The sequence below is a fragment of the Macrosteles quadrilineatus genome, unplaced genomic scaffold (genome assembly GCF_028750875.1).
Source record: "Macrosteles quadrilineatus isolate MER2022 unplaced genomic scaffold, UCM_ALF_1.0 Scaffold_5__1_contigs__length_97177068, whole genome shotgun sequence".
In the NCBI taxonomy this organism is placed as follows: domain Eukaryota; kingdom Metazoa; phylum Arthropoda; class Insecta; order Hemiptera; family Cicadellidae; genus Macrosteles; species Macrosteles quadrilineatus.
The window spans coordinates 1,172,834-1,226,255 of record NW_026542598.1 but is presented as its reverse complement, the minus strand read 5'-3'; the positions used below and the strand labels follow the sequence as shown (position 1 = coordinate 1,226,255).

At 34.1% G+C, this 53,422-nt stretch overlaps 2 protein-coding genes across 2 annotated transcripts; one reads left to right on the top strand and one right to left on the bottom strand.

Annotated features, from left to right (window-relative positions):
• Positions 1-305: 305 nt before the first annotated feature.
• On the bottom strand, positions 306-37,344 carry LOC128995414 (uncharacterized). The gene is made up of 9 exons (XM_054420425.1): positions 36,985-37,344; positions 21,215-21,391; positions 18,798-19,007; positions 18,156-18,241; positions 15,360-15,547; positions 4,311-4,513; positions 3,862-4,044; positions 1,708-1,827; positions 306-1,142 (listed from the first exon to the last, which is right to left on the bottom strand). The coding sequence occupies exons 1-9, from the start codon at positions 37,156-37,158 to the stop codon at positions 885-887; spliced, it is 1,599 nt and encodes a 532-aa protein (XP_054276400.1). The 5' UTR covers positions 37,159-37,344; the 3' UTR covers positions 306-884.
• Positions 8,277-10,762, top strand: LOC128995415 (uncharacterized). Its single transcript, XM_054420426.1, has 5 exons — positions 8,277-8,372; positions 8,688-8,852; positions 9,193-9,247; positions 9,634-9,854; positions 10,243-10,762. The coding sequence occupies exons 1-4, from the start codon at positions 8,323-8,325 to the stop codon at positions 9,808-9,810; spliced, it is 447 nt and encodes a 148-aa protein (XP_054276401.1). The 5' UTR covers positions 8,277-8,322; the 3' UTR covers positions 9,811-9,854; positions 10,243-10,762.
• Positions 37,345-53,422: the final 16,078 nt, after the last annotated feature.

Here is a 53,422-nt window from a genome sequence, read left to right as displayed (position 1 = left end):
GATTTCTAGCGGTTGTCTCCCTGAGGAGGTAGTGTATAATAACATTGCAAATTCAACTAATATTTGAATAGCTGCCAATTTTGACGTTGTCCGTTTGAGCTCAGGTTTGCAGCATTGTAGTTTTAACAAAGGACTTTAATTTGATGAGCCTAAAATAAAAACCAATTCTTATATTTAAGATGTTTTTCTGACTCCTAGCGGGCCAACCCCCTGAGGTGATAGCGTATCACTGAATAATGTGTTAACAAATAAAAATATCTGCTCTATAGGAAATAAATGAAATAGCATAAAACTTAAGTGTTACATTTTTATTATTTTTCAAGTTCATTTCATATTGTTGTAAAAAACGGGTATAGTTGAAAGGAGGCTACTTAGTGCAACAAACCAAGTTCTTAAAAGAAATATCTAGACAGATAACATTCCTAAGTTGTTCTTGTAAAATGCTAAAAATAGTAAAACTAACCAGTAGACAATATATAAACATTGTATGTATACACTGTATAAAAGGGGTTCAGGATATGTATATTTATGTCCACACCCCGATTCAGTTGATTTGTCAAATGTTACAGTATTTCGAGGAAATTTTTCTCTCTGCCGTTTGGCAATACAATTGTCTCCTATAACAACCATTTGGCAAGGAAAGCGACATGAACAATTTAAGTGGATTCTTTGCACCAGATGGATACACAACCAGTGTCAATATTCTGAAGTTCATATATTTTCGTGGAATAGTTCAGTCAGTCTAATAATTCCCGTGGTAACTACGGACTTGGTAATCAGCAAACTTCTCTCGAAAGAACCATCGCATTGTAAGTCTGATAGTCGAGAACTCCACGCCATAACTACCATAATGTAGAAAGACAATGGTAACCGTTTCACAGGTCTCAAACCGCTTCTTCAACTTGTGTGTTTTCTTGGAGCTGTGTGTTTTCCTGAGTTGTTGAGCATTCTTCCATCTGACTGGACATTTCTTCTACATATGTAGGTATCTCTATGATTTCACCCACATCTTCTACATTTTCTGCCACTAACATTTCTCCCTCAAAGTCCACGGGAAACTCACCATTGGGTGCCAGGATGATAAAAGAACCTTCCGTGTAAGAGCTGTCCTCAGCATAAGTGACAGGTATCTCGGAGACAATCTGAAAGATTAACATTGGATAATAGATTTTGCTGGTAGGATGTTCATAACATGAAATCAACAAACAACTAACCACAATCCCAAAGACCATGCTGTAGGGAAGGCTGTTCAGGGGTGTTAAAAAATAGTGGTCTGACTTTAAGTGTTAGGAGCCTTTTCCTCATCCTCCCTACATGCTATCCTAATTGACACTGTCTTTGGTCTTTACCAACTCTTTCGTGTATGATACCTTTTTTTAGGTATTGATACATAACGATGAATATGTCTATATAATTGAGATGGATTTATATATAAATATAAAAACAATAAAATGTTTGGTATAAAATAAAAGTTTTGTGTTCTATAAGTGTTTATTTTTATTTAGGTTGGAAGTTCAAGCAAAATTCACTCAGGATATTACCTACCTCCTCAGGTTTTTAAATTTTCCATGTTAATGTATAGCAAGTCTAATTACATTTTCATATCATTACTTTATTTCCAATAATGATGGTTCAAGCCACCTCATCAGTCCTATCAATGTAAATGTAATGTATGCATAATATTTTGGCTCGCTCATCAAAACTTACCTCTTCAAACTGAACACTTTCTTCATTTTCTTCCACTGGTTCTTCCTTCGTTTTGATATATCGAATTTGTTTTCTGCCCTGGCTTTGCTGTAGTCTTCTCCAAATTGTTGTTTTTGAGACCTGTGGTGGAGAAAATGTTAGCTTAAAAACTTTGAGAATACATAATGTGCAGAAAAAAATTACTACAAAATAAATATGTTCAATGAAAAAGTTCCATGAAAATTGATTGTTGAAGCTGTAAGTCTTAAACAGTAATATTGTTAAAATACCTCCGCCGCAGCAAACCTGCAGACTAAGCGAATTTCCATATGCTTAATTGGATTTACACAAAAATGTCTCCTCTCCTTAAAAATATCACATTTATTCCCTATTTAAATAACATTAATTTAACGAGTACTTAGGTTTGCTGCAACAGGGAGGGTAAAAATGTGTTTTTTTTGTAAAATGTTAATAGTTTAGAATGAAATGAATGCATTTTCCAAATGTGATCAAAATATGTTCATAAACAAGCAAACTTACAACATTCTGCATAACTTATTCTTCATAAGAATAACATGGGAATTTTAAATTTACAGTTTTATGGAATTTTCTCCGTAACCATCAGGCGCATAGTAACGATTCAATATACTAAATTATTTGTTTTTTAAGCTCTACAAAATGAAATTGGAAAGAAATGATTTTGGAAAGAAATTGTGAAATTTTGTGTTTTTAGGGGAAAAAATGGGAAAAACCTTTTTTTACCCCACAAAACCCCGTTCCCATAGTCCGATCATGCTGGTTCGCGAACTCGTTCGAATAAATGTAGGTTTACACGTTTGCACCAAATTTCATCAAAATCGGATCATTTTTGCTCGAGTTATCGCGCTAATGGACACATATATATATAAATTTGAACGGATGGTGTTTTTGGCCTCTAGGGACCTCAAAACGAAAAAGTAAATCGGTCCCGGGTCCAGGTCTTACCATGAGTACTACGGTAGGCCTAATAGCTTATTCCCTATAAGGGAAATTCGCTAATTATACATTTAATAACAATTTAACATGGGCCTAAGTCAAAAAGGGTATTTGTAAAAATTAAAACCAATATAGTGTATTCAACTAAATTCCATTTAAAGCCTTTAAATAGAAGCCACAACTTTAAAAACCACAGTAATCAGTAATCAATGATTGATAATTGATAATCACACACTGGCCACAAAACACCATAACCACACAACTTTAAGCTACGGCTGCGACCGGTTACTACTAAATCATAAAAATCAGCTCCAGCTTTGTAACACAGCATCTCAAAGCCCAATTCTAAGGCTGAAGAATGCAGGTCCCAAAGCGGTAAATGTTGCTACCTTCCTACCAATTAAATTGACCATAGTAATTTGATGCAAAAGAAATATAGAAATACCCCCACCGCAGCAAACTTGCAGACTAAGCGAGTATCCAACTAACTGGCTAGATTTCCACTAAAATATTCCCTTAGAATAGTCAGAATTTGTTCCTATTTAAATATTCATTTTATTAAGTACTTAGGTTTGCTGTTACAGGGAAGGTAAAGAGGTGTTTTTAATTCTAATGTGGATAGCTTAGAATGGAATAGGCCTAAACAAAATTGCTAAGTTTCATTCGAATATTGAATCCATAAACAAGCAAAATACAACAGTTTATTATTTATTCTCTATAAGAACTACATAGAAATTTGTAATTTAGGCTACACTTTATTGAATTTTCACCGTAACTGTTAGGCATACAATTACGCTTTGATAAACATATTTATTTCTTTTGTTAAGTTCTACAAAATGGTTTAAAAAGAAATGGTTAATAGGGTAAAAAATTGGAAAAACAATTTTCACCCCATAGACCCCTGTTCTCATAGTCCGATCATGCTGGTTCACAGACTCGTTCACAGGTTTGTACCGAATTTCACAAAAATCAGTTTAACTCGTTTGTTTGAGTTAAATAAATATGAATTGGGTTGTTTTTGGCCTCTGGGAACCTCAAAACGAATAAGCTTATCGGTCCCAGGTCCAGGTCTTGCTATGAGACCTATGGTAATAGAGGTAATAGCTTATTCCCCATATGAAAAATTTGCTAAAAGAGAAAGTGTTAAGTCCTCTATTTGGTTCCTCATGAAATGAAAGTTTTTGATTAGTTATAATGCACCTTGTATGTGCTGGAAGCGGCGGCTTGAGACATGCGGCCCTCTTTGCAAGCGGCCACTGCTTGAGTGAGACGTTGTTGCTTGTAGCTATCTTTGTTAGGCTCTCTTTTGTTGAGACATGATGGTGGAAGTCTTCCCAATTCAACCAGTCGGCTCTTTTCTCTGAACAGCGTTGTCTTTGGAATCTGAAAAATACATAAACTTGGTCAGTAACAACTATCAGACTCTGCATGATTGACATATTTTAGATTCGTCATAGTAAAAAATTTAAAATAGTGCTGTGATGAAATAGAAAAATCTAACATGTTTACCTGACTGTTGACTAAATTTATTAAAAGCAAATTTTACATCCAGACTGAAAGATACATTCAGCCTAAAAACCTCCTTAGATTATATGCAACGTCTCAGTAATTGCACCTCTCATATCCGGCCACCACGGTGTTGTTTTTACCTTATACATGGATGAAACTTTGTTAATCTTCTCCCCTCTCTCGAGAGCTCTGATAGCGGCTTCTTTAGCGTGAGGCTGATATCTCTGACGAGATTTGAGCCGTTGACTCAGAGCGTAGTTGCCGATTACCTTAGTGACCCGTCGCCACAACACAGTCTTAGGTATGCCGTACATTGCTGACGCAGACTGTAAACTCGCACCAGCTGTCAACCAAGTTCACAGTTAATATTTGTAGGCAAAAATCAACTTTTTTGTGCTATGGTCTACTTAGAGCGTTTAAAGGTTACTGAAAAATTACCAAGGAGTTATGTAAATTGCTGAAGAAAACTTTTAGCAAATTTCTCTATAGGGAAGTAGATTTTACCATAGGTGACACAGTAATACTAATTTTTGATCGTCGCTTGCTTAGTAAGGACCGCGGCCAGACCGTCCCCATCCCAACATGTAGTCTTATGGCAGAACAACAAAACAGCGTTGAGGGTGCCATGACGTCATTCCAATGCTTTAATATGGGGGCTTTAAGGAAGAGTCCAAAGTTGCGTGCACACTCTTAAAACAGGGCAGCCACCACGATCTGGATATTCTGTATTGCAAGCTACCGTTATGATGGGTAGAACTGATGTTGGCGCACCTGTTTTTTCATAACTCAAACCATCTATCTAATTTTTAAAACTAGAAAACAACCGAGCTAACCTCGAAATGTTATTTTGGTTTGGTGTAGGCCTAGTTGTTAAATGATTAATGAATAGAGATGTAGGAGTACTGTTCGTGCGTGTATCCTACAGACACTGTTATTAAGTTAAATACAATAGCAGCCTTGGAAAGAACTTTGCATAAATATATATCGTAGGCTAGGCATATGCATGTTTTTATTGCAACTTTGAGCCTTACATTTTTTTCAATTCTTTAACAAACTTGATTGATGTTAGGCTTTCGTTTACATATAAAAATATGCAGAGCCCTTGCAGAGACCTATGAACACCAGCCGCTACTGTACTGTATATACATATACGACTGTGAAGGCGATAACTTGAGTAAAGCCCGGTGTACACACTAAGATAAAACGTAACGATTTGTCTACAAGGACACTGCTTTCTCTGTCACAACATTTTTTGATTGGGTATTTAGTAACCATGACAACTTTAGTAGCCTGTGATTGGGTGATTAGTAACCATGGCAACTTGCTGAATGGGTGGATGAAGAGAAACTCAAGAAAGAATAGAAGAACAAAGAAAAAGAATAAGTGATGTTTTTATGTCATTGTTATCTTTATCGGTGTATTTTAGACTGTTGTTATCTAATATATAAAATTCTCGTGTCACAGTGTTTGTCTGCAAACTCCTCCGGAACGACTTCACCGATCGTTATGAAATTTGGTGTGTAAATTCTGTAGGTATGCGAATCGGACGTAAACTATTTCCCGTTTCGAAATTCTTAAAAGGGCTCTGCCCCAGTGGCTCTGGAGTTTCCCATGTTAACCTTATGAGAAATGGAATTAATGAATCTTAAGGGCGCGCTTTACCCCTGACGCGCAACCGAATGCAAGGGTTTGCAAGATTTCTCTTTTCACCTGCTACATTGAAGATAGAATCAAATTTAAGGTCTCATATTAAAGAGGATGAAATTTTCTATAGTTCTGCGTTTCTATATTTCAATTATCTTTATTACACACCTTATAAACTTGAGTTTTAGTACAAGAAAAAAGGGCCTTTTCGACTAGCCGTAACTTATTTAAAAAACGTTATTTGAAAATTTTAAAAACGCAGAACTATAGATTGGTCTTTTTACTACTATAATCCGTTTAGAGTGCGTAGCTATCATTATTGGTTAATTCGAAAAGAGTAATCTTGGAAACCTCTGCAAATTAAAAATTACCACTGTGCGGTGCCGGCGTCTAGCGGCAGCTCGGGGAAGCTCGCCGGAAATCCCCCTCTCAGCACCGCTTCTCACCCCTCCAATGCTTGATCCACGTGATTCCATCTGTCAAACCCGGCGCTACTCTACCTCTGTGTTTAAGAGTCTTCCGTAGTGGAAGCCATGTTGGATTTCCTCCCCATAAGAACAATGTTAACTTTGGGTCCAAATATCTCATCAGCAAATTGTCATATAATTATGGATAAGGAGTTAAATTTAAGGAATTGCGGTCCTCTAGAGATTGACGTTTTTTATTTCACAATTTTTAATTTTTATAATGAATAATTGATTATTAATTAGCTTAAAATTAAGCTAACTATTGAAAGGAAATGAAAATGGATTTTCGAAATTCAAAAACCTCAGTCAAGAGTCTATTATGTTAAAAATACAAATTATAAATTTCAAAGCTATATCTTAACAAATAACGCCGTTACGTGTCCACAAATGATGTAATGTTTAACATTGTTCTTATGGGGAAGAAATCCAACATGGCTTCCACTACGGAAGACTCTTAACTGTGTTTGTGAAGTTTAGAGATAGTTAAAAGTGAGTTTTTAAATGCCTGGAACTTCAAGGAAAACTCGTGTCAAACGACATTTGACACTTTCCACTAAAAGGAAAAGGTCTACAGCGAAGAATCTTGATAAGTGGCGGGAAAGAAAGAGAAATATTTGGTGAGTGGTTTGTTATAATATTGTTATTATTATTGTTAATTATGTTTAGGAATCAATATAAGCCAATTAATAAGCAGATAATAGTAGTTTACGCAACGATTGCGTTAAGTGAGTCTTTACGACACGAGTAGAAAATTTAAGGCACGAGCCTTGGCGAGTGCCTTAAAAACTTCTACGAGTGTCGTAAAGACTATTAACGCGAGTTGCGTACACTACTTTACCTACGACCGTTTTTTAATTACTATCAATCTGGATTTAATTACTAACAATCACTAATGATAACTTTTTAGAGAGGTTATGTTTTCGTGTATTGTTTTTGCCAGTGAAAGTGATGCAACGACTTGTTGTATAATCAGCTGATTTCCTGTAATTACGTGTTTGTTAAACGTCGTTAAATATTACATTGCTAGCAGCATTCTCACCATAAATAATATTGTATCAGGTACAATTCGGCAAATATTTCATTTATTTTTGGACTTCCACCAACTTAATTAAGAATACGCGAGTATCAACATGAACAAGTCGGATCAACAATTAAATTGGTCAACTGATCAGCTGATCAGCTGATTAGTTGACGTTCGAAGCATTACAATTTTAATTCTTTTCTCTCAATACTTGAACCTCATTGGTCCGTTACCTGTGTGGATATGAGAAAACTATGCGGATATGAAATGAAACTATGCGGATATGAAAGTAAACAGCTGTAAAGTGAAACTTTTCAATTCTAAGAACTGGACTGAAATGGCTACTTTAAAAAACGGTCGTAGGTAAAATAAGTACCGTAACTGTCTTTATAGGTTTGAAGGTCATTGTCAAAATAAGGCGAACTTATGACAAATAAGGCAACAACTGTTATAAGGGTTATAGCTACCAACAGACTGTCATTGTTTTGTTTATAATCCATATCAAAAATCTATACAATCTATATCAGCTAGTACTTTGTGCAGTGAAATATAGTAATAAACAGTGTACAAATAAATCTTAGATCTGTGTGTACCGGATAAGTAAATAACAGGGGGCCATTGTTAAAAATCAAATTATTAGTACCAGTTGTTTATACTCAATACAATAAACGCGCGGGCAATTTTTTTAAATGTGTTTTAGATTACCATAAGCGGGATAACTGTATGATTAAAAAAACTAAATACTTGCCTACTTAATCAATTGATAGATACTGGAAAATGTGTAACGAATATCAAAAGGTCCTTTTTAAAAACATTGTTTTTAAATTATGGAAAGTTTAATGAACCGGAATGAGCAATAAATAATCATTAAAAGGTTTAAAAAGGTAACCTAATCATTATTTAAACTACCCATTTTTTTTCAGCCTAGTATCTGCAAGCGAATGTCAGTCTAACGCTACTGTCTTCCATGATTTGCCAAAAACAGATGAATCAGGCATTACTTCAAAACATAACACAGTCATGTCAGAAATGAACAACAATGATGAAATAATAGAATCTACTGATACAAGGTAAGGTATTAATTCGCCCTGCCTGCCCGTTATTTAGCTTTTCATAAGGTTTATAAAGTATAGATGGTATTAAAGTATAAAAGCTCCTCCGAAAAAATGTTGGAATGCATTTTGAAGATCAACTATTTAGCTAAAACATTACCATTACTAATTAATCCTCTGCATTTAGTCGATCCTTATAAAATAACTGTTCATTGTTGCCAAACTGTGTAGGCCTACAGCTTACACAATCACTCGGAGAAATAAACCCAATTATTATTGAGTACAGTAGGTACAGACTTATCATATACCTTGTTCAGTATATATTTTTTTCAGCTTCGTACGCCTCTCCGAATGTCAGATTAGCGACAGCTTCCATCACAGTACTCCTAAAGACCATGATATAATTTCCAAAAAGGATAACGTTACTGAGGCTGAACCTACAGGAATACTAAACAATGATGATCTGCCTGATGCTGGAAGAGAGACTATTACCATCAGGTAATTAATGCATTATAAATAATATTGATGCTAGCTATTTTTTTTTTTACCAATCACTAACCTTATACAGTAGTATTAACTCGGTAATACAGTACATACAATTTATCTTTTTATCAATTGTACAGAGAATTAAAATATTAATGTTCTAACAGTTACTTGATAAATAATTAGAACTGACTAAAGTCAGTATAAAGTACAGTATTAGTAACTATTGTTGTTCATGTAGTTAAAACTATGTATTTAAAAATGTAAAATGTCTACCTATGTAGAATGTTTATTAAAACTACATTTGTTAATTTTAAATCGGTAAATACGTTAAATTTGATTATGTTTTTTGCAGGCGGAATGACAGTCTTGACAGTGACAAAACCAACTACAATGCTCTCTCCGGAGTGGTAAGTACATACGTGTAAGAAATGTCCTATGTTGATGAGGGAAATGGTCTTTACCTTTTTTATCATTTAAAATTACTGAAAACATTAGGTTTGTTTTTAATAATAGGTTTGGCTGAAAAAATACTATGTTAGTTTTGAAGTTATTGTTCTATGTCCAACCATTGCAGGGATATTAAAATTGCTAAACACCAAATTGCTAAAATTGCCATTCATAAATCGAAAATAAGTGAAGATATAAACCTAAATAACTGGAACTTGGTATCAAGCTTCATTCACTTTATTGAATCATATTGATGATTGCATAAAACACACTAATTATGCTTGTAAAAAAATGTACTATCATCCTTTGAACGACCATTCTTATTGCGTCACATTTCATTTTCAAGGCTTGCATCATGGGGTATAAGACCAAGAAGGTTCTCTTTGTCGGGGTTCGCAACTCTTATTGTTCTATCTGTGCACGGGCTGAGTACAAACAAATCCAACCAGCTGAACATGTGTGCTATAAGAATTGGACCAAGTCATCGACGGCAATGGAGGCTGACATAAGTGGAAGGGTTTAAAAAAAGTATCGAGATGTACAACTTGAAGTACGTGAATGTAATAGGTGAGTATTTTTTCGTAGGTTTGTCTATAGTTTACTTGCAGATAGGGTTTCTTCAAATATCGAAAATGCAGGCAAAAATTACCATAACTTTTTTTTAGCTACATCAATCAAATTTCAGATTTGTCTGTACATTTCTTACAACTATGAACGTTTTCGATAATTTTACCCAAAATATGAATAAATATGGAAAAAAAATTACATTTCATAGAATATGAAAACAGAGATAAGTCTTATCTCAATTTCTATCGGTCTGTCTGTTAATTGGTCTATTGTTTCATTTATATGTACGTCCACACACACACATAAGGTAAGGGAATTTTAGATCATTTTTCATAGATAAATGATCAAAACACCCAAATCCATTTATTTTATTTTAATTTTGTTACAGGTGAAGTGTCCAGCGTCTGCTAAAAACCTAACACCAGCAGAGGCAGTGCGTCAGAAAGTGATAAAATTTTGTTATCTCAATGACGAAGGAGAGCTGAGATTGAAAACACACCATTGCTACCATTACCAAGTGCAAGGGCAGCTTCATATAACCGGGAAGAAATACTGTTTGTTTGTAGTTTGGACACCTCATGGTTTGTCAGTGGAGAAGATCATGAGAGACGATGAGTTCTGGAGGAAGAATATGGAAAATCCACTAACTGACTTCTATTTCAAATGCATTCTGCCAGAACTTATTGATCCCAGATACCCAAGAGGGCTACCCATCAGAGATAGGATATAAATTCTATTAGGGTCTATATCCGAGATTTAATTCATCAAATCATCAAAATCTATAATCCATAATCAACTCAATCATCAAATCCTTATTAATAAATATATTTTCAAATAATTTTATAATCCTACCGAGTTTTTAAATAGTTGCCATGTAATCCAGGATGTGGACTAGGGTCCTGTTGGAAAATAAAATAATATTAGGTACTCTTTATGTATTTGTTGTGTATACTTTGCATATAGTGAAGAACAAATTATAATGTGTATTTGTACGTCATGTACACAAATTTACTTTTTTTACTGCCAATGTCCATAATTTTAAGATGTCTAATGGTGTAGAAAAAAAGTAATAATTTTGAATAACAAACATAGCTTACTTCGCTACATTCTACCATAGATGAAACAAACTTGTTGCTTAGTATATGATTTTACTGTACGCGATATCGGAGCGCTTACACCCAGTAGTAGCCTAGTTTGAGTTGTGTGGTTGTGTTGATGCGACGAGGCAAGGCTACCGAAAAGCGCTGGTCTACTGTGGCCGTGGCTGGCAGTGAGTGGTGCGCGGGCGGGCGCGACTGCGCGTGCGAGAGCCATCTCAGTCTCAAGCGCTGTGCAGCCCGGAGTTCGTTGCTTGCCAGTTGCGGCCATCTTGCCATTTCCCCTCTCGCCGCATCGCTCCTAGCGCTCCCAGCACATAACGGCGTAACTGGCGTTAGCAACAACGATCGCAGGATTTCTACTGCGGGTAAAGCGCGCCCTAACATATAGGCATATTCTTATTTCAAAAATCCTTTCGGGCTCCGCCCCAGTGGCTCTGGAGTTTCCCATGTTAACCTTATGAGAAATGGAATTATTGAATCTTAACAGCTGTTTCAATTAAACAAGTTGGTTCTGTTCTATGATGTTCAATAGCATTAAAGTTACAAGGATTACCAACAGGGTGCAGCACTATTATTTCTTTTACATTTATGACAACAGCTAATTTGCAACCAAAAGGTGAGTGAGCGTAGCGAACGAACTTCAACCTGGAGGCGAGTTAGCGTAGCGAACGAGCTAACCTGAAGGCAAGTGAGCGCAGCGAACAAGCTCCAACCTAAAGGTGAGTGAGCGTAGCGAACGAGCTCCAACCCAAAGGTGAGTGAGCGTAGCGAACGAACTTCAACCAGGACGTGATTGAGCGATGCGAACGAGATCATCTTGAAAATTAAACGTAACGGTACTTTCTTTCCATCGGTCTGTCTTAGGGGAAACCTATAACTTAGGCGATACGAAGTTCGCCGGGTCAGCTAGTCTATATATATAAAAGGCAAAGCCCTCACTGACTGACTGACTGACTGACTCACTCACTCACTCACTCACTCATCACTAATTCTCCCACTTCCCATTTACCTAGGAGGCTGAAATTTGGTACACTGATTCTTTAGACATTAAATAGGAAAACTAAGTAGTTTTTATTCTGATCGGACTCTCGGGCTCCGCCCCAGTGGCTCTGGAGTTTCCCATGTTAACCTTATGAGTACTCATATTTAAATGGAATTAATGAATCTTAACAGCTGTTTCAATTAATCAAGTTGGTTCTGTTCTATGATGTGCAATAGCATTAAAGTTACGAGGATTACCAACAGGGTGAAGCACTATTTTTTTTTTTTAATTTATGACAGCTAATTCGTAACCAAAAGGTGAGTGAGCATAGCGAACGAGCTAGCCTGAAGGCAAGTGAGCGCAGCGAACGAGCTCCAACCTAAAAGTGAGTGAGAGTAGCGAACGAACTTCAACCAGGGGCCCATTTCATAATAAAGTACAAACTAATATTATTAGTAAATCAGCTGATCGCCCAATGCAAATCTTATGGAAATTACAAGTTACAGGTGTAGTTTATTATGAAATGGGCCCCAGGACGTGATTGAACCATGCGAACAAGCTTATCTTGAAAATTAAGAAGTTAAACGGGGCAAAGCCCGTGGGTACAGCTAGTCATCTATAAGTAGGCTACCATTATTTTATACTTTCTTTATGCGTTATCTAATGTTTTTATCAAAATTCTTCTGTCCTGAAAGAGCGTAGCAGTAGCATATGACTAGCAGTAGCTTACTACACTTTCTATTTTTCTGTTCTTTATTTTGCTATACAATGTTTGCAATGTGTTTTTTGCGTAAACGTTTGAGAAATCTGTGATTTCAAACGTTACAGTTTTTATTACTGAACAAAGGTTAATGACTTAACATAATTATCATGATTGTGCAATAGCCTACTAATTGTATTTTGATGATGTAATATGCAAATTATCACATTAAATTCCATTTATACAGTATTAGGCATTGTTTACGAGTTCGAAATGGCTGTTTTATGTCATGTTGGATTAACTGTGGTTTTCAGTTACCGTGGTCTGTTCAAAATACAGTTTTACTATGTTTTTATGTCAATATTTGTTCCTCTGATAATCTGACCTTTTTGCTGTTCGGACCATGCTCCTGGTCCCGTAGGTGATGGATTAGCGAGGTTCTATTGTACCTGTGTAGCCTACTTTTTGATTGTTTTAGCCCGCTGCATAGTAAACAGCAGTGTTGGGAAGTAGTGCGCTACAAGTAGCGACGCTACAGTAGCGCGCTACTTTTTTTGTAGCGTTAGCTGTAGCTACGCTACTTTTAAGATTTTGTAGCTTTAGCTGTAGCTAGCTACATTTTTAAAGTAGTTGTAGCGGAATTTTAGCAACTTTTCTCGCTACATTAACATTGTTTGAGATAGTGTTTTTTATCATAACCTCAACCTTACGTGAAACAACTAACAACCTCTTTCAAACAGAGATTTTAAAAAAAAATTAGGCCTACTTTCTTGGCTTTATACAGCTGGTTGCAGCCGTTTCATTCCCTATTACAACGTTGTGTGGACATGGAGGCCATTAAATGAGTGTTATCCACATTTTTGGCTCTAATTTCCTTAATTTACTACTCTATGATTACTGTCAGATAAAATAAAATCACTAGATGCAGACGACGTTTAAACGTTACCGGTGACAAGAGAAACTATTGCTTGCAAGTAATTGACAGGGAAATTAGTAATCAATTTAGTTTCTTTATTACATCGATAGTGTTTCAACTTGGGTTTTAATGCAAACCAAAAACCAACACTAAACCTTAAAATAATGAGAAAGCTGGTCTATCAACCTTTGCTTCAGCTGTTGATATTGGTTCATCATCACAAGCCCTTCCTTGGTTAGATTACGAAGATTGTTCAAAGTTTTACTAAATTAACAGAGAGGAAATTACTTGAGATTTAAGATATGCCTAGACTACATGATAATTGTAACGAAAAAATCCCCATATAACATGAAACTTAAATTGAAAAAAATAGCATAGTTTGCTCCTGCTAACAGCTCTTGTATAGGACTATTCCTAGGCTATGCTATGGTTTATGAAGAATGCCAAGTTCCAAGTTCAATTATTATGAATATATCTGTTTAGTCCTTGCAAGAACAAGCCTACTATAGCCAACTTGTTACATAGCCAAGTAGGCCAACATGTTATTTTCAAATTTGTTACTTTACAAATTTCAACATGTTTAAATTAAAAGCTGATTTCAGTATGAGTTGCTGAATACTGTTTTCTGTACCAACTAGGTTGAAGCACAATTTGCCCTATGCATAATGACAATAAAGGACGATTTCTTGACATTGAAAAGTGTTATTCATAGAACAAGTAACTTATCACTATGTTTTAAAGTTATAGCAATGTCGTTTTTAACATTAAAAGAAAAAAAAGGCAATAAACTCCAATTTCAGTAGGCTAGGCTCTGTAACACAAAAAATATTTTTTAAATAATCGTTTTACAGTTTTATTGGTCTTAATTGTTGATATAAGACATCTATAAATGAATCTATATTTAAGAAATAAAATGAGCTTTTAAAATATAGTTTGGTTGTGTGTCCTTTGAACTTAATGAAATTTACATAAGTTGCTTAAAAATAATGCAATAAGTTATTTAAAAATAAGTAGGTACTTAATATGATGGGACACCCAACTATTTTTTTCTGTTGTTGTAACGTTTGGTTTATAATGCCAACAAATTAAATACACTCTAGGAATAATTTGTTTTCCAAGTAATGTTAGTTACATTTGTGACATTTTTTGTTTAAATGTTTGTTCAATAAAAATGAAGTTGAAATTAATTTTACATTTACCTAATGTGCGTGAAATAAAAAGTAACGTCTTTGGAAAAGTAGCTAAAATTGTAGCTGTAGCTACATTTCATTGTAGCTGTAGTTGTAGCTAGCTACTTTTTCGGAACTGTAGCTGTAGCTGTAGCTAAGCTACTTTTCAGGAAATGTAGCAGTAGTTGTAGCTAGCTACATTTTAAAAGTAGCTTCCCCAACACTGGTAAACAGTTCATAAACTCCTCATTTCATCTGTACCTCTCACATCTTAGTCACAACAAAGAACTGTGGCTGAGTGAATGAGGTATGATACCACACTGATGCCAATAATTTACTTCATTTACTTAGTGGTGAAGTTTTTACTTTGTAATTTTTACAGTAATTCAAGATTGCTTTATCTTCAATAGGAAAAAATGAGTAATTTCAATTGAAAAAATTTTAATAATTTTGAAATGTAGAAAATGTAATGGTATTTTTTACCTATCTTTACTATCTGATTTGTCCACTTATTCAACAATTACCGATGCCTGTTTAGTGGATAGTCAAGACTCTACTCTAAGTCGAGCTATGAAATGAGTTCACTCTCAATCTAAAAAAATACTTGTTAACAAACTTATCCATTCTGGTGATCTTACCTTTGACCATATTGACGGCTGCTAACAGGTTCTCCTGTGAATACTCATAACGTGAGATGGAGGGAGTGATGCCGTAACTCTTGGCCCGAGCGTACAGCGTAGACCGAGGTATGTTATGTGTGTTGGAGGCCTCTAGGAGGCTTAAACCATTCGCCATATCTTCCAGAGCTGCTGACAAAGCTTCCTCACTGCAATCAAATAGATAAGTTACTGGCAGTGGATACATCATTAACCTTACATCACCAATTAATATTTTTAAAATAGACTGTTTCATGATTTTATCATCTCATTGTGAATATGGGTGAAAAATTTTGAGATGTGGTCGTATGAATAATCAGGCAGGGCCGGTTTAACCCATACGCGAACTACGCGGCCGCATATGGCGCCACGAAAAAGTGGCGCCGTGGAGCCAACGGAACAATTTTTTTTTACGTGAACAACGTAATTTTGTTTATTTTTGCTCAGAGTTCAAGTATTCAAAGCACCACAATAAAGGCATTTATTCTGTTTGTACCAACAGCACTTGAAAAATGTGTATATTTGTACAGCAATACAACTGAAGGACTCAATGCCATTTGCAGTTTCGATGTGTAGTGAGCTGACGCTCGGCAGTCGGCAGCGTACAGCGCGGCGCCTGTGGGTTTCATTTCACGACTCGCTCATGCTCGAGATAAGCAAGCGCGCAGCGCCACTTGTCACGGATGGGCATACGGGAGGGACGATGGCTAAAGGTGTGGTGACGTCATATCTCTATAGTTCTCGCCACCCTAACTTGAGGCAGCCAAAGGCCGTACTAGATATACGGCGTGCGGCCTTGGGCTGCCTCAAGTTAGGGTGGCGAGGACTATAGTGGCTATAATGTCTTCTCTTGAGGCGACATGATTACCGTAACGGGACAATGTGATTCCAGTGGCGTTCGTGGCATAATTGATAGCGCATCGGACTAGTGATCAGGAGGTCTCGAGTTTCAAGACCCGTCAAGAGGCTGCCTTTTTGTCAAAGATTTTACTTTATTTGATTTTTATCTTATACCTTTTTTATATTATCAGCAAGTTTGTTTGGTTAGGTTAGGTTATGACAGTTTAGTTTTATAATTAAAAAGTTAATTTTATTACTAAAAATTATAAAATTAATTTAAATTTTTCGACTTAGCGGTTCTAGCGGCGAACGCTGGCTGACACTATGTTTAAGCCACCGTCCCTCCCGTGTGCCCCACCTCCACTTGACACAACATGAAACCATAGATAAAACATACTTAAAACATACTCCGCTAGTAGATTTCTCATCCTTATGGAACAGCTGAAGACAATTTTATTGTTAGTTCCTGTACGGTTTATATAGAGGTCGTGTTTTGTTTACAATTTGTTTCCCGTTATTACAGCCATTTAAAACCTCGTTTAACCAAATAATACGGTCTAATCATAGACAATAACTTGTCCCCTAGTTATATAACCAAACAGTAAAGCACAAATCAAGAAATTAACCCTGAAATAATAGACACAAAGTTTCGTTGACACTAGCGCCCAAGTGTTACGTACATGAACTAGACACGAAAAACGTGCTTCAAAATTTACAATGGGATGAGAAGTCTACTTGTGTTGGTTAGTCTATGATGAAACTTCCCTTCCCTCCCTTCTGCCTCTGGCTCTGATCCTAGAGCAGAGCATTACGTTGTATTGCACTCTTTTAGTTGTATACGTATCGGTATCGTATTGGCATTGTTTTGATGATTCATGATTGTTGATAAGTATATGATTACGAGTGGTTTAAGTTTAATTTATAATTAGCGCATTAAATAAGAAGAAAGTATAAACTGAATGAATGAGTAAAACATCTTGCGAGCCGATACTAATAAAACAACCAATGGCAGAAAAAAAGAAACCGTCTGGCACTTATTATAGAAAGCGTAAGGCTAATTTGGAAGAGGAAAATAAAAAACAAGCCAAATCAATGAGTAGATTTTTGTTTAAATCATCTGGTGGCGACCCCATTCAGCCCAAAGAAGTCTCGATAGAAGACGGCAATGATTTAGGTATTTATTTATTTATTTTCCAAGGAAAGATTAACACAAGCAGCTGATCACAAACGGCAAACATTACGTCATTGCCGTCTTCTATCGTGACGTCATGCTTGATGAGCATTAAAGCCTGTTTTTTTAGCGTGTCCTTGGTTTTGCTAAAGTTTATATGATGAGTAAAACTGTAAAAATGTAAAATTTCTGCGAATAATAAACAGCCTTTTATTGCAAGTATTCTTCTAACCTAAACTTATTGAAAAATTCTTCCCAAAATTATTGGGAAAAAGTTCACAAATACGGTTAAGTTATGTTCATGGTTTGGGGGGGGGGGGGGATTCTAAGTGGCGCTGATTCGGGTGTTCGCTTAACTCTGAAAAATTCCTAGAACCGGCCCTGTAATCAGGCATGTGACATTGTTAATTTAATGTCATGTAAGTTGGGGAAACCAGAAATTGTATTTCAAACTGTTTCATGGCTTGAAGCTTAAGTGGATTAGTTTCACACATTAAAACACAAGTTGTATAATAGGCTCTGTTTGTGAAAGTGGACAGGGCTATAATTTCAGAGCAAAGTTTCAACATTATAGGAGTCCATAGTTAATGATACAATTGGTTGATATGACAGGTTAGTTATTTAGTCCTATCAGATGGCCATAGTTCGAATGTTTGTTAAACAAAAATAAAATAGTAATCAAAACTAGTCAGTCTTCTTATTATAAAATGTTTTTTAACTGGTAGACAGCACTTCTAAAAATGTTCTCACATATTTGAAATACTTACCTGTAATCCCTTCTTGAAAACTCTCTTTTACGCTTATTTTTAGGTGTAGCAATCTGCAGCCTATAGTCAGAGTGTTCTTCGTTATCCTAAAGTTAAAACACGATGATAAGCATGGGTTGAGTTGTAATATAAACAAAAACTTTATTTTCCAAATGTTTTGCTTTGAAATAGTAGTATTAGGACAAAAATCAAGAAGAAAATTTGTAATCTTAGTTCTTCAGTAAAATATCAATTATTTTATTTAGATATGAGTTACTTATTTTTTCTTCGTGTCACGTCACTTAGGTTATTAATTACTTTGTAAGGTCGCTTCAATAGAAAAACAAACAATTTCAATTTTATAAATATCAGTAGGCCTACTTAATTAAATATACTTTAGGTAATAAAATTTCTTAAAACATTGATTGTAATGAAGTACAAATACTGAGGTTTGATTTCAACAACCTCTGTAAACCAAAGGAGTAAAATCCTTATATTGATTTGATGATTAGGTATTAATCTTCATATTTATACACTAGACCTATTAGCCTATGTACATAAGTACCTGTACTGTATAGCATTTCTAAATTTGCAAATTAGTTTTCACAGGTTACAAAATTATGTGTCACCAATAACAGACGATTCTTATAATTATAAACATACATCAGTAATGATCGTAAAGCTGGGTCCATTTTCATCGTCGTTGGTTTCTATCTGTTCTGCAGTTTCAACTAGATTTACAGGACAAAGATTTTCTTCTTCTGCCAACAGTTCCTGCTTTACTTTTATTAGTTTGTCTCTTCCCTCCACATTATTTGACAAGCCTTCATCTCTCAAGTTAACCGGGTCCATAACAGTTAGATGATTTTTTACCTTAAATTAAAACAGGTTGAATGATTTTCCAGTTAGTTATAACTTTATAAAATTGAAAAAAAATCTATTTTGAATAGAATGTATATAATAAATTTTGTTAAAACAAAGAATGTGCTTGAATTAAAATAATGAGAACGATTCAGGATTGAGGGGGTTCATAATCAGAAATGTGATAGGGGAAAATGTAGGCCTAATGAATCATCCTAACGGAAGCAAAATCTGTATCTATACTTATTTAATACGCAAGCATGTTTTTTGTGACAATTACTCCTCCGAAACTACTGAACCGATTTACATGAATTTGGTGTCATTGGAAAGAGTGTAACGTGAAGTTGTGCAGGAAACTTTCTTTTTAGGGAAATAATCAGAGAGTGAGGCCCTAAGACCCTTTAAAGTTTCGTATTTCTCCATAAGATAAACATGGGCAACAAAAATTATTATGCAACTCCAGCTGTTGTCAGAAATTAAAAGTGAGAAGAAGAACATATGTTAATTTTAAACAGTCAATAAGTTTGCTAATTTTACAGTTTGCTACAAACATTTACTGACTTGGTTGAAATGAAATATTTACTATTTGAATTCGGGTTGGCGTAAATATTACAATGGAAAAAAGCGAGAGAGCCTGGATAAATGTATATATTCTGTTATGTACATCTGGAATATTTCCATAATCTTTGGGTCGAATCTTTTAAAGTCATCAGAAATTATTAACGTTATTCCTTTTAAAATAACACCTCTAATACTTAGAAATTGCTCGAATTCGAGAAACAGGGACACTAGTACTTATTTAATACGCAAGCAGGTTTTTTGTGACAATTACTCCTCCGAAACTACTGAACCGATTGACATGTTTTTGGTGTCATCAGGGCCGCGTTAAGGGTCAGTGGAGCCCTGGGCAAACCCAAGAGCAGCGCCCCCCTTTTTTCCTAGTGCTGGCGGGCGGTGGTTTGGACCACCAAGCCACCGGCGCCCCTGGGCATATGCCCAGTCTGCCCATTTATAAAAGTGGGCCTGGGTGTCATTGGAAAGAGCGTAACGTGAAGTTGTGCAGGAAACTTTCTTTTTAGGGAAATAACTTGAGAGTGAGGCCCTGGGGCTCTTTAAAGTTTTGTATTTCTCCATAAGAAAGATTTACATAGGAAACAAAAACTTTTATGAAACTCCAGCTGTTGTCAGAAATTAAAAGTGAGAAGAAGAGCATATGTTAATTGTAAACAGTCAATAAGTTTGCTTGACTTGGTTGAAATTATATATTTACTACTAGCTGTAACCCGCGGGCTTTGCCCCGTTTAACTTCTTAATTTTCAAGACGATCTCGTTTGCATGGCTCAATCACGTCCTGGTTGAAGTTTGTTCGCTACGCTCACTCACCTTTAGGTTGGAGCTCGTTCGCTGCGCTCACTTTCCTTCAGGTTAGCTCGTTCGCTACGCTCACTTGCCTTCGGGTCAGCTCGTTCGCTACGCTCACTCGCCTCCAGGTTGAAGTTCGTTCGCTACGCTCACTCACCTTTTGGTTGCAAATTAGCTGTTGTCATAAATGTAAAAGAAATAATAGTGCTAGTGCTGCACCCTGTTGGTAATCCTTGTAACTTTAATGCTATTGAACATCATAGAACAGAACCAACTTGTTTAATTGAAACAGCTGTTAAGATTCATTAATTCCATTTCTCATAAGGTTAACATGGGAAACTCCAGAGCCACTGGGGCGGAGCCCGGAAGGATTTTTGGGATAAAAATATGCCTATATGTTAATCGGGAATATGAGCTATCATCATGCCGAATTTCAGCCCGATCCGACCAGTAGTTTTCGCGCCTATTAGTAATACGCATACAGACACCATTAGATTTTTATATAATAGTATAGATTTGAATTTAGGTTGGCGTAAATATTACAATGGGAAAAAGCGATAGAGCCGGGATAATTTGATGTACTAAAATGAAAACTGAATTAACTACTGATATAATACAAGCTGCATTTCTTAGTAATCATTGAAAAAGCCGATTTGCAAACTATAAAAACATAGAAAAGTCATAGAACACCACCAAGGAGAAGAAATAGAAATAATGTTTTTTTTTATTTATATTCGTTATTATGGACAACCTAATCCGGCTAAGAGTAAGGCTATTTGTAGAAAACGATAAAATCAAGATCAGCTTTTGTAAAATGATAAGATAAGAAACTAGTATTTAATTAAAACAAAACTTACGGACATCAAACCAGTTATCTTTAACGTTTCTGCTGCATGGAGAATGGACACAAATCGTTCTGAGCTCACATTCAACTCTCCTTTGTATACAAACTCCATTATCGATCGTAAATCCTCTGCAGATATACCACACAGTATTACAACAGCATTTTTGGATGTGATTCCAGTCAATATTTCCTGAAAAAATTCCAAACGACATAAAATCAAAATAGGTAGCCTACAAAAAAAATTATAGGACTATAGAACTATTATTGGGTGACACAGTTCCACAGAGTACCTGTGATATATTATCTTATAAGTGAGTGAAAATTTAAAAACGTACGTTTTCAGGACAAGCACTTTGCAAATTCTTTTCCCCTTTTTTCAAAACTTTTATTATTATTTTTATTTCATTAACATTTGAAGTTTCATAAAATGTCCATGGTAACGCAATATCTTTGGTAGTTTCTTTTTAAAAGAGCATCTTTAGTGGAAAAACACAAAATCCTGTCACGACCATAACGGACGTTTAAATGAATATTAAAAATAGTTAATATTATTTTTATAACTATGTTTTGCTATAAACTCATTTACTTTTATGACCATTATACAATAAAAAGGTCACTGAGCTTTTGGTATATTTGGTTTTTCTAGAAAAAAATAAAATACCCCCGCCGCAGCAAACCTGCAGACTAAGCGAATTTCCATTTGACTGATTGGATTTACACTGAAATGTCTACTTAAAAATATAACATTTATTCCCGATTTAAATAGAATTAGTTTAACAAGTACTTAGGTTTGCTGCATCAGGGAGGGTAAAACTGTTTTTTTTTTGTAAAATGTTAATAGTTAGTAAGAAATAAAAACATTTTCCAAATTTGATCAAAATATGTTCATAAACAAGCAAACTACAACAGTTTACTCATTCTCCATAAGAATAACATGGGAATTTTAAATTTACAATTTTTTGGAATTTTCTCCGTAACCATTAGGCGCATAATAACGCTTCAATATACAAAATTATTTGTTTTTTGAAGCTCTACAAAATGGTTTGGAAATAAATTGCTAAATTTTATGTTTTTTGGGTCAAAAATGGGAAAAACCTATTTTTACCCCATAAAACCCCTCGTAAACACCCGTTCCCATGGTCCGATCATGCTGGATCGCGAACTCGTTCGAATAAACGTAGGTTTACACGTTTGTACCAAATTTCATCAAAATCGGATCATTTTTGCTCGAGTTATCGTGCTGACGGACACATATATATATATATATATATATATATAAATATATAAATATATATATATATATATATATATGAATTTGAACGGATGGTGTTTTTGGCCTCTAGGGACCTCAAAACGAAAAAAAAAATCGGTCCCGCGTCCACGTCTTACCATGAGTACTACGGTAATAGCTTATTCCCTATATGGGAAATTCGCTAAAAACTCAAAAAATTGAAAAAAAACCAATAAAATCTTTTTAAGTTTGTATAACTCCGAAAAAACTTACCTGAGACCCGAAAAATCGTTATGTTTGTATAGAGGTGTGCTTCTTTTGTGTATAAAACATTGAAATATGACGATATTTTAAATTTTGAAATTTTTATGATAGAAATCATAAACGCTATGGTCAGGGACAAGCGGTACAGTCGTGAATTGTCTGGAATAATCTAAATCTTTCTAAACAATCCTTCAATTATCCTGTTAGTTATAATAAAAATACGTGTTTCAATTGAACTAAACTGTTCAATTTACAATTATATTAAAGTTATTGTCACGACCAAACACACTATAATCCATAAGGCTGGATATTGGTCGTGAAAAAACCCGCGATGGTCGTGAAACTTTAGTCATGAAATTACGTGTTATTTGGCTCTGTTCTGGCGGTAGCCCTGCACCTCATGTTCGAGGATACAAAGTGGACTTCTAGGTTAATCTAGCAATTGAAATATCTTATAAACAAAAATTAACACCATGTCTACTTCATCGAATGACTACATACGGTCATGGACACCCCAAAATTACAAAAAACACAATCTTTCCTTTATTAATCTTGTAATTCCTCCTTTCAACTCGAAACGACCGGCACTACAATCCTGACATACACCCCGAACTAGTCTCTAAAACCAACTGACTCCATCGACGCCAGGCTTGCCACTGTCGTGCTCCAAAGTTGAACATTTTTCCCAAATGGTCGTGACGCCAAATCGAGGGACAGACTTATTTTTTCATGGTAGTCAGTTTTTAATGACAATAAAATTATAACATGCTCCTTTTTTGTAAGTTTAATAACCATTGATGACATAAAAATATGGCTTTATATATTTCGGCATGAATAATTAGTCTAAAAACAGCGTGAAAGTTGGAAAATGCACCCTAGGGACACGTCATGGTCGTGAATTTCGAGACTTTAAAAATACAAAAAAAATACCTAGAACCTATTTAAAACCAAATAAATGTGTGTAACATGTTGCCCCCGTCCCAAAAAATATTAAAACACATAATAATAAACTACAAATCCAGTATCTACGAAGTAAAAGGCCAGGGACATGAAAACGTACGTTTTTAAATTTTCACTCAAGTAACGATAACTATCGATATATAAGTTAAACCAATATTTATTCAGTTTGATATTAATTTTGATGCATTGTATTTAAATTTTAAAATTGATATAAATGAAAACATTAACAAAGCTCTTTTTTTCATCCTTAGTATTTTCTTAAGAATAAAAATGGAAGATGTTGTGAGAACAGTTTATTTCATAACACCTGTTAATTTCTATTAATTATTATCATATGTTTATTTGTTATTCTATGTTTGTAAAAAGGTAAATAAAGTTAGTTGAGTTTGAGTTATGACATAAAACAGTGCATTCAGTTAATTCTTAGTAAAATAGTACATGGTGGCAGCGGTTTAGAGCTATGCCTCAGAAGAGAAATCCAAGAAGGAAACAATCTGACTATGAAGATAATGAAAATGAAAGAAGCAGAGAAAATGAATACAACAATTCAACTAAGAAGTCAATCATTGTATCAAACACTCATTCAGTTATTCAACCCCCAGCTAGTTTCTCCTTTGTACCAGCAGATTGGCCAAGATGGAAAACACGATTTCAAAGATATCGGTCAGCATCTGGGCTCTGAAGAGTCTGAGAACAAACAAATCAACACTCTTATATACACATTAGGTGAGAAAGCTGATGAGATTTTTGCATCTTTTAATTTAGCAACGGAATCAACGCTAACATTTGAAGAAGTCTTAGATTTATTTGACAAACATTTTATTCCACGGAGGAACTTAATTTTTGAAAGAGCAAAGTTTTTGAAGAGACGACAAAAAATTAATGAAACAGTTGAAGAGTTTATAGTTAGTCTCCATTCCTTGGCTAGAACCTGTGACTGGGGTTCACTTAATGATGAAATGGTGTTGATGGTGCTGCTAATACTGGGTTTAAATGATGAGAAACTTAGTGATCGCTTGTTGCTAGATCCCGAGATGAATTTAGGCAAGGCCATTACAGTAATAAGACATGCAGATAACGTAAAGAAAGAGAAAGCAGATTTCTGTGATGAGAAAAGAGTTCAAATTGAAGCAACTACGTCATCGAGTTCAAACCAAAATCAAGGATATAGGTTTTGTCAAAAGAAACAAGAATACCCAGCGCAATGTATCTGGTGTGGTTATAAACCGTCCCATCCAAGAAGCACGTGTCCAGCAAAAAGCGCAACATGTAACTTATGCAAAAAGATTGGTCACTTTTCGAAGGTCTGCAGATCTAAAGCACAGGAAGTAACTGACGAAAATGAAGTAAGTGAACTTGGACCTTCAAATAATAAAGTATTCATAGGTACACTTGGGGATGGGTCAAAATGTAAGCCCTGGAAACTAGAATTAGTATTTGAGGGAAAACCACAAACATTTAAAATTGATTCAGGGGCAGATGTAACAGTAATTCCCCCTGGCATAGTTGATCCAAGTAGGATCCAGCCGACTCTAGTTGAGTTGTTTGGGGCTGGTAGAACAAAATTAGAAACTGTAGGTTGTGTTAAAGCTAATATCCAATACAGAGATGTTAAAATAAATCACATGGTATACGTAGTGAAGGGACTCATAACACCCTTGCTTGGTCGTCCAGCAATACAGGACTTGAAAATTTTAACTTTTGTTAATTCAGTTGCAGAGGTAGACAGTGACTTTTTTACCGAATACCATGAAATGTTTAGTGGTCTAGGCGTCATTCCTGATCCCTACACAATAGCACTTAAGGATGGCGCAAAGCCATACGCAATAACCACTCCTAGGACAGTACCTTTACCCCTAATGTGTCAAGTGAAAAAAGAACTAGAAAGTATGGTACAAAATAATGTAATCACACCAGTTGAGCATGCTACTGAATGGTGCTCAGCAATGGTAGTAGTGCCTAAATCTAATGGAGATGTCCGCATATGTGTTGACTTAACAAAGTTGAATGAATCCATCCAGTGGTCTTATCATCCGATTCCCAAAATTGAAACGTCTCTCAGCTCAATCTCAGGAGCAAAATGGTTTTCAAAACTTGATGCAAACAGTGGTTTTGGCAAGTCCCCTTAAATGTAAATTCCCAGGATCTAACTACTTTCCTTACCCCTTTTGGACGTTTAAAATTTCTCAAACTTCCATTTGGAATCACATCAGCACCTGAACATTTTCAGAAATGCATGAACAAAATCTTAGACAACCAGTCAAATGTCGCAGTCCATATGGACGATATTCTGATTTGGGGCAAAACGAAAGAAGAACATGATACAGTTGTTCGGCAAGTACTTGAAAAGCTTAAAAATGTAGGAATGACACTTAACAAAGACAAAACTGAGTTTGGGAAGTCAAGTATTAAATTCCTCGGGCATTTCCTCTCATCCGATGGAATTTCTGTTGATAAGGAAAAGGTTTCCGCCATTCTCAAAATGGACTGCCCAAAAAACGTAAAAGAACTTCAAAGGTTCAATGGGATGGTAAACTTTCTTGGTAAGTTTATTCCTGACAAAGCTAAGATTTTGGCCCCAATGAATTCACTACTTCAAGCTAACGTTCCATGGATATGGGTTCCAGAGCAGGCGAAGGCATTTGATGAAATAAAACTCATTTTGACTAACTCTCCTTGCCTAGCCATTTACGATGTAAATCGGGAAACAATTATCTCCTGTGATGCCTCGCTTCAAGGACTAGGATCAACTCTTTCTCAAGTTCAAGATGATGGTTCTATACGACCAGTATCATTTGCATCCCGAAACCTTCTTCCTTCTGAAAAAAACTATGCAAACATCGAGAGGGAGGCTACAGCTGTTGCCTGGGCATGTGAAAAGTTTCAAGAATTTATTATTGGCAAGAGAATAACAATACAAACAGATCACAAACCACTACTTCAAATTTTGAAATCCAAACATCTTGATGAATTGTCTCCAAGAATTCAAAGAATTCGATTGCGTCTCATGAGATATGATTTTTCAATTACTTATATTCCTGGAAAGCAGCTTCTAGTTCCTGATGCTCTTTCAAGAGCACCTCTCCCATTTTCAGGTACTGATGACCGTGAGTTAGAAGAAGAAACTCAAGCGTTTGTTCAAATGGTTTTGTCGTCCATTGATATAAACGACTGCATAGTTGCTAAAGTATTGGAGGAACAAAATAAAGATCCGACTTTACGTGAACTGAAAAAAATAATCATCCAAGGTTGGCCTTCTAAGACATCATTACGAGATGACCTAAAACCGTATAATTCAGTTAAGGATGAGCTAAGTGTTGATAATGAGATGATACTACGAGGTTCAAGACTTGTAATTCCGCCAGCTCTGCAGTCTTGGGCACTTCAAAGAGTACATGAAGGTCATTTTGGAATCACTAAGTGTCGTTTACGTGCAAAAGAGTCAGTCTGGTGGCCAGGAATTTCTTCAGCCATTGAAAGTATGGTGAAATCATGCCCTACTTGTATTAAACATTCAAGGAACAGTCATGAACCATTGCTTCCCACACAGTTCCCTGACAGGCCATGGAAAACACTTGCGATGGATTTGTTCAAACTTGAAGGCGTTTGGTTTTTGACTGTGGCAGATTATTACTCCAGATATTTTGAGATAGCTGAATTAGAGTCATTAACATCACGAGAAGTAATAATGAGATGCAAAGCCTTTTTCTGTCGACACGGCATTCCAGAAGAAATTAGGTCTGACTGTGGGTCTCAATTTCAAGTCCTTGAACATTCAGATTTCAAGACATTTTCCAAAGTTTATGGCTTCAAGCATGTAACAAGTAGCCCAAAATTTTCCCAAAGCAATGGAGAGGCTGAAGCGGCAGTGAAAATCGCCAAAATGATTCTAAAGAAAAATGTGGAAGACCCTTATTTAGCGCTTCTAGCCTATCGAACGACACCCCTCTGGAATGGGTTCAGTCCCTCTCAGCTTCTTATGAACAGGCGATTACGGAGCACATTGCCTCAGACAGGACATTTGCTTAGTGGAAAACCAGATCTAAAGGATCTAAAAGGGAGAGAAGAAACATATCGTGAGAAGTACAAACACAACTATGATAGAAGGCACAAAGTGCAAACTCTCAATCCTCTTCATATAGGAGACCCAGTTTGGATTGTGGACCTTAGAAGACATGGCGAAATTGTGAAAATCCTGGACAGCCCTCGTTCATATATTGTTGAAACTGATAAGAGGAATGTGAGAAGAAATCGATTCCACCTCAAACTTGCCCCTTATTAAAGAGAGGAAAACAGTGAACAAAATTTGTCAGCAAATACACATCAAACAGAACCATACAACCGTCCAAAGAGAAATATACACAAACCAAGCTGGTTGAAGAACTTTCAAACTTAAAAGGGAGGATGTTGTGAGAACAGTTTATTTCATAACACCTGTTAATTTCTATTAATAATTATCATATGTTTATTTGTTATTCTATGTTTGTAAAAAGGTAAATAAAGTTAGTTGAGTTTGAGTTATGACATAAAACAGTGCATTCACTTAATTCTTAGTAAAATAGTACAGAAGAAACCTTTTGATTTTATGTGGTTTCTCTTTTTCAGTTTAGGCTCATAGATAGACGCATGACTGGGAAGCATTTGATGACAATGTACAAAGGGTGTTGAGCCAGCTATGCTTTATGGATGCGAGTTCTGGGGTAAGGATGCTATGAAAATAAGATTGAAAAGGAAACTTTTGAGTACCTATGCAAAGAAGAGTTTTGTTGAAAGTAGGGAAATCAATGAAATTATACAACACATTATCCATGATAGATTCAAGATTCAAAAAGTATTCACACAGTACAAATGTTTATACATGAATAGTCTCTATCTTGGTTCTTTCCTGTCTAATTAATGATAAAGAAAAAAAAATAAATGTAGCCTACACTAAAAAAGAGAAACCACATACAATTGAAAGGTTTCTTCAATTTGTATTCTTATCTAAGAAAATACTCTTTTTTAAGGATAAAATAAAAAAGAAAGAGCTTCCTTAATGTATAACAATGTTTAACTTCGTTAGTCTATCGTTATTTACTACCTAAATCAGCAATAAGAAACAGTTTTAAACATTACAAAATACCTACTATACATTATTTAAAATTGAAATTACTAAAATCTTCTACACTGTAAGGTGCAAGGTCAAGTAAGAATGCCTTCACGATACGATATGATACGATTAGGGTTTTGGCCCTAATCGTGTGCCTACCTAGTGGAGCCATACCACTCAACCTGCTCATTGAAGACAGGATTAGGATTTTGGAAGGCAAGGCCGCGGGAGGAAACGTCGGAAAGGGGATGAGTGGCAAATGCGCTAGGAGCAGATGAGAAAGAAAGGGATACGTTAGGATATATGCCAAACATCAGAAGGACTGGAGAACAAGATTGGGAGATGGACCATTATTCAATGCAGTTTGTCACAGGACATGGACAATTTCAATGTTGCGATTTAACTTGGTGGAAAAGGAAGTATGCAGCGCTGCGCAAAAAAAAATAGAGACCACGAGTCACGTATTGAAGAATTGTCCACTTCAGGAGGCAAATAGGAGAAAACAGGAAGACATCTTGGATAGGAATGGTCTAGAGATGAGAACATAGATCTTGATGAGAGGCAAGGAAACTATCAAGACGTTTAGGAAAGTAGTTAGGGAAATAGGAAGAATCAAGGATACGACCAGGCTTTTAAATTAAAGAAACAAACAAAAACAAAGAAAGAAAATGAATGAAAACTTCCCCATGAAGGGGAGAGGAAAGATTGGATCAAATCCCAATGACCCCTATCGCTCAGGGGGGGAGGGAGCCATGCTGTTAGGGTTTTAGAGTGTGTCTGAACGAGGATTTAAAGTGGCCGAAGCCTAAGAAGACAGAAGAAGGGGAATCGGCCTGGCATATAAGTTAAGTCCCAGACTTAAGCCAGAGGTGATGTTGAGAACGAGGAGCTTTGGTTTATCATTTAGGTTATCATCGATTAATCAAAAGAGAATTTTTTCCTGACTGACTTTCATAAAATAATACCCCCGCCGCAGCAAACATGCAGACTTAACGAATTTCCATTTGCCTCATTGGATTTACACTAAAATGTCTCCTTAAATATATCACATTTATTCCCTATTTAAAAAATATAATTAGTTTAACGAGTACTTAGGTTTGCTGCAACAGGGAGGGTAAAAAAGTGTTTTTAATGTAAAATGTTAATAGGTACTGTATTTTAGTAAGAAATTAATGTATTTTCCAAATTTGATCAAAATATGTTCATAAATAAGCAAACTACAACAGTTGACTTATTCTCCATAAGAATAACATGGGAATTTTAAAATTACAATTTTTTTGAATTTTCTCCATAACCCTTAGGCACATAATAACGCTTCAATATACTAAATTATTTGTTTCTTTAAGCTCTACATAATGGTTTGGAAAGTAATTGTGAAATTTTGTTTTTAGGATCAAAAATGGGAAAAACCTTTTTTTACCCCATAAAACCCCCCATAAACCCCCGTTCCCATAGTTCGATCATGCTGTTTCGCAAAACTCATTCAAGTTTATCCTGCTTTACACCTTTAAACCAAATTTCATCAAAATCGGACAAAAATTACTCAAGTTATCACGTTCACGGACACATATACGAGTTGGACTCAACTCGTCACATCACTAATACAAATCCTTCTTCTCCTCTATGTCTAAATTGTGCACGATTACAGGCGCCAGGTTCACTATAGTAGTTTCCACGGTATCACTTGCTTTGAGTTTAGGCTAGGGCCTGAGTGAAAATTTAAAAACGTACGTTTTCAGGAAAAGCACTTTGCAAATTTTTTCCCCTTTTTTCAAAACTTTTATTATTTTTTTTATTTTATTAACACTTTAAGTTTCATAAAATGTCCATGGTAACGCAATATCTTTGGTAGTTTTTTTTTTAAAGAGCATCTTTAGTGAAAAAACACAAAATCCTGTCAAGACCATAACAGACGTTTAAATGAATATTAAAAATAGTTAATATTATTTTTATAACTGTGTTTTGCTATAAACTAATTTACTTTTATGACCATTATACAATAAAAAGGTCACTGAGCTCTTGGTATATTTGGTCTTTCTAGAAAAAAATAAAAAAACTCAAAAAATTGAAAAAAAGCCAATAAAATCTTTTTAAGTTTGTATAACTCCGAAAAAACTTACCTGAGACCTAAAAAATCGTTATGTTTGTATAGAGGTGTGCTTCTTTTGTGTATAAAACATTGAAATATGACGATATTTTAATTTTTGAAATTTGTATGATAGAAATCATAAACGTGATGGTCAGGGACAAGCGGTACGGTCGTGAATTGTCTGAAATAATCTAAATCTTTCTAAACAATCCTTCAATTATAGGCTACTGTTAGTTATAATAAAAATATGTGTTTCAATTGAACTAAACTGATCAATTTACAATTATATTAAAGTTATTGTCACGACCAAACACACTATAATCCATAAGGCTGGATTGGTCGTGAAAAAACCCGCGATGGTCGTGAAACTTTGGTCGTGAAATTACGTGTTATTTGGCTCTGTTCTGGCGGTAGCCCTGCACCTCATGTTCGAGGATACAAAGTGGACTTCTAGGTAAATCTAGCAATTGAAATATCTTATAAACAAAAATTAACACCATGTCTACGTACGGTCATGGACACACCAAAATTACAAAAAACACAATCTTTCCTTTATTAATCTTGTAATTCCTCCTTTCAACTCGAAACGACCGGCACTACAATCCTGACGTACACCCCGAACTAGTCTCTAAAACCAACTGACTCCATCGACGCCAGGCTTGCCACTGTCGTGCTCCAAAGTTGAAAATTTTTCCCAAATGGTCGTGACGCCAAATCGAGGGACAGACTTATTTTGTCATGGTAGTCAGTTAACAATGACAATAAAATTATAATATGCTCCTTTTTTGTAAGTTTAATAACCATTGATGACATAAAAATATGGCTTTATATATTTCGGCATAAATAATTAGTCTTAAAACAGCGTGAAAGTTGGAAAATGTACCCTAAGGACACGTCATGGTCGTGAATTTCAAGACTTTAAAAATACAAAAAAAATACCTAGAACCTATTTAAAACCAAATAAATGAGTGTAACATGTTGCCCCCGTCTCAAATATTAAAACACATAATAATAAACTACAAATCCAGTATCTATGAAGTAAAAGGCCAGGGACATGAAAACGTACGTTTTTAAATTTTCACTCGCCTACTGTAGACCCTAAACTCTTGCCAAATAAAATTCATTAAGGCTAAACATCCCTGAAAAAGTTGTGTTTCTGGCCCGATAGATAGCAGCACCTCTGCGGCAAATTTGTACCACTTATAATTACCGTATTTATTATCAGATTTTTGTTTTGTAAACGGTTTTGTAAATGATATAAATAAGAGATTCCCGCTATTTTGCTAATGTTTTTTAAAATTTATTTACAAAAAAGTTTTATAAAGAATTTTTTTTTGCTGTAATTATTTTTTTTAATCGCAGGTAGTCATTTTGTAAAGAGAAATTTTAAAAGAATTTTGCCGTTTTCAGATATTAATTCGGCCAAATGGTTGTATCGGAATCGTTTTTTAAAGAAATTATCATTATTTCTCTCGCGCACCGGTCCCCTCGCCCCTCCCCCCCGCATAGCGCAGCTCCAGTGCCCAGCCGCCCTGCCCGGCCCTGCAACGCGACTGAAGCTTCGTCATCTCACACACACCTCGCATTCATACTCTGACCGGACACACTTACTAGACTGGACTCCTGATTTTAACAGATACTAGATTATGATTTAAAAACAAGTATTTTCTGTAAGTCGGAAAGAGACATCTATTCAAATAAAATTAAAGTTTTATCTGTAGAATCATGGAGCTTTTGGTTATTTTTACGTTTCATAGCCTAAGAAAGCCTATGAATAAAGCCTATCAGTAATATATAAAATTTAATACTTGTGTCAGCAATTAATATTACAGTAATCATAATGTTATTTCTTTAACTGAGAATGCTCATTCCAATGACTAAAATTGCGAGCTGTGTTAGCGCTAAAACAACATTGCGAGAGTTGGCGCAAAACACTCTTGCACTCCAATTTTTACGTTTTCTTTCTGGACTCCAAAATAATAGCTTATGCTATGAAAATGATAAAACATTAGTGAAATATTTTTTTAGCAAACCATCATGAATTTTTAATGCTTTACGTTGTTAACGTATCAATGTTTTGTGGAATGTGCATTTATTTACTTACTAGCTGTTTGCCCGTTCTACGTAGGGCCTACGGGAATCTTGTAGTAAGTTGAAACCTTATATTCTGAACAGGAGTTGGTTTGCATATTTAGTGTGCATTTTGCATTAAAAGAAGGCCTGTAATTAAAAGTTACTTTTCACACAGGTTAAAAGTAGTTAAAATACCACCTCAACCTCACTATTGCACACTTTATTCGGGTTGAAATTTTCATTAACAAAGGTGCTCTTGACTTTTCCACGAAACAATGAGAAATAAGGACATTGCGTTACCAACAGACATACAAACAAAAATACAGAATTGAATTAGGGGATTTGCTACGCTTGAACCAAAGCATATTACAAACAAAGAAGTTATTTGAAAGTTTTGAGTGTCATCAAATTTTATCATAATCGTTTTTAGGCCTAATCAAACTGTAAAATTGGTGTAAATCTGTTAGCAAATATCTATATACTAGCTGTTTGCCCGTTCTACGTACGGGAATCTTGTAGTAAGTTGGAACCTTCTTATATTCAGAACAGGGGTTGGTTTGCATATGCATATTTCCTGATATGCTGGCAAAACTATTACTGTATAGGAATACATATAAACCTTCGCAAATACAATATCTGACAGTTACAAAGCCAAAACGAATGCTTCACAATTATATGTCACCCGATCGTGTTAGTCCATATTTTATATCTAATGATAAAAGGAATTGCTTTATAGATCTATGAGGCATAGTCCCGAGGTAGGCCTGTAATTGAAAGTTACTTTTCACACTGGTTAAAAGTAGTTAAAATACTACCTCAACCTCACTACTGCACACTTTATTCGGGTTGAAATTTTCATTAACAAAGGTGCTTAATGTTAATGCTTAAAACATCTTGTCTTTTCCACGAAACACTGAGAAATAAGGACATTAATGCGTTACCAACAGACAGCATACACACACAAATACAGAATTGAATTAGGGGATTTCCTACGCTTTAACATTGCAAACAAAACAATTAGCCTACAGTATTTGAAAGTTTTTATAGTGTCATCAAATGGCTAGTTGTAAATAGTGATGTGCTTGTACGTAAAAATGATTCTTACTGCTACCACCGGTTCTAAGGAAAAGTAGCAATACCAAAAACCAACGTTTACATTTAAGAAAATAACTATAGGCCTAGTACTTACGACCAATTCGAACTGTCCTTCTAATCAAACTGTTTTATAGGTGTTAGCCCGTTGGCAAATATATAAATAAATAAATACACAGGCCACAAAACATGTACCTAACATGTAACGTTAACAACGTAAAGCTTTAAAAACTCACTATGGTTTGCTAAAAAAAAAACTTTCACTTGATGGGGTGCAGTACCGAAGTTATTAATCTCCCTTGGTTTTAATTTTCTTTTTAAGTTTTCGAAAATCAAAGTTATTTCCCATTAATAGCATTATTTGTAAGCAACTTTTAATGTTAACATATTAATGACAGTTTGAAGAAACCACCTTTATCCAAACAAAGGTTTCTTATTTAAAAGATTACGTAATCTCTAAACGATAATCGGTACATATATCTAGCAAACATTCGGAGGAAATGTGACAAAAACGCACAAATCTGGGGTTTTGGACGTTTTTAGTTTTACTTCCTAGATAGGAAAAGTACCAATATCGTTTTCGAAATGTAAGTAGAAACCAAAAATGAACAACACATTGGATAAGCGAGTTTAGCTACATCTATAAGTTATCACAGCGAAATTATATAGATCTTCCAAGATTTCAGCAACATCCACGATCACCCACTGCATTTGTGATTTTTTACTTTCCACTTTTTACACAACTGTCCTTGAAACGTCGTCAATAAGTGAAAACCTTTTTGTAAGCTATTGGTGACGATGATTAAAAAAATGTAGGCAAGTTTCCCAGCACTACAGTAATACAACTCTGGTTCACGGCATTTTCCCCGGTTATCAAAACTCAAGAACAATCGATGCACTTGCGATTAATTAAACCGGTTAAGTAAGGCACAACGGTTTTAATCTCACTTGGTTTGGATGTGCTAACAAAACTTGATCGGAAATGGTTGCGGTATTTGTAAACAACTTTTAATGTAAACAAATCAGTGACAGCTAGAAGTGAGAACTAATCCAAACAGCTGATCGTTATTTGATAAAATGTACAGTAATAGTAAACATTGGGAGGAAGTTTGACAAAATTCGAACCAAATTGGGGTTTTGATGGTTCGTTATTTTGTTTTCAAAGAAGCGAGACCATGTTTTTATAGCCAAAGACACTCTCACCAATCCAGTAAATACGGAAAAAATATTAGAACCTTGATCGGAACTTTAGTTTTCTAGGAGTAGGCCGCGCAAAATGACATTTTGGCATAGAATAGACAAACAAACAGACAGAAATTAAGATTCGTTTCGGCTTTCTTATGTTTTGAAACGTAAAAATAACCAAAACCTGCATGATTCTAAGCAATGTACAGACAAAACTGTAATTTTATTTATATCCTACTAATATTATAAATGTGAAAGTTTGTGTGTTTGTTTGTTTGTTTGAAGTTCAATCACGCATAAACCACTGGACGGATTGGGCTGAAATTTGGCATGATGATAGCTTACATTCCCGATTAACATATAGGCATATTCTTATCTCAAAAATCCTTTTGGGCTCCGCCCCAGTGGCTCTGTAATTCCTCACGTTAACCTTATGAGTATTCATATTTAAAGGGAATTAAAGAATTTAGTCAGCTGTTTCAACTAAAAAAGTTGGTTCTATGATATGGAAAAGCATTAAAAAGTTATAAGATTTACCAACAGGGTGCAGCACTATATTTTTTTGCATTTATGAAAACAGCTAATTTGAACTAAGCAGCAACAAAAAACTGTGATTCGCAATGAGAACTGTCAAAGTAGGATTGTTTTCAGTTATGTTTATGTTTTTCATTTCATGAATAATTTGTGGAATTTTGCGAATTGTTGATAATTTATTTTTCTCTATTGTTTAGGTGAAGTGGTAGAACATTATGGCTATGGTAGATGTGTTATACTATAGAATACTGTAAATTTAAAAAAGCAAATTTTATCAAACTGTGTCCTCCCTTATTACAAACGCAAAGCTTGAGTATAACTGCAATAAGCATTTTGTACTTATATTCCAACCCCGTACGAAGGACGGGTACTCTGCTAGTAGATTTATATATTTGCCAACGGATTTACACCAATTTTACAGTTTGATTAGGCCTAAATGCGATTATCATAAAATTAAAAATTTGATGACACTATCAAAACTTTTAAATAATTATTTTGTTTGCAATTTGTTTTGGTTAAAGCGTAGCAAAACCCCTAATTCAATTCTGTATTTGTTCGTGTATGGAAGCGCGGGAAACCGTCATCCACCGGTGTACAAGCAACACCCCAGCCGTCTTGTGGGAGGGGAGGGGTAGCAAATGTGAGTGTGACCTTGGAATGAGTCACAGCGGGGGCCCTGTCCTGCACCGCTTCATGCCTCTCTCGCGTTTGTTATAATTACTGTAAATGTTTAAACAACGATACCGACTGAACCAGCCAAGCGATTTTAAAAATTTAAAAAGTAAAATTAATTAAAAATTATTCTCTTTAAAATGACTACCTGCAATTTTCATTTTTTATTTTGAAACACAATTATTTTACTACGCTTTTTTTAACCAGCAACTTAATTCAAATTTATCTTCAATAGCGTGAATTGTCATCTTATTCCGTTCACAAATCAGTTTTCAAAATGAAAATCGGATGAAAATTCCACCAATAAACACCAACACAAAATGACTCCATTTTGGTGCTGCGACGTGGTGGCAGAATTTGGAACTAAACCTGGGATGTTTAGCCTTAAGGAATAGGCCTAATTAGTTGTTGTCTTGTAAGTTAAACATACGCCAAGCTGATTAAGTTTAACTTAACTTAAGTTACAACTATTTTTTACTTATATTTTTTTACTGTTAGTTGCCAGGTTCTTTTTGGCAACTAACAGGACACATAGCTACACATAGCCCAACTTGGCTATGTGTAGAGTATGGATTTGACCTTTATTTAACTTACCTGAAAATATGGACTACATGCTGATAATATGATTCGATGACAGCTTATCCTCTCGCCCTCGGCACAAAGCGTCAAATCAACCATAGATTCAGTCTCCAATAATTGTAATAATATGCCACTTAAATGATCTTTGTAATTATTCCACTTCATGCTGTACACTTGAGGTTTGGCCATTTTGCTCGATAAATGTAGCTAAGGCGATTTATATAATTAGTAACTGAACAATTTTAAAGTTATATTAAATTCAACGAATTCAAAAATTTAAACTTGGCCTAGGCCTGAGCCTTAAATTTAAAACGACCCTTTTCCCAATATTCCTTGTCTTATCACTTTACGGCTAACTGCACGGTCTGAACTGAAACCGCCATTTTGTTTACTTGGATTGGATTCTGAACAGCTGAACCGCTGAACCTGCACCTAACTAACCGAATATTCTTCTTTCCCTTTTCCACCTTTCTCGTTTTCATTCCCTATCCCTACCCACTAGCATCTAATGGATATATTACAATATATGAGAGAGTGTATGTTTTATATATGGTGTACCAGAGATTATTTCCTGCGCAAATTTCCTTTAGAAAAGGAAGTGGCTGGCCAGCTTCAAACAGATTAAATTTTTTTTTTTTTAAGGGATGGTTGAAACCCTGCTGGCCTTAAAATACACTGAGCTATAATAATAACATAATGTTAAAATATCGATCTTTTGACAGGTAGCCCATTGACAAAAATTGTGGATTTAGGGTATAGCCATAGATTAAATATACTACCCTAGTGTTGGTTAGTCTTCGACGTAACCATTGGTTAAGATTTCTTAAGGATCAGCTGAAGACAATTTTGTATGTTAGTTCCGTCTGGTTTATGTAAAGATCGTTTTGTTCTGTACCATATCTTTTGTTATCTATATCTACATCCACGAACCGTGCTTTAAACAAAGAGTAAAGCTGTTGATCATATATACACATTATAATATATATCTGTATAGTCTATGGCAACGCTAACGCACACATCATACAATCAACCCTAAAACAAGGGAATATACATTTTTCCACTTTCCCATTATTTAAATGGCATTGTTGATCAAGTAACTCCTGAATCCTAATTCCATAACTCATAATCCCCCAGATTCGGGTAAACTTTTGTCTTATGAGGCGATTTAAAGAGAGGGCATATTTTTCTAGTATTCGTGGGCATATCTCATGACCACGGCCACCTTTAACTACAGGCCGTGGCCTGGTAGAATTGGCAACGTCGCAAGTGGTGTTGTTTAGTGACAGATAGACGTCCCATAAGATAACATGGCAGACAGGTGACATCAGCTTAATAATTCGCACTCTATTGATTTAAATTTAACTTCATGAACATAAATTTATTAAAATATATTGAAAATAAAAGATACAGAATTGAAAACCAAAACAATATGAATTACAAATCTAGATCTGTACATTTTAAGCGGAGTCAATATTGTCATAGTCCAATAACCAATCTTTCGTAAACACACAAACACAAATAATACTATTAGCTGCTTCCAAACAAAACAGCTGTTTACAACACCACTTGCGAAGTTGCCACTTCGAGTTAAAGGCGGCCGTGTCATGACCCACTTACCAGAAGCCACGTTCTCATTTCTCTTTGTCTTGATCCCCAAACCCTTATTTAATCTTTTCTTCCTCTTTTGATTTTTTGTACTTATCTATGTTTTACTTCTTCATCCACGTTATTCGTTATTCCAATTAGTGATGCGCGATTGAAACAATCGAAATGTTCCTTTAATTAGGGCCTGACTTAAGGGAGGTACGATCGAGGCATTAGTTCAAAATTCCTCCGTGAACAGCGCTGTAGTAGAGAGCACTTTGGCAATGAAGGTTTAAGTTACTAATCGCAATAATAGTTCTGTTCATAAAATAAAATTATAAATGCCTCAAATTTAATTTTATTATTTTTTAATTATAAAATTAAACTATCATAACCTAACCGAATTAACCAAACTTGCTGATAATGAAATAATATAACAAAAGTTTAGTAATAGAAAAAATAATTCTTTTTTTTTATTAAATAAAACTAGAAATTGCTCAATTAAAATTGTATAGTGACTTAATAATAAAATTAAACTGTCATAACCGAACCAAACCAACCAAACTTGCTGATAATGAAAAACTCTTGGACAAAAAGTTAATGCTACTAGCGGGTTTCGAATCCGGAACCTTCAGCACATCAGCCCGGCACACTAACCACTAGACCACCGAGACCGATGACTTCAGATCGTATTGTTACGGTAATTGCGTTCCCTCAGCTAATAAGAAGCCAACAGCTGTCATCGTAGCCTCTTCTATACCTCCCCTGAGTAAATACCCTTTAATTAAAGTCAAGTTTGTTTTTCTGATTCAGGAGAGGCAAATAATATACTCTGTTCAATAAGAAAAGGTGAAAATTGTTATCCAAATCTTATAGAAACGTTAGGCCTAACCCATCATTTTGACAAATAAATTTCGAGCTTTCAAAACTTTAGGACAGGAATTAAGAGAAACTCTACTGAACAAAGTGAGAATGTGTTGGGCATATACTCTAACTGACATACAACACAAAGCCGTGACAGTTGAACTTGAAAAGGTGTTGTTGCTGTTATATTCAAAGCAGATTATGATTATGGCTGACCAGTTGGTAACCCAGAGTTTGTTGTGTACCTCAAAAATGGCACACTTTAAATGTTTGATATAATCCCACTTTTCAAGATTCCCCTATGGAGAAAATCCTTTGGTTTAGATGGATGTCTCAAATCAAATAAATAAAATTACCCACCTTGAATTTACTTCACACAGATTATCATAGTGAGGCAACAATTTATTCTGTTCTCCATGCAGGAAAAACATGTTTGCATCATATTTTAGACATGATCACTCCAATTGAAGGAGAGCATTAAGAATGCATTAGAAGTAATCCGGTAAAACAAACTACCCAGACAGCACAGGATGTTTTAAAAATATTTTATTTTAATCTTTAAAGTATATATTTTAAAAATGCATCCTATTCCACCCCCAATGTATCCTAAAAATATTTTAATAAAATATTTTGTTTTAATATTTTATAAATGTTATTAAAAAATCATTAAAAAATATATTTAAATATTTTAAATAATAATGATTTAGTATGAAAAGCATAATTATTCGTTGAGTAAATTGATTAAATAGTTCATAAAAACAAATTTCGAATAAAAAACTAGACGGACGGGGTTTGAACCGGGTACCTTTGTCTTGTGAGCCTCCTACCACAGACAATATAATACTCTAATGTTATAATACAATGGTTTATTCCATTGTCTGTGCTCCTACCTTACCTCTGAGCTATCTGTGTTTGTTGGTTTTGAGAGTTTTCAAGTGGTCAAAGAGTAGCCGACAGTTGCAATGGTCGCAATACTTGAAATATTTTTGATACCAGCAGTTATATATAATATGATTCTGTTAATCTGTTTAGGCATCAAGTAGATGAATTGTTTTTCTGGGAGTTGGAGAGGATACTGGTATTTGAATAAAGATTATTTAACTACATTTAGATTAATGTTATTATAATAACATTAACTAATATGTTCCCTTAAATTGTTCAAATATTAAAAATTAACTAAAACAAGTTAAAGAATATTAATTTTAAAAAATTGCATTATTATAATTGTTCTATATTAAGCAGGGGTTCCCCACTGTATCTATTATCACAACTATCATATCATCTGACTACATTTATTATAGATCCAATTTACTATAGATCCCATAACCAATCCAACAGAGACATGACCAACCAATTCTTATGATCCCATGGACCATTTCCCAACATTGGGGGTTGGGCCAACAATAACAATGTGTGCTACTTGGGCGGACATCCGGTATGTTAAAAGTTCACTTTTATAAGATAGTCTAAACATTTTGTTTAACTGTTTGGAAAAAAGGAATTATTTTTGAGTGATTTTAAGACAATTTTAATATACATGCCATTTTTAGTATAGGCTACTTCAATTATTTAAAAGAGTCTTTTAGTCATGGCCCTAAAACAATTCTTCAAGGATCAAGAAATTTGTTGTCAAAATATATTTTTGAAATGTGTGGGAAATATATTTTACCCAGCTCGGTTGAAACAAATGACCAAAATATATTTTTAAAACTTAAAAACAGGCTATTTATAAAATATTTCTATAATATTCTTTATAAAGGGTGTTAAAAAGTGTTTTTAAAAATATTTTACAGTTACAATTCTATAAAAATATTTTTAAAAGCTATTTTTTATGGTAAATATAATATTTTAAAAATATCTTTTACATAAAAAACTAAATTATTTTGTCTTAATATATTAAAAATATTTTGTAAATATATTCAACCGAAAAATAGAATATATTTACAAAATATATTTTTAAGACCATTAAAAAATCGTTTTAAAATATTTTAAATTTATTATGTTAAAATATTATTCAAAAATTAAAAAAATATATTTAAAAAATAATATTAAAATATATAAAAGATTTTTAAGATGGATATATATTTTAAAAATATTTATAAAATATCTTTGTGCTGTCTGGGTAGGAGCAGACATGTACCCTAGTAGCACAAATATATATTAAATACATATGAATAAATATATTTAAAATCTTTTTTATAAATCTCAAGTGTGTATAAATGTCAATTTTATATAATATTTAAAATATATTAAATATATAAAAAATATGTTTTTGAATCTATTAAATATTAAAAAAATATATTTCAATAATATATTTTAGTGAATAATATTTAAATAAAAAATGTATTTAATATCTCTTTCAAACATCCCATGGGGTCTAAACATAAAAACATAAAATAATGAAGATTTAGTATGAAAAGCACAATTATCAGTTGAGTAAATTGATTAAATAGTTTATAAAAACAAATTTTGAAAAAATTACTGGATAAAATTTTTTTAGCCCGGGTGGGTCTGGAACCTGGGTCCTTCGACTCATGAGCCTCTTACCTTACCTCTGAGCTACTTGTGACTGTTGTTAGCAGTTGTTTTCAAATTGTGAAAGAGTTGCCGTCAGTTGCAATGGTTGCAATACTTGAAAAATCTTTGATACTACAGTATAATATGATTCTGTTAATCTGTTTTTCTGTAATTCGTTTCTTAAAGTTACTCTAGTAGCCAAGTGATAAATTTGAGCCAACTAAAACATTTTTTGTTAGGATAAGTTGGTTAGCTAGGTTTTAAAAACTGTCTAAATACATTAAATAAATATTTTTACTAAGCTTTAAAAGCTGTCACCTGTCCTGTATGAATGAGGAATTTTTCAATTGTTGTAGTCAATCATAAGGATTAGTTCCAGCGTTCAAAGTGTTGTTGATAAATACCAAACAAATAGAAAACCCAGAGGTTGCAACATAATTTGAAGTGAATACAACACCACAGCAACTCATTATCATTATAAATTAACAGTTATTACAGACAAAATCAGAGACAGTAGAGTACAGAGAGAGAGAGTTATATACAGTAGTCTATGAACATTTGCAACATTTGTTTTGGCTTTGAAACTGTCAGATATTGTATTTGAGAAGGTTTATATGAATTCCTAAACAGTTATAGTTTTGCCATCATATCTGGAAAAATGCACACTAAATATGCAAACCAACTCCTGTTCTGAATATAAGATTTTAACTTCTAGATTCCCGTACGTAGAACGGGCAAACAGCTAGTATGTTTATAAATAAACAGTCTATGCCAATTTTATTCAATTTTTATCATTTAAAAATTGATAACAGCATGCATTAAGTATGAATACGAGTAAATAAAACCCCTCAAACCCAATAGCCGTGAAGCGATAATGTAATGCACAGATTCTGTATAAATTGATTTTTTACCATCGAGCCCCTGATTCAATAGACCATACATAGTCTATGATAGTGGAAGGGTGCATCTATCAAGGGGAGCAAATATAATATCAGTATGATCGGTTCAGTGTCCTAGATGAGAGAAGAGACTAGATAAGACACATCTTGATAAATCACTTTTCCCAGACACTGGACTGAACAGAAGGATTATCCTGTTTGGTTCTCTGCCCAAGCTTGCAGAGGCTATTAAGCTGTTTTAGAGCTGTTTAATAGCTTTTTGAGGTGTAGAAAGGGTTTTACAGCCTCCAAGTCAAGTGAAACGGGCTATAGTCCAATCGAACGTATGTCAGCAGTAATAGGACGTCAGTAGTTTGTCAATTCAGCAGTCTTGAGAAATACCACGAGTGTTGAATCTTCTCTGACGTATACAACTGTTTAATAGTAGCCTACAGCAGTTTCAATCGTCTTAGAATTATAATAACATATGATTTATACTGTTGAATAGGTTTTAAAGCTTGATATAAAAGTGTAAGAGTTTTGGTATGAAATCTTGTCACAGTAATAATTTTACCGTATGCGCTTAATACAAGCGCATACACTGTAAGTAGTTTCTAGACTTTTGAATGCTAAAAAGTGTATTATATACATTCACACTATACAACCAACTCCAACCGAGTGGAATTTTTTATTCTATTGTGGTCAACCTGTCTCTACAGCTGTTTTGTAGTCAACCTTTTTTCAATTTAACCAGCTTCACAAGTTCACAATACCGTCGTGAAGTTAGCGGCTCTTTTCATCGGCGCTTTTTTGGTTTGTAATAGATGTGGGTTGGTACTCCTGCGGACGCCACAAACGTGTTTTGCAGGGATGTCGGAAACACAATTCAATGACAATACGGTGCGAAATGATGTTTTTATATTTATATAATGTCAATTATACATTGATAAAACGTGTATACAAGTTAAAACTAATTAATTGACGCATTTTAAAAGGCATATTTGAGACCGTAGTGTACATTATACGTAGCTATGGCTTAACATAACGCGATCAATTAAAACTACGAACATAAAAAGTGCATAATCTTTTTTCCTAAGCCCATCACATCAACTTTGATGTATTCTAATGGTAATGTACAATGTGTAGAATACTCAGTATAAATATGATTGAGGCAGTCCAGTGAATTACGAAGCTATATGGCAAAATATATATGGTTGATAGGAATTTGCGTCAGGAAAAGTGCACAATCTTTTTCCTAAGCCCATCACATCAACTTTGAGGTATTATAATGGTAATCTACAATGTGTAGAATAATCAGTATGAGTATGATTGCGGCAGTCCAGTAAATTACGAAGTTATATGGCAAAATGTATATGGTTGATAGGAACTCGCATAAGGAAAAGAGCACAATCTTTTTCCTGAGCCCATCACATCAACTTTGAGGTATTCTAATGGTAATATACAATGTGTAGAATACTCAGTATAAATATGATTGCGGCAGTCCAGTGAATTACGAAGTTATATATTAACTCAACTAGCTGTTACACACGGGCTTCACCCCGTTTGACTTCATAAGTATTAATAAAAATATTGGTTAGTTAAGTTAAACAGAAATTAGCAAAACATAATACAGTACAAACAAATTTTAACACCTAAATTTAATAAGGTAATAAATTAAAATATTAACAAACAAATAAGTACAGCTGAGGTATTTTTAACATTAGGTATATAAGTGTTCCCTTTAGAAAGGAATTTACGACCTTAAAGGGCAATTTATGGCATAATGGATAGTTTTGCGCAAGGTTTCTCGTAATGACAAACATTTTAAGTATATGGTTTATGGGGGTGTGACTTGTATTTTTCTCATGTGGGATTTATGGATAGTAGTAGGACAAAAACATGAATCCTTTTTAAAACCATATTAACTGGCCATCTTAGTACATATTATTCGTTCATTAATACATTCTTCCTCTTATGTAGGTTTCTAATATTCCGATTCCATAATATGAGTTATTAATTTTGTTTGCGTGATTTATGTAGACCTATATAAATCTTTTAAATACTTCACTGCTATTTCAGTAACTTAATCTCTAAAATGACATTCTAACGGTCCTAATTGGTTGGCGTGTACGGTTGCCTTAAAAATGTTATATTGTAATGCAGGTATCTAAATATCCCCCCCCCACACACACACAAAACGGATCGGCGCGCGGTCGGTCGGCTGGCTTCAACGAAACTAGAGCTTTTCCACTATCCTCCTAAAATTTAATCCTCCTACATTCTAGCTGTGTTAAATTTGCTACTATAGTTCGGCCGCTTAGAAAGCGACCTCCTCCAGCATTAGTTTAGCATTAGCGCGCAAGTCGTTTTCTAAGCGGCCGAACTATACAGTCAAAATCATAAGGGCATATGTTATTATTATTCAGTTTGTTTACGTAAATATTTCCTCAAAATCTTCATTATAACGAATCTTGAACTTTTTACTTTATCACTGTAATTTGGTAACTTTCTATGTAGTTCTGTTTGTACATCAGATGCATTTACCTATTATTGTTTTGTGTGTGCATTAGATCAATTATCATGGCTATGGAATAATCAATAATCAGTATCTTTAAGCATAAATGTCCTTTTTCCGAAAACTGTATTCATTAAACCCCATTACTCATTATATTTATAATGCAATTTTCAACGTTTGCTGTTATTAACTGTTTTCCAGTAATTTATTGAGATCTTCCACTAGTATAAGGTTTGTTCGCTTGTTCAGTTAGTAGATTTTATGACCTGTTTATGTCTGTCGTAAAACTCCAAAGAACATTTCCTGTCCAATACAGTGTTCATAGTATTAGGTATTGGTTTTTCTTGAATATTTTAGTCTCCTTTTGTGTTAGTCGTGTGTTCATCAGAGCCGGCCTTAGGTACAATGCCCACACATTGGGTATAAAATACAGAATAATTTAAAAGTATTAAAATTTTACAATATTTATGTTAATTATAAAAAATTAAAAGGGGGAATTATTTTATCATCAATTTTTTGTTTGCACCATCCAAGGCCGGCTATGGTGTTTACAGTTGAAATCTATTTAAACTTCGATATCTATCTCCACTGATTTGACAGAATTTTTTAAAAAAAGAATCGTCTTTATTACCTAATATAAAGTATCTATTAAATTTTGAAGCAATACAAATTTTATATAAAATTCTTTTCAACCCATTTTTAATGTCTTAAAAACAAATCATTTATTACGTTGAATAGTTGCTAAGGCTTAAAGTTAAAGAAAAACATTTATAAAAAACATGCAAAATTTAAATTTCCATGTTATTTATACATTACCTACATAGAATAATTAAACCGTTGCAGTTTGCTTGTTTATGAATACATCTGTATAAAATTTGGCAAGTAAATTTATTTAGTAATAATCTATTAACATTTTACAAAAAAAAATTACCCTTCGTTGTAGCAACACGCGTGATAACTCATTAAACTTAGGTTATTATTTAACTCTGGAATAAACATGACTATTTAAGGAGATATTTTTAAGAAAATCCAATCGAGCAAATAGAAATTCACTTATTCCGCTGGTTTTCTGTGGCTGGGGTATCTTGTTACTTCAGTTATACTACTTAAAACATTGATTAAGCAAATAAAATGATCTAACAATTGTAATACAGTGGAACAGTAAAGCGCTACTCATAAAACTCACACAGAAAAATAAAATAATACATTGTCGACTTAAGCGTACAGTGACACTAACGTCTTGAAACAAACATAAAAAATCGTTTTACTATAGGATGAAAAGTCTATAAGCTAATCGGCACAATAAATTCGGACACCTAGACTAAAATCTAAAACTAAAAATAAAATTATTTGATCCAGAGGAATCATGTATCAGAGTTTCGGTAAAACATTACAGTATAATGGAACAAATTAGATATTATTCTAGTAAGTTGTTTTTTATCTTTATGTTTTCCAACATGTTTTGCTTACGTTTATAGTTTAAGGTTGTGTAAATAGATTATTTTCATACACGATATGTTTATAAAGTAAATAAAATAGCTTATTTTAATTTTTATCTTTTTGAAAAAGCAGTTTCATTTTGTTTCCCTTTCGTTAAGGTTACCTCTCCTCAGGTTATACCTCAGATTTCTTCACAGATAATTGACTTGTTTGCCTCAATCATATTCATAAATATTATATACTACGATGTATTTTACAATTGGAATAGCTCAAAGTTGTTGTGATGTGCATAGAAAAAATATAATGCATTCTTATTTGTTGCAAGTTCCTATCAACCATATACATTTTGCCATATAACTTCGTAATTTAGGGGACTGCCTCAATCACACTCATACTGATTATTCTACACATTGTATATTAACATTAGAATACCTCAAAGTTGATGTGATGGGCTTAGGAAAAAGATTGTGCACTTTTCCTGATGCGAGTTCCTATCAACCATATACATTTTGCCATATAACTTCGTAATTTACTGGACTGCCGCAATCATATTTATACTGACTATTCTACACATTGTATATTACCATTATAATACCTCAAAGTTGATGTGATGGGCTCAGGAAAAAGATTGTGCACTTTTCCTGATGCGAGTTCCTATCAACCATATACATTTTGCCATATAACTTCGTTATTTACTGGACTGCCGCAATCATATTTATACTGACTATTCTACACATTGTATATTACCATTAGAATACATCAAAGTTGATGTGATGGGCTTAGGAAAAAGATTGTGCACTTTTTCCTGATACGAGTTACTATCAACCATATACATTTTGCCTTATAGCTTCGTAATTCACTGGACTGCCTCAATCATATTTATACTGAGTATTCTACACATTGTATATTACCATTAGAATAGCTCAAAGTTGATGTGATGGGCTTGGGAAAAAAGATTATGCACTTTTTATGTTCGGAGTTTTAATTGATCGCGTTATGTTAAGCCATAGCTACGTATAATGTACACTACGGTCTCAAATATGCCTTTTAAAATACGTCAATTAATTAGTTTTAACTTGTATACACGTTTTATCAATGTATAATTGACATTATATAAATATAAAAACATCATTTCGCACCGTATTGTCATTGAATTATGTTTCCGATATCCCTGCAAAACACGTTTGTGGCGTCCGCAGGAGTACCAACCCACATCTATTACAAACCAAAAAAGCGCCGATGAAAAGAGCCGCTATCTTCACGACGGTGTTCAACCATGAGTGAGAGAAAAGAATTTATTTGTTAAAAATAAATACCTCTGCCTTAAAAAATAAGGTTGCCAAAGACACAGAAAAATAGTACACATAAAATATCGAAGGATTATACAGCTATAAGACTGATTAATTTTGATGTTTGCCATATAGATGATTTCTCATTATGGCCAATGAACCTCTTAATGTTTCATGAATAATAATTTTCAAAAAGGATCTGTCCAAATCATATTGTTTCCAAAAGTTCACAAAAAATTTTGATAATGTTCCTCTAGAACCAATAAACAATCCAATCACCTCAATTTTCGAAATTTTAAAATTTTGCTTGAAATATTCAAAGGTAGAATCATAAATTTTTTTCTTTTCTTCATTAACTTCGTTAGCTTGATTTATGTTTATTTCAAATCTAATTGTAGGATCGAGAATTATGCCTTTGTTAGTTTCTCTTTCAATCAATAAAATATCAACTCTTCTGGTGCTTCCGTTAGAAGAAAGACAGTGTACTTCTTCTTGCACTTCCCATGTATTATACCTTTTTCGGAAGGCATTTGCTATGATACTTCTTATTTTGTGGTGCCTTGTGTTTCTTAGAAGTTCACCAAACGGACAGAAGCCAAGGGCATGTGCAAGGGTTTCAATCTCACCACAGGCATGCCTGCAGCGGTTATTGCCCTGACTTCTGCCGTGGAGAACACGCACTGGCACCACATTTGCAATCATTTTTATACTGTCTTTCCACTCAGATTCTGACAAGCCTTCTTTATTAATAATACTTTTATTTCCCGGAGTATAGTCCTTGAAAAGTTCAACACCTTTACCCTTCTGTTTTAAGCTTTTCCAATTTTCAAACTCTTTTTCTCTTAAGTCATTTCTTAATTTTTGGGTATTTATTGTTTGATTACGATCAATTTCTTCTAGGTGTAATTTTTTTAAACAAATTGTTTCTATCCGTTTAAATTTGTCTTCATTTATTGTATAACAATTTTTAACCCGTCTGAGTATTTGTATAGAATTAAGTTGTTGAATATATGCTTCCCATTGAGCCTTGATTAATCCAAGTCCTTTATATTTTTTTGGGCTATATAACATAAAATCTGGAGTGTCAGTTGGTAAGCTTAATATTTCTTTAACACTACTTTTAACCAGTTTGTCCAAGTCAGTTAAAAATGCTACTGGTAATTTATGGAGTGGAGCATTTTGAAATGGATATATTAACGTTGGCCATATACATTGATTAATTATATTAAACTTTTGGCTTGACAAAATTAATGTAGTCGATGTTAGTCTTTCTAATTGGGATTTGAATTGTTTAATTATTCTTTCTTTATTAAAAACGATCCCTTGGGAAAAGTTAACACCTAAATACTTTATGTTTTCACTATCTGAAATACTTTTTATGAATAAGTTTTCATCTAACCAGATATTACTTTCAACTAGAAGTCCTTTTTCAATCACGATAGACTGACATTTGTCGGGGTTTATTTCTAGTCCGATCGAATTAAGTAAATTAATGGTCATTGAAGTAAGGGTTGCAACACTTTATGTTTGTCTTTTCCAATAATAACTAAATCATCAGCAAATCCCATTATGGTTAGTCTATCTAAATCCGGCAGAAGTTCGTATCCGTAAGCCATTTGAACTTCTTTTTCACTTAGTTCATTTAAAATGAAATCCGTGCACAAATTATACAGCGTAGGGGATAAAGGTGCTCCTTGTAGTAACCCTCGTTTGAAGGGAATCGCTTTTGTTTTACTTCCACCAGTTTCAATAATAGTTTGGTTGTCTAACTGAAGATTTGCTATCAAAGTTTTTAACTTCCTAGGAATGTTATGTGATTCTAGCGTTTTAACTAGGTGTTCGTGCCCAACACAATCATAAGCTTTGTTAATATCTAGAAAAACCAATGAAACATCTTTTTCCTCTGTCTTAGTTTTTGTTAAAATTGAGTTCACTATTTCTACATTGATTGTTGTTCCTGGTGTACTAGTAAAACCTCTTTGGTTTGGGTTAAAACGTATATGACCTCTCAGTCTTTTATCTAGAACTCTTTCAACACTTCTTCGTAAGACAGAGCAAATAGATATAGGTCTCCAGTTTTTAGCATCTTTAATGTCACCTCCTTTGTAAATTAAAACTGTTCTTGCAAGTTTAAAACAATCAGGGACCCAACCTTTTAGCATCATGATTGTACATATCTTTGCCAAAATAACCGACACTTTCTTACATTTTATAACTCTCATTAACACTTTGTCTACTCCAGGAGAAGTGTCAACAGCAATTGATTTCATAGCATTCATCATTTCTTCAGCAGTGACAATTATTTCTTCAAAGTCTTCTTCTTCATTAAAAGTAGTTGATTGTGTGTTTTCGTAGTGATCTCTAACTGATGTATTTTGCTTAGCAAAACGATTGTGGAACTCCTTGTACAAATCATTTGTAGATATCTTACAAGATACATCGCCAGATCCCATAACCATCCTGCAAGCTTTTCGCCTTTGATTATAATACAGATATTGTGCTTTTTCGTACAAATATTTTTCTTTTCTTTTAGACTTTTCTCTTTTTGAAGCTCGCATTGGATTGCTTGAGGTTTTATAGGTTTTACCATTATTCAAACTTAGGTTTGATTTTCTTAAGTTGTAATACTTCATTGCAGGGTGTTTAGGTCCAGGCAAATAGTTTACGGCTGAAGCTAAAAATGTTGTAAACTCGTTCATTTTTTGATTCAACTGTTCAATGTTATCTAGATCTGTTATTTTATCGAATTTTTCTTCCCAATCACACAACATTTTTTGAAAGTCAGTGTCTTTTGATTTGGTTTCAACTTTGTGGGTAACCTTTTCTTGTAAGTCATCAACGTATTTTTCAATTATTTTATCTCTATGTACTGTTGCATGGGCCCTGCTTATGTGAATAACTAGACTTTTTACCGATTTTCCACAATGGGGGCATGTTATACTTTTCTTTTTACTTGGAACAATGTCAGTATTTTGTGCAAAGTTTTCAATGCTTTTCATGCCATTTATATTATTTGTATTGTTAAGGTTATCAGTCAATTGGTTATTAGGTTTGAGTGACGTGTGAAAATCTGACTCTGAGTCACTATCATTATCATCGTAATATTTCAAACAAGGTCTGGTGTACTTAGGGTCACGCGAAGGAGGTATCACTACAGCAAATTCATTTGTAGATGAAGGGCCAGGTTCTTGACTGTAACTGTAAGTGATTTTTTGTATAGACCCATTTTGCAAAGATACCTTTGATTTGTCAGTTGATGCTTGGTCCTTATGTGAGGCTTTAATATGTGATTCTAATCTAGTAAATGATTTAAGACAGAAAGGACATTGTTCTTTTGTAATATTTTCTCCTGTAGGACCTGGATTTTGGTGTATATCACCACATAAAAGCATAAGAAGCACAATTGTGTTGACTAAGTGTATTGCTTCAAATGATTCATTCTTAAGCAGCAATGTCCAGTACTTTTTATTTGTTTTGTACTTAAGTTTACTTAGCTGAATTTTAGTTTTTGATTTTGTGTGTGTATAGATAAAGGAAAGATAGTTAAATGTTACTCTATCCATTTCAAAGATATGATGATCCATTGCTTATTTTTCAGAAATTTTCCTCTTGTTTGACAAACCAGGGTCATTTTTAGCAATAAAAACATTAATAATATTGGAATGATACTTTTTTGTTTCATTTTATATTTGATTTCAAATTAGGCCTACTATTAATTTTGTATCCTTTTGATTATAACCCTTTTCATAAGAACCATATGTTTTGGTATTAAAACCAAACAAAACAAAAGAAACAAAATACTAATTCACAAAAAGTTTGGTTAATGAAACTTGGACAATCTTCAAACTTTGAAATCTGTTAATTTACTGAGAGTTGCAAACTTACTATGGGTAAATTGAGTTCCTCATCTAATTCTTCAGTTCATATATTACAAAAATAAACTATTTAAACACTTTTATCGTGAAAAACTTGTAAAATTTTAAGAGCATAAATGTTTAACAAATTACTGTTTACTGAAACAACAGCTGTTTTATTATTATTATGTGTTATTGTCTGCTATCCTTGACAAAATATTAAATGAAGAAGATTTACCTATAATTTCCCTATCTTTATTTATATTAAAATAAGTTTTCATAAGAAATAATGTTGACTAATATATAGGTAGTAATGATATTTCTATTCAGGCTTAAATTAGGTACAGTGAATGGATTTCTTCAATAGAATTCAACAACCTATAACACTACTCCTAGGGTTCAATTATTTCATCTGTTTAGGCCTTTAATGGCTTAAATTTAACTGATATTTCTTTCAAACGTTGTTAATAAACCTTCTAAAATGAGTTTTTCAACGTTTAAAGTTACTCTAGTAGCCTACAAGTGATGAAATTTGAGCTAACTAAAAACAGAGATTGTTAGGTTATGTTGGTTTGCTAGGCTTCTAAACTGTCTAAATATGTTAAATAAATAGTTTTACTAAGCTTTAAAAGCTGTCACCAGTGGTAATAATCAGATATAAATGTAGAATTTTCCAATTTTGTAGTCAATCGTAAGGCTTAGTTCCAGCGTTCAAACTGTTATTGATAAATACCAACAAAACCCAGAGGTTCTAACAGGATTTGAAGTGAATAACACATAAAATCAACTAATTATCATGATAAATTAACAGTTATTTAATGCAGTAGTCTACCATTGTTGAACATTTGCAACTGTAGACTTTAGACTGTGAATAAGTATGTACTCGGTGAGAAATTGTCATTTTTACAGGCCTATCTGGCAGTGTAGGCCATAAATGAAGTTATTTTAACTGATGGGATGTATTATACTCAAAACCCCCTTATAAATACCCAACTTTTAAAGCCAAAACGGTTACATTCGGTCGATAAAAAACTGAGATAGGGCCAAAACAGTATGCCTCGGAAAGAATCTACGAGTAACCTAGAATTTAGCACTGTTTTGGCCCTGTTCATAGATTTAACATTAAAACCAAAGGTTTTGTCACCATATATTCTACAATATGTTGGTTACAATAGTTATATGAGGTTAGACGATGCAATTAACCATGAAATGACTTTAAAGGTTGTTATACTGGCCTGCAAGTGATTAAATATCTGACTCTAACATAAGAAATCTACTCTTAAAGTGGCAAATACTTGCACAGTGAAGTTTTACCTCCACATTTATGTTCTATAGTGGATTTCTGAGCTATACATATTACATTCAAGCCTTTAGAAGTATCTCTCATCCATTAATTGAGGTTTTAAAGAGTTTTTTAGTCAGTTTCAACTCTCAAATCTGTTGTATGCCTCACCACTCCATATACTCTAACCTATGGCGATAAACTACATCTGATTACACTTATACACTCTA

What these genes read in the sequence shown, in the direction of transcription:
- LOC128995415 (XM_054420426.1), top strand. Translation starts at nt 8,323, where the DNA reads ATGTCAGAAATGAACAACAATGATGAAATAATAGAATCTACTGATACA. An exon ending in AGAGAGACTATTACCATCAG is followed by an intron (nt 8,853 to 9,192) that starts GTAATTAATGCA and finishes TGTTTTTTGCAG; the next exon opens with GCGGAATGACAGTCTTGACA. An exon ending in ACAATGCTCTCTCCGGAGTG is followed by an intron (nt 9,248 to 9,633) that starts GTAAGTACATAC and finishes TTCATTTTCAAG; the next exon opens with GCTTGCATCATGGGGTATAA.
- LOC128995414 (XM_054420425.1), bottom strand. Translation starts at nt 37,158, where the DNA reads ATGGCCAAACCTCAAGTGTACAGCATGAAGTGGAATAATTACAAAGAT. An exon ending in AGATAACTGGTTTGATGTCC is followed by an intron (nt 19,008 to 21,214) that starts GTAAGTTTTGTT and finishes TTTTAATTTAAG; the next exon opens with GTAAAAAATCATCTAACTGT. An exon ending in GCTTTACGATCATTACTGAT is followed by an intron (nt 18,242 to 18,797) that starts GTATGTTTATAA and finishes TTTTAACTTTAG; the next exon opens with GATAACGAAGAACACTCTGA.